At 41.6% G+C, this 72,089-nt stretch overlaps 2 protein-coding genes across 4 annotated transcripts; both read right to left on the reverse strand.

Moving 5' to 3' along the window:
• Positions 1–7,965: 7,965 nt before the first annotated feature.
• On the reverse strand, positions 7,966–22,740 carry LOC147882378 (uncharacterized). 2 transcript variants are annotated; one of them, XM_087400876.1, is made up of 7 exons: positions 22,491–22,740; positions 10,546–10,619; positions 9,579–9,657; positions 9,371–9,433; positions 9,064–9,127; positions 8,661–8,884; positions 7,966–8,395 (listed from the first exon to the last, which is right to left on the reverse strand). In XM_087400876.1, exons 2-7 carry the CDS (start codon positions 10,564–10,566, stop codon positions 8,361–8,363), a joined length of 486 nt encoding a protein of 161 aa, XP_087257002.1. In that variant the 5' UTR covers positions 10,567–10,619; positions 22,491–22,740; the 3' UTR covers positions 7,966–8,360. The 2 variants fall into 2 exon arrangements, with proteins under 2 accessions (XP_087257002.1, XP_087257001.1); XM_087400875.1 differs by having other exon boundaries at positions 10,546–10,629; positions 22,491–22,738.
• Positions 22,741–42,610: 19,870 nt separating this feature from the next.
• On the reverse strand, positions 42,611–45,538 carry CYP98A3 (cytochrome P450, family 98, subfamily A, polypeptide 3). 2 transcript variants are annotated; one of them, XM_087400382.1, is made up of 4 exons: positions 44,589–45,538; positions 43,998–44,395; positions 43,221–43,891; positions 42,611–43,131 (listed from the first exon to the last, which is right to left on the reverse strand). In XM_087400382.1, exons 1-3 carry the CDS (start codon positions 45,112–45,114, stop codon positions 43,262–43,264), a joined length of 1,554 nt encoding a protein of 517 aa, XP_087256508.1. In that variant the 5' UTR covers positions 45,115–45,538; the 3' UTR covers positions 42,611–43,131; positions 43,221–43,261. The 2 variants fall into 2 exon arrangements, with proteins under 2 accessions (XP_087256508.1, XP_087256507.1); XM_087400381.1 differs by having other exon boundaries at positions 42,611–43,891; positions 44,589–45,537.
• Between the last annotated feature and the right edge of the window lie 26,551 nt (positions 45,539–72,089).

Consider the following 72,089-nt stretch of genomic DNA (forward strand, 5'->3'; position numbering starts at 1 on the left):
GGAGACTCTTGACTTTCTCAATATTTTAAGAGTCTTGAGCATCTTTTGATGGGAGACATGGCAAGATTAGCAAAAAAGGACATGGATGGTGACATACGGGCTTATGTGATTGATGGGGAAAAGAATCTACAGGTAGCAAATGTAAATAGGTGAAGGAGGGTGACAAAATCTCTATAAAAGGAGCCCTCCTCTCCTTGTTCATAATCTCTTCCACCATTATGCCTCATGTTGCTGTAGCTCTAGTCTCCTCAAGCCTCTTCCATGAGCCTTCTCTCCCTCTTGTAGATATTCTCTTATGTAAACTCTTGAGTCCTTCTCTCTCTAGTTTATTTTCTCTCTATGAGTAGTCTTGGAGCTTCCGCTCCCTCTTGTACGTATGAAACCTCTTCTTCTCCCTTGTGTTTATAGTATTTTGAGTTGCATTAGAGTGGAGTTTCACTCTATTGGTAATGAAGGTCACTTTAGGTTCTTTCTCTTGAGTGTCTCTTTCCTTTTTTCCATCACTTTCTCTTCCAAAGTGCTCAGAAGTGTTGTCTATTCGGCTGCTCATTGCGCATACATGGTTTATCTATTTCTCAAGCCACAAAGGGGGCTCTTTCTTCCCTCCTAGGCGACCTCTATGGGACTTGTATCATTGATGAAGTCTAAGCATGGAGGTAGTATTCTCCCAAGTCGGCACCAGTAAAAGGAGTAGGTGTTTTTCATGACAGTTTGACCCCCTGTCAGTATTTTGCTCATAACTTTTCGCGGAATGGTCCGCGATTTGGACGAAACCTATATCAGCTCAAAGCTCTCTTCAAGTAGCATCATGTTATGTCTTTAGTTATTGTATTGGATGTTAAACCAAAAATCCATGACTTCTGTGTGTGACTGTTTCTTTTTTAGATAATTTTTACCCCCGTCGAGTAAACTGTCCATATCTTTCCGACCGCTTCTCTGTTTCTTACAAAAAGTATATCAGATCAAATCCCATTTCAAGGCGCATTTCAATATGGATTTGAATATTTGATATCATGTCTCTGCTGAAAGTTATGGGTCTCTATGTCTAATGACAGTTTGTAGAGTATTTTGAGCTGATTGTAAAGGTATCTATGAAGGAGGTGCAATGTTTCCCTAGAACCTAGCCATCTAGCCCAATCAGCCCCTTCAGACTCCTCAATATATATAAGTTCATGTCATGTTGAGCTGCAAGATCTTCTTTCAACAACGTATCGCTCTTCTCTTTGGTGCAAACCGGCTTGCTGAGATTATGGCCTCTGTTGATCCTTTCCTTCTCCCTATGCTTGAGTACATCACTTGAGATGTTACCATCTTCATTCTCATCTAAGGGAGGAAAGTATCATGTGGTCTCTTAGTATAAAAGCTTCTTTTTAATGTCCCTTTTCCAGTGATAACTATCTCTATCACTCAGTTTAAAAGCAATAGGAAGTGAAGAGGTGCGTGAAGGTTATTAACCCCAACTTCATGTCACACTACCCTGGTAACTCGGATACTTGGTGACTTGGCATACTGTAATATTTCCTTGGCTGTTGTGCTGATGAGTTCTCCTATGTTGGCCTAACCCAAGGGCCAATAGGTAGAGGGAGGAAGGAGGAGGGAGGAGGGAGGAGGAGGATAAGGGTAGAGAATGGGAGATTGTAAGGTCAGAGCATGCTGTCATACATTGATATATTGAGGGAGCATGACCACAAGTAGATCAAGCACACATACAAGATAAAATTGGATCCTAAAGAGTGGGATCTTCTTTCCATTGAGAGATATTTATACATGTTAGTCTCCACTCTCTACACAAAGTCTATGGGATTGTCTCTACACAATTTAGAGGGGGCCTCAATAGTCTCTACACAATTTATAGTGGACCTCAAGAGTCTCTACACTTCTTGTAGGGGACTCCACAATGGTAGTAGGAAAAAAGGGAGCTCATTTTGGGCCTTTTAGGGTTTAGAAAGATAGGATCTCGACCAATCAGAAGAGGTCTAACGTAACATTGGAAAAATATCAAAAACCATGTAAACATATAAAATAAGTCATATTCAAAATCTTTTTCTTTTATTATGTCTAACATACGTGATCTTCAAAATATGAATTTCTATGCAAAAATTTATGATTCTGACATTGCCAACGCGTCCAGAGTGGGCCAAAACCCCCAAATTGACCTTGGCACACTGTCTGACCAAATCGCATTTTTGCGCAAATCCACTGTGCCAGCTGTCCAAATCGCGTTTTTGTGCAAATCCTCCATTCCGGGTCTCCGGGCATCGGTTTTCGGTGTCTCCAAGGTCAATTCGAGGGTTTTGGCCCGTGCTAGCTGTCCAAATCGCATTTTTGCACAAATCCTCCATTCTGGGCATTTTTGCTCTTTTTCAGATACAGTGCCAGCTGTCCAAATTGCGTTTTTGTGCAAATTCTCCATTCCGAGCATTTTTGCCCCTTTTTCGGGCCTTCGAGTGTCGATTTTTTGTGTCTCCAGGGTCGATTTGGGGGTTTTGGCCCGCTTCGGACGCATTGGCGATGTCAGAATCATAAAATTATGCATAGAAAATCAAGGATCTTATATATGCATTTAATGTGAAGCTTGAGTACTAGACTGACATTTTTGCAGTAAGTATCCGTATTTTATAGCATTTCCTATATTTTGAGTGCAACAAAAATAGGTAAATAGTGAATTTTTTAAAGGGGCCCCAAAATGAGTTCCCTTATTTCCTAATGTCTCTACATTTTCTACAGGGTATGACTAGAATTGAACCTCAATAGTCTCTACACTTTGTAGGAGACAAGAGCCTCTACATTTTTGTAGGGGACCTTCAAGGCTCTCTAAAACTTTGTAGATGACCTCAAGGTTCTTTACACATTTTGTAGTAGGGGACCTCAAGGTTCTCTACCTTTTTGTAGGGGACCTCAAAAAATGTAGGGTTTTATTCTCTCTCTCTCTCTCTCTCTCTCTCTCTCTCTCTCTCTCTCTCTCTATGGACCTCAATAAAATGTAGGGTTTCTCTCTCTCTCTCTCTCTCTCTCTCTCTCTCTCTCTCTCTCTCTCTCTCCCTCTCTCTCATCCCACCCCCCCACGCTCCCATTACTTCCATTTCCCTCCCCCTTTTTCCATTATTTCCCCTTCCTTTTGCATTCCCCCCTTCTCTTTTCTATTTCCCCTCCTACCTCCCTACTATTTTCCCTCTTCCCCCCCTTTTTTTGTCCCTCCCCCTCATTTTGCTGCTTTCCCCTATTATTTTGACCCCCCCCTCCCCCTCTTTGCTCCTCCTCCTCCCCCCTTATCCACCTCCTTTTTCTCCATCCCCCTCCCTTCACCCCTCCTCATTCCTCCTCCCTCCTTCCTCTTCCCCTCCCTCTCCCCTCCTTCCACCCTGATGTGTGTTGTCCTCCATCCTCCCCCTCACTCTCGTCCCATCTCTCTTCCTCCCTCCCTCCTCTCACATGGTCTCACCCCATACCCTCACAATGCCCCCCCTTTTGGTGATGGTGTTCTCCCACCTCCCCCCTTCACCCATGTTCACCATCCCATAGCACCCTCGATTCCTCCCTCTCCCCTTATCTCTTCCTCTTGTGTGTGCCTATCCTTCCCCCTTTCCTCTCTCTCACTTGTACCCCTTTATCCCCCTCATGCGTTCCTAGCCCTCCCCCCTTCCATTCACATTTGCAAAATCATGATTAAGAGAGAGAAATAATAAAAGTAGAGTGCGAGAGAGAGAGAGAGAGAGAGAGAGAGAGAGAGAGAGAGAGAGAGAGGAAGAGATAAAAAATAGGAGGGATGGAAGCAAGAAGGGGGAAAGGAGAAGGGAGGCAATAGAAAGTGGAGAGAAAGAGAAAGGAAAGAGGAAAGGAAAGAAAGAAAAGAAGGGGAGAAAGGGGGAAAGGGGAGGCGATAGAAAGTGGGGGGGGAGGGAAGAAAAAAGAAAGGGGGAAGTAAAAGAGAGACTGGAATGAGAGGGGAATACCCTAAGCAGAGGTACAGATGAAGAAGAGGTGGATGGGAGTGAAGGTGGAGGTGGATAGGATGGACAAAAAAGTGGAGGTGAAGTTGGAGGATGAAAGTGGAGGTGGAGTTGTTGGACAAAAAAAGTGGTAATGGAGGATGAAAGTGGAGTTGTTGTGGACATAAAAGGCGGTAGTGGTGTGGAGGTGATGGATAGGAAAAACGGTCACTAGAGGTGGACGTGATGGGTGAAAAAATCATGGTGGAAAGGTGGTTTAAAAAGACAAGGAGGTTTGCAAAATTGAATAGGAAAGGATTGAGCAATGGAGAAGATGAATGCGGGTGTTTAGAGTGTTAATTTTTGTGATCAGTAGTAGTTAATTACTTTATGGAAGTCAAAATTTTGGAGCATGTCATTGAGGTAAAATTTTGTAATGTTAGCAATAATTAGAAGCATTTTCATACTTCTTTGCCTTGAGTTATTTATCATGGGTGATTTTCATAGCCATTCTTTTTCATGCAAGCAACATGTCATCCAAATTTTCTTAAAGTGCTAACCTCCCCAAGTAATAACACCAATATACTGTCAATTTTTCTCTCATTTCCAAGTTTCAAGGGTCTAGCCACCTACATTCATGTTGCTGCTCATTGTAGCATAGGCATTCACAATTATAGCATAGGTCCTCAGGTTGTGTTTTGATAAGAGGTGTAGGTTAAAGACTAGAAAGCGGTTCTTGTATGAACTTAGGTAAAAAAGAAGTGTTGAGCACAAGGTTCAATGGAGGTTCTCACCTCCATACAGGTTATGGGTTTATGAAAGTCTTGTAGGGTTTTGAAGGAGGATAGGGTTGAGAAATCTAACTAGGTGTTTGAGCTTGAGAGAGTTTTGCAAGGTCTAAGAAGAGTCTAGGGCTCAAAAAGAGTTGTAGAGTTTAGTAGTATAGAGCTAGTTTCCTTCACAGATTCATGAAGTTAACAATTGTGGAAGAGTGAACAAGGGTGAGGAGGAGGGAGAAACAAGGAGAAGAAGGGAGGGGGATGGGATACTTCAAGTTTAGAGAATTCTATCACATGTCAATAGTCTTGAGGGAGATGGACATAAGGAGGTCAAGTACATGAATACAAATGTGAAGAGAACGTTGAACCCCAAAGAGTGGAAAGAAGCTCCTGTTTAGAGATATTTATGCATTTTGGTCTCTACACAAAGTGTATGGTATGCTCTCTACACAACTTGTAGGGGACCTTAAGGGTATCAACACTTTTACCTTCAAATAAGAAAGGTCATGCAAAGTATTTCTATCCATCCTTGGCTTTGTCACCAAAAGCACACGATAAAGATACAATAGTGTGATAATTGAAAGCATCATTGTCCCTCAGCCTTTAGTGCACCTTGAAGAAACATGTCTCCAATAAGAAGCTATTTAGAATGAAATTCCAAGATTGCCATGTCTTTAACAACAATTTCTTCCTCTTGCCATTGGCCACTATCAAAAATCACTCAGCTATCGTGAGGCTAGCCCTTGTTCTATGAACGGTTTGTGCACTCATCATTGATGTTACGTCAACTATAATACCATGTGACCATGGTTTAAGGCGGGAAGCCAGAGGGCTTGGCAGCACTTGCATTAATAGGGCCTAAAGGGCTTGGGTCTAGGGTCACGCCTGGGCCTAGGCATTTAGGTGGCAAAGGATTATAGTATTGGACCACTTAGGCAAGGAGTAGACCATTGACCCGGCACTAGCCAATTCGAGTCAAGATGGATCACAAAGGTGCTTTTGGTTATGTGAGGATCGGTCCCTTCCTAAGGTACAGTGGGATCAAGGTGAGTGGTTTTGGCATTCTAGAGTAGGGCACTCGAAAAGGTCTAGTGTATTGAGGTCCCTTCTTCTCATACACGACACACATTGGTCGTCTTCAACTCGAGTCGGCTGCCTAAATTCCTTCGAGAGACAGCATTGGATCGAGCAACAGGACACCGAACAAGTTATTTCTAGAGTTTGCTTGCATTTGTGGACCATCTGTCGACCACAAAAGATCACACATTTCATCTGGGTGGTTGCCCATGGAGGATTGTCAATTGGCCCATGGCTGGAGCAAATGGGCATTGATGGGAGGTGCCACCAATGTGCGGATAGTGATCTTGAGACAGTCCCGCATTTTTTGTGGAGCTCCCATAGCACAAAGGATTTGGTAGGGGGACCTCCAAATTGTGGCTAGGATGCTTTCTTTACCCGATGATAGTATTTGGGACATGGTGACCAACATCACTACTTAGAACATTTAGGTCACTTGTAGCTTGATGAGAAGCCACCAAGTTCCCGCTACTGTAGCCACCCTCATTGCCATTTGGCAAGATATTGTTTGCACCCTGTGAACAATATGGGAGTGCAAGATGTCAAGATCTCACATGATCACTGAGAGAAAGGTGTGTTTCTACAAGGCTTCCCCAACATGTGTCTTCTACATAATCACAGAGGGAGGCCTTCACTAGTGAGAGTGACATTGAATATTTTGATAGGTTTTATATAAAGAGAGTGAGGGAATGTCTTAATTATCACGATTCTTTTACAACAAGAAAGAGCATGGATGAGAGAGATGCATATGACAATTCATGGCCCACATGATATTTGGAATGTGATTGATTGGAGGTACATTGGTTGAACATACTTGGATAACCCCCTTACTCTAGTTGTTGGCCTACACACTAAGCTAGGTTTCTTGAAAAACAAGCTGTTGACAGTCAATGTTTGTCTACTTTTATTTCTTCCATGATTTGGGCCACACAGATTGCTGAATTGTATGTCTGGTCTTTTTAAAGCATTAATAGAAAGTCATTTTCTCTAAAGAAGAGAGGGGGAGGGGGAGCTACACATTAGACCCATTATGTACAATGCAATCAATCACAATTTACATTTATTCTAGCACCTATGAATATATTCTATCATGCACATGTACATTTCAACAACAATCAAGCTAGATTTCCATACCTCAAAGTTAATACTTTGTCTTAGTTTATAGTCATATCCATCTTTTATTGATTGGGTTCAAATTTGATAGGATGTAAAGAAACTTGGTGTAAGAATATTCGTTTGTTGGTAGAGCATGGAGCACATAATATCTTCTTCAACGCCTTATAACTATCATGTACAAACACACTGCAAGGGTTAAAAGATAGCAAACAAGCCTACCATTACATAACAAAAGACAAGATGGATCACAATTTGTGATAATTTCCCTTCTTGTGTGACGCCACAAACTGCTCCTTTAGAAGAAACATTGTTTGGCCTTATCCCCAAAGTCCTTTACATTGCATCCCCAAAGACCTTTACATTGCCCAACAAAAGCATTTTCTTGTAGAGTCTAGTCATGGAGGAGAGGTGCAAATTCAATGAAATAGGAATTTGCACAAGGTTGCGATCCTTAAGTAGACAATCCTTACTACTAGAGTCACACCACAAGAAGCTTGTGAGCTATAAAGAGACACCAATATAGTCCTAAAAGCCAGGTGCAAGGCACCAAGAGAGATGAACAGCTTATGAGGGAGACCTATTGTTGAAGGGATAAACACATAACAGCCCCAATGAACCCAACGAGTGGCCAGAATTATGAGAGAGTAAATACATTTTCGCAAATGGCATACAATGCCTTTGTATTAGTAAGGCAATCTCAAACTTCATGATGTTGCTAGATGTTTTTAATTTTTTAACAGTCGTAAAGCCTTTTTTTCAAATGGTCATCACGCATATAGCAGGATGAGCATGGTTATTCAGTGACCTTGCGGGAAAATTCCACGAATCTCAACATAAAGCTTGAGGAGGAGCAAATAGCCCCACCAGGTCCTTTGATGAAGCCAGCTGGCTCCGCTGATGTGTTCAAGGGGCACGTTACCAGGCAAGGCCCCTTCTCTTTAAAAGCTCCAATAGGTTGCGTCTTAAAAGTGGAGGACCCACTCGACCCTATTGCCTTTTTTCAGCAATTATAGACGAGTTGAGAATAGCTTGTAAGCAATGTACTGGCGTTTTTAGCTCACATAAAAGGGTGAATCTAGCTTTTTAAATTAAATATGGGAGTTGTAAAAGAGGTAGCACAACTTTGCAGAGACTGATGATGAAGATGCAAAATTCAGTGCAGTTTTTGGGATCCAAAGTTGAAAGCAACATATTTTATAACCCATGGCACACGGTGACTGATTGATGCCAAGAACATCTTGCAAACGAGACCCTACTTTTAAGAGGTCAAACAGTCTTTCATATATACACATCCAGCCACACTGTCACTCGATGATTGCATACATAATAGGATTGCATCGTCCCGATTCTGTCTATGATTTTCACAAACACAGCTGTCATTAATCAGGAACACAGTTCACAAGGTTCCACACGATAAAAGCATACCCTTAATCCTTCCAACTTCGTCGCATCTTCCTCACTAGGTTGCCGATCTTGTCAAAGACTTTCTCTCAACTGCAAAAAATACAAGTCAAAAATCCATGGATAGCATGAGTCAAGTACACTTGATATTCACAAATCCAGATCCAATTTCTTCTCACATACATGCAAGATTATGACAACAAAGAATAAAGATGGAGGAATCTCCCCTTGGTGCACTTTTTGCTTTACCAAATCTTTTTCTTCAAGCATCAACTATTCTCCCCACCCCTGCAGGTGACACACCTACAAGCACATCGTATCCCTCTCTGATAAATGATGCATGAGCTAAAGCAAGTACCTAGCTCCTTTCTTGCAGACTCTGCAAATCCATGATCCACGTCTTCTTCCTCTTCTTCTGTCTCGAGAAAAATTTCCTCTTCAGGGATAGCACCCTGAGAGCTTCCCGTGTTCAAAGGACCAGGACAGGACTTCCTTGAGATCTCGCCTTCGTCAACCTTTTGCAAAGCCAGCACGCCTTCATCCTGCTCATTCACATAGCCTTCTTCATGATGTGGCACTGACCTGTCAACATTTAAGGTCCAAACAACTTAGGTTCAGAAGCAGGTATAATTTTTCCTGCCCTCACCTTACTAGATATTTATATTTTTCTTTCATCATGAATTACGAATCCCAGTTTCACGTAGAATAATGCAATTATCCACTACAGGAAGACAAATGAGGTATAATTGCCAAGAGCATACGAATAACCAAGAATTGTTGGGCTAACACCAATCCCGCAAAGTACTTCAGCAACGCCCCTCCAAGCTGTACCAAACCCATTCACCATTGTCAATTCCGTATAAAATACGAAAGAGAAAAACAATACTACAGATACATCAGGAAGTGAACATTTCTACATATTCTAGATGTGGTGCACTACTAAGGACACGAAACTGCAAAGGTCACCAGTTTCTGTTACTCTTCCTTTACAATGCCTCTACTCATCAAATCATGTGTGAAAGAGTTCAACATTCACAGCCTAAAGGAATTCTTAGAGAGTAATCTTACCATTTCTGAAACTCCAGACCTTTTCTTTCACTACTTCAATAGTTTCATCCAATAAAGCAGTTTCTGTGCATAAGAATACCAAACATTGTATCAAAGAGAATTACTCCAATGCCTACTCCACATACTCATCTTGAGGCTAAAATCCTCAGAGAGTTTGTATATACGCTTTTTAATTGACTTTAAGAAGCGCATCAACTGCACTGTAAACCTGCCAATCTGCATGTAGAAACAGTGTGTTGATACAGTTGTGAAGACCTGTGCCATTCAAATCCACTGGAACTGAGTTCCTGCAAATGGGAGTCCTCAACAAACACAATGTTGCAAGATCAGATAATTTGTAACACTAGCAGAATGAGGTATCTCCAAACTCCTGTGTATTAAATAAATAAAATTAAAATTTTATCATCTACTATGTCATTAGGCCCAGCCACAACACTGACATTAACATAGAGATATTAAGAATCCATCCTCTTTCCAATGTAAAAGTATAATTTCTTAAGACATGCTTCACCTCATCTCCACTTCCCAGCGATAGAAAAGAACCCAAACTCTTGTTTTATGATCCTAGAATCAGTATTCTCTGACTATGCAAACAAACTGGCAACATGCATGTAAAATACAGGCTCTAATCTATCTGTACAATACATAGAAAAGGTCATTTAGTGTTGCAATCAAAAAGGATAATGTTATTCTAGATATCAACCATTCAAAATTTAGAGATCATGTCTTGAGCTGCAAGAAAACAGCGATCTTGAAGTGTTTCAGATAGTAAATTATGCTTTAACTGACTCACCCAAAACAAGCAAGACAACAGCAATCTTGAAGTGTTTCAGACAGTAAATTATGCTTTAACTGGCTTACTCTTGAAAGGCTGGCTCCGTTGTCCAACGGATTTAAGTCTCAATCATCTGGAATAAGATGCAATACTAGGAGCAAAAAAGACAAAAAAGAAAAAAAGGAACTTGAACTTGGCATAATAACAACCGCAGGTCTACAGCAGTCTTTTTTAAAAGTTTGCAAAGAAAGGTGATAACAAAAATAGGAAATCTTGGCAGAGATATCATTATAAGTTACTTCATCAACAAGGTTTTACCAAGGCTCTTCTAAGGCAGTTGGCACCATGAGCAGAAGATGTAAATGCAGTAAACATTTAATGATTACCATCCTTAACTGACCTGGCTTGAATCCTTTGCCATGACAGGTATTGATAAAGGCGTTCATCAAAAAAAATGGCACTCCTCTGGATTCACTGTAGCCAACTGCCAAAAACTATAAAGTTAATTCTGTGTACAAAATTCTATTGTAGTGCTGCAGACACCCAAACAGTTATCAAGAGTCGGTGTGAAAGGGACCTACAGAGGCAAAAGCACAACATAATGTCATATCTGTGGCAAAAACTTATGTTCAGGTGGTATAGAACGATTTTGAATGTCATCAAAAGTTTTGATCGGCCTTCAACCATGTCTAGGTGTTCGTAATTATGAAAAGAAGCTACATCATATTTTTCAAAGCCAGGTCTAGAACAATCCCATGCTTCTGTACACCAAAGGCTTCTTTTCTTGGGGAAGGGAAGGGAAGGGAAGGGAAGAGGGGGGGAGGGGCTGCATATTGCATAAATAAATTAAGCATCCCAAGCCTGCTGGTACTATGTCTGGTCAAAAGGCTCACCTGAATCTTGAAGATTAAGCCTAGCACCTGTCTCGACTGGTGTAGCACAAGGCTTGCAATCCTCAAAGCAATTTCTTTGCATGTATTTCTGAATAAATTTTGACTGCAACATGACAATACCATCACTCCACTGTGAAAACCGAATACCCAAGCAGAAATACAATGGCCCTAAAATTTGACATCTCAAATGATGTATGTAACTCAAATTTGAAGGCTGAGATGGACTCTTCATGAGGTCCTGTGAGAAGCATGACATCAACGTACAAAACAATGACCAAGAAAACCTCCTTTGTCTTCCTGACATAGAGGGTACTTTCAGTTGGACTATTGTGTGTGCAACCATGTATGTATGAATTTTCTCATACCAAGCTCTAGGTGCCTGCTTAAGGCCATATAGAGCTTTCTTGAGTGCAAATCTTGGCTTCCTGCCCTTTCTGCACAAAACCACGGGACTGAGATACATATATCTACTCGTGTAAGTCACAATGCAAGAAAGCAATTTTGATGTCCAACTGATGTACTGCCCATCCACGATGTGGTGCCCTGCACTCATACACCTGATAGTAGTCATACAAGACATGGGTGCAGAGGTCTCATCAAAATCAATGCCTTCTGTTGAGCAACGTTCAAGGGCATGCCATGCTCCACATTTGTCATAGCATGTGTGGTAGTAATTGAGAATGCATTATGTGTCAATCACTGATATCTGTCCAGACTATAAAGGCCATGGCATAATGCACTTAAAGCAATGATGGTGTCATGCATCTGTCATCGACTAATTTCACAACCATGCCTGCCCTCACAATGGCTGAAACTGACAAATTCTCTACTCCAGGCACATACAAAACATCAGAGAGCACATTTGCTGCAGTGAGCACAACCTTACAACCTCCTTTCCTTGGGTAAGAGGAGTTGCTTGCACAAGTGATAGTTCCTCCTTGAGGAGCATCCCCAAGAGAGACAAACAAGTCATGTTGTGAAGTGAGCTATCATAACACGAGACATGTGAATCTGAAACTAAAAGCATAAACCATGAATAGAAGGATTATAGCTGCATTGCACGGTGAAAGCAAACACCATGTGCATAATTTGCAAGAGATTAAGCAAGTAGATTTTGAGTGTAATCTATCTAGACTAAGGCTATATAATCAATGAGAGAGTATATAACTCTCGAACATATCTTAATTCTGTCAACTTGATAGGATTACAAGAATTTCTTCATACCTTATGGACCCACATAGGTCCCAAAATCCCAAGTGTAAAAGGTTCAATGCAATCTCTCTCAACTGGGTCTCCTTTTCATATCTAAAAATGATTCTACATACAATAACTTATCTAAAAAGAAATATAAATTGCAATGAAAATGATTAACATAGAACAGTAAACATAATGAACACTACTGTGATGAATTAATTCATTTAGCCTCTTTAAAGCATTAGGAACGATGCCTCAGCCAAGTGTTTTATGCAAGAGATTTTACAATGAGCGTCACAATCATAGTTCGGGTCAAATCCCATGATCAAACCATAATGTCTGTGCTCTGCATTCCATCTTTTCTTCCAAACATCTGCACTCTATATAAGGGCGGCCAACATTAAAAATGTCATTCAAGTATTTCGGTGTCCTCTCAATTTCTGAGATGCGGCTCTTACACCTCCCAAATACACCCGTGGGGGAAGGGCATCTGCTTGTGGTGATTCCTTTTTTTCACCACTAGATGCAGTTGCTGTAACCGGCCTTCAGTTTCCTAAAGGGCAGTAGACCATAACTTGCATTGCACTTTCATTATTCACAGCCACATTGCATCATTTCCAACCACTTAACTTTAAACGATACCACTTAGAAACAACTTGAGAAATAACTGGATGGAGGCTAGAGTGCCCCTGCTCAATGAAACCAAGTACAAGACACCACTCTGGCCCCAAACACTTGGTGCCCCTTCCGGTATTTATTTATTTCTTTAGGAATGAAATTGGTACATACAACAAGGGCTCTCCCTTGTGCTCTGCCCCACGGGCAATTCCACTGTCCAAGCCAAACCTTGGCTATAACCTGCATTCCATCCTAGTGCACACACTAGCACCCAAGTGCCAAGGCAAAGCTAAGGCATTCACCATTTGCCCATGACCAACTGTAAAAGTATCCAAGCATTCCACAAAGACTGTAACCAACTGGTAATGACCATACATCCAGACACTTCCCAAAAATTTCCAAATGCAATCACATGAAAAGGATAATGACAAGAGAACTCAAACCAGCTTCAGACAACTTCAATCCAGCTCCGAAACACCTCCAGAAGCGACACATCCCCAGTGTTGAGGCTAGCAGGAGTAACAGGCAGCTAGGAGAGGGAAAGGAAGAGAGGAATTACGAGCTGGAATCAGAGAGAATCGTACGATCAACCGCACAACAGCCCGTACAGTCTGGAAATCCGTCCATACAAATAGCCAAAGGTTGTACAATAGTAGCAAGTGCTGCGTACAACGTGCAATTATGGCCTTGGGATTCGTGCAATGTAAAAACAGTCATACAGCCTGCGTTGAATCGTCCGTACAGCAAGAAAAACAGCTCCGTACTCCAATTATGAGCCTTGGAAATACGTGACAAATGATCCGTACAGCAGCACTTATGGAATCCGTGCAGCACAGCAGCAAATTAGTGACCGTACGGCCAGTAGATTAACGTCCGTACAACCTGCCTTGGGAGTCATGAAACAGCCCGTACAGCAGGTACATACTCCTTCAATGCCGTTCCTGCAGTCCGTACAGCCGTACGGACTGCCTCGAGATGTGTGCAGGCCAAGAAATGCAAGGCATCAAGTCTTCCTTGGACTTTGTACAGCGTGCCCCTTCACCTCGAAATGCGTGAAGAAGGAATAATCCAAATAGAAAACGTACCTTAGCCTTGGAAGGAGAGCAAGAGGGTAGGTGTGCATGAGGGAATGCCACGTGGCCCCCTCATTAAAGCTCTAACCCTTGCAAACCAATGGAACATTGGTTTGCCCCTCACATTAAAATCCTAACCCCTTCTAACCAATGAAACATTGGTTTCCTTGGGCCTAACTTTAAGACCCCTCTAAACCTTGCCTTGCCCCTAGCAAGTAGGCCTAGTGTGTGCATCTAGGGGCTTCTGGGTCTCTTCCCCTAGGCTAGCCCCCTAAGCCAAAGTACTTATTCTGCAATTTACCATTCAGCCTAGAAGAGGAGACTCTCCATCTTCTGACTGATACAAAAATCAACAAAACTAGCAGGGAAGAACCATCCTGCAAATTACCATGCAAAGCTAGCAGGGAATAAACATCCTGCAAATAACAAAGCAGCCTAGAAAGAGGAGACTCTCCAATTTCTGGCTGCTACAATTATTCATACCAATATTACTGCTCTTTACCAAAGGAAAACGCGTGGCTGTCCTTTTTCGCTTCTTGTGCTCCCATAGGTTGTTTCCGTTTATGATTGGGGCAATCTTTGGCCTGATGGCCCTCTTCTTTGCAAAGGAAACACTTTCCAGCTTCAAATAGGGCTTGCCGTTCCTCAGGAGACAATCTCTCTTTGGTACTGGGCTTACTATTAGGTCGCTGGTCCACATCAAACTTGACTTTGGTTGTCTTGGCAAATTTCCTTTTCGTGAAAGAGTCATCCTGCTGCTTATCTTTGAATCTTGGAGTCATTGCTTGCATGAGAGCATAGGCTGTAGTAGCATTCTCAATCAGCTGAGAGATGTTGGAGACCTTTGTCTTGGTGCAATAGTCACAAAGCTCCTTTGGCAGTCCACAACAATACTTTTCCACCTGCTCAGACAGTGATACGGTCCTATACGAGCTGATTGGCAATAAGGCCTCCCAGAACTTTTTGTTATACTCTTCAAGATTCTTACAGTTTGCGGCATCCAGCTTATGCCATGCTGTCATTATATCTACTTCAAAAGTGGTGGTGAGCCAAGCAGATGAGAAAACTTGCTTGAACTCAATCCAAGTGTTAGGGGCTTTACCCTGCAAAAGCAAATTGGTCCACCATTGGAGTGCGTTACCCTTCAAGGTGGCTGCCTTTCGTACCTTGGAAGACTCTGTGAAATGACCACCGGAATAGGCAGCATCAAACTGTTGCACAAATGTCAAAGCCTTCAATCTATCCTGCATCCCATTGGAGGTTTCAAACTTCACAGCTGCCCCTCCCTCCTTATAATCTTTCAGCTTACCTTTGGGGGTAAGATTATCATAAACTGGGGGCTGTAAATATGATGGAGGCATCATCGATCCCATATTCTGTACCATATCGCCTGTGCCCATGGTGGGGTTGACCGTTGGATCCCATTCCTTGCATCTGTGGCACACTCCAAGTGTTGCTTATCATTCCTGGCATCCCTGTCTGCATACCGGGCTGCATCCCTATGTTTGCATACATCATATTGGCATTTGTAGGGGGCATTCCACCCTCCATATGCTGCTGCAAATTCTGCATTCCTGGCTGGAAACGACCCAAGTATGTACCAGGCATACCAAGCCCTTCGGTGGGCTGTCCCACCATTGACTGAAAAACCGATCCTCCACCAAAATATCCTGGATGGTTCATGGGCTGAGGAAGGACTTGCTGTCCTTGATTAACTGAATGAAAAGTATTGACATTACCCGCTACAGGGGTGACTGTGGGCATCTCTGGTGGCTGTCTACTGAAAGATACACGCCTCTGAGTCTTCTTATGCTTTGTCTGCTTCTTCTTAGCTGGCTTTTTGCTTCCAGGGGGAGCATTACCACCAGAATAAGCTTGCATAATCTCCAAGAAAGTATGTTGCAGCTGTGACAGGGCTCCCACTGCGCTTTGCATTTGTAACTGAAAAAGGGCATTGGGATCAAGCTCCTCTGTCTCATCATCCTCGTCCTGCGAATGCTAAGTGGCATGCTCGAGAGAAACACGCTGTCCCTCATCATTTTGCTCTTCTTCACCCTCATTGGTATTGTGCTCCTCATCAGAGCTGTCTGTTTCCTGCTCGGAGATAGTCAGTGATCTCTCGCGGTGCGACATGATTGTTGATGGTATGGCTGTAACAAAAATGCAATGGGGCTTTCTTCACCCAACACTCCCAGGGCTCACCTCTGTAGGAAGATGGTGATATCCTGGCAATGGAACCACTGTAACCGGCCTTCAGTTTCCTAAAGGGCAGTAGACCGTAACTTGCATTGCACTTTCATTATTCACAGCCACATTGCATCATTTCCAACCACTTAACTTTAAACGATACCACTTAGAAACAACTTGAGAAATAACTGGATGGAGGCTAGAGTGCCCCTGCTCAATGAAACCAAGTACAAGACACCACTTTGGCCCCAAACACTTGGCGCCCCTTCCGGTATTTATTTATTTCTTTAGGAATGAAACAACAAGGGCTCTCCCTTGTGCTCTGCCCCACGGACAATTCCACTGTCCAAGCCAAACCTTGGCTATAACCTGCATTCCATCCTAGTGCACACACTAGCACCCAAGTGCCAAGGCAAAGCTAAGGCATTCACCATTTGCCCATGACCAACTGTAAAAGTATCCAAGCATTCCACAAAGACTATAACCAACTGGTAATGACCATGCATCCAGACACTTCCCCGAAAATTTCCAAATGCAATCACATGAAAAGGATAATGACGAGAGAACTCAAACCAGCTTCAGACAACTTCAATCCAACTCCGAAACACCTCCAAAAGCGACACATCCAGTGTTGAGGCTAGCAAGAGTAACATGCGGAGAGGGAAAGGAAGAGAGGAATTACGAGCTGGAATCAAAGAGAAAGAAAGAGCAAGAGGATCACGGGCAGGAAAGAGAAGCGATCAGCCAGCAACCTGCCTTGGGGTGTGTGCAAGGAATCGTACAATCAACCGCACAACAGCCCGTACAGTCTGGAAATCCGTCCATACAAATAGCCAAAGGTTGTACAATAGTAGCAAGTGCTGTGTACAACGTGCAATTATGGACTTGGGATTCGTGCAACGTAAAAACAGTCGTACAGCTTGCATTGAATCGTCCGTACAGCAAGACAAACAGCTCCGTAGTGCAATTATGAGCCTTCGAATACGTGCCAAATGATCCGTACAGCAGCACTTATGGAATCTGTGCAGCAGCAGCAGCAAATTAGCGACCGTACGGCCAGTAGATTAACGTCCGTACAACCTGCCTTGGGAGTCGTGAAACAGCCCCGTACAGCAAGTACATACTCCTTCAATGGCAGTCCGTACAGCCGTACGGACTGCCTCGAGATGTGTGCAGGCCAAGAAATGCAAGGCGTCAAGTCTTCCTTGGACTTCGTACGGCATGCCCCTTCACCTCGAAATGCGTGAAGAAGGAATAATCCAAATAGAAAACGTACCTTAGCCTTGGAAGGAGAGCAAGAGGGTAGGTGTGCATGAGGGAAGGCCACGTGGCCCCCTCATTAAAGCTCTAACCCTTGCAAACCAATGGAACATTGGTTTGCCCCTGTTCCATTGGTTTGCCCCTCACATTAAAATCCTAACCCCTTCTAGCCAATGAAACATTGGTTTCCTTGGGTCTAACTTTAAGACCCCTCTAAACCTTGCCTTGCCCCTAGCAAGTAGGCCTAGTGTGTGCACCTAGGGACTTCTGGGAAGTGTCTCTTCCCCTGGGCTAGCCCCCTAAGCCAAAGTAAGCCACAGTTCCTAACTTCACGTCCCCGTGACAGTTGCATCTATCACTGCCATACTAGCATTCTTCTTTTTCTCCTTCTCAAGCCTCTTCTTGCATCACGACTGTATTGACCAGGCTTATGACAGTAGATTGCATTTGCCTTCTTTCTTGGGTTTCTCACCCTCTTTCTGGCATCCATGTCAAAAGAGTGGACTGAATTACCCTTGGGTTTGCTACCCTTCCTCTTTGACTGGCATTGATCCCCCATAGGCAATACAGACCTATTTTTCCTAGACTGCTCTTCCTGCAATAGCCAAAAACTAACTCATCAAATGTGAGGGCTTTTGGATTCCTTCATCATGAGCCTGACGCTTTTGGATTCCTTCATCATGAGCCTGACGGTAGAGGCAAAACTCAAATAAGTGTTTGGCAATGCATTGAGGACTGTAATGAACCATGAGCATAAATCTCATCAACACTGGCTAGCTGCTCCCTGAGGTCCTTTAGTTTTGTAAGAAACTCATCCGTCAAGTCTCCATACTTCATGTGTAAGAACTCAAGGTGTCTCTAAAGATATGCAACATGCGCTTCATTGGACATATGATATAAACTTACAAGTGCATATCTGAGTGAATCTCATACTCCATGCTTGCAGGAAATAGTTATTGACAGAAAAAATCCGAGATACTTACCAAATCCAACAAACATGTTTCTGCCCCAAATTATGTAAACCCTAAATGTCGCCATGTCTGAACCAGCCTGCCTGAGATGGGGGCGACCCTCCTGAGCAACTAATTGAAGAAGGCAAGAGCATCGTACGTAATGTATCTAGGAACACGCCCAAACCCATCCTCTAAAAACACAAAGTACATCTTAGAGCAACTAGACGCTGTAAAATATTTTTCTAAGATAGACCTTAAGAGTGGTTACCATCAAGTCCGAATCTTTGACGTTGACATCCCAAAGACAGTGCTCAGGACAGAGCAAGCTCATTACGAGTTAGTAGTCATGCCATTTGGTCTTAAAAATATGCCGCCTGTGGGTATTTTCTAAACACATAGGACGTGCATGTTCATCTTTTTAGATGATATCCTAATCTTTTCAACTACAACGGAGAAAGCACTTAAAGGATGTGTGAAAAGCCCTTCAACTCTTGCACGACAATCAGCTCTATCTCAATGCCAAAAATAGTGAATTTGGGCCGATGGAAATAAAGTATCTGGGCTACATTATCAGCACAAATGACATTCGCTTCAACCACAAAAAATCTCAGGCCATCACAAGCTGGGTTGTTCCCACGACCGCTCAGGAAATCGAGTCTTCCGCAGGGCTTTGCCAGGCCTACAACTCTCACATACCTGGGTTCTTCACCACTGCAGCACCCTTAATAGACACACCGCCAAAAGATTTCGCAGCTCTTCGTGTCTTCCCCAACTTACAAAGGTTGGCCACTAAACCTCCAGTTATGAAAATAGCATCTTGGGATTATCCATTCCTGGCCATAGTAGATGCAAGTAATGTGGCCATTCGGACAGTGTTACAGCAAGAAGACAGACCAGTGGCATACTATAGCAGAACATTGAATGATGCAGAAAAAAAAAATATGTCTATGATAGAGAGCTCCTTGGAGTCATTCAGGCAACTCAGTGAAGCACACAGTGCACGAATAACAAGAGATGGCAGCGCACTGGACTACAACGATTTACTGAAAGGGAACACCTATTCCTTGATGATGAGCAGGCTTCATGCTATAGCTTTCACTTCAATGGGGCAGTTGCAAACTAGCAGGACTGTTTTAAGTATGAGCACACCGTCGCAATGAACAGTGACAGCTCACCACACTACAAATACCAACAGCTACAGGTCTGTAGCGGCGCTTGATCCAGGGCCCAGGCTTCACATAGACAATCAGACAACTCGACTAAAAAAAACTGGCTCAAGTCTCTGAAAATGGTCACAATAAAAAAATGAGCTTTCTGATAGGCAAAAAGTTGAAAGATCCAGAACTGAAAAAGATCATCCTACTTTGAAGAGCTTCAAGCAGCAGAAGGGGACATGGGATCGTAAGCTCTGATACCAATTGTTGGATGCAGAGAAGATTGGGAGCATGTTGCTTGCTGAAAAAGTAATACAAAGAGTATCTAGGGTACACATGCACTAGGGATAAAACCTCCCAAAGAGGAAAAGTGCCCCAAGCTACTAGCATCACAACTATATGTCTACATATTCATAAAACCATGGCTTGAATTCTCGAAGGCAGGGTCTTCACTGCTCAATCCCTTCTTTTACTTAAGATGTAGGCATAGCCAATCAACGTAGGCTGCACTCCCAAGGGACTCTAGATGTGGAAGTGGACGCAGGCAGTGGAAAGGAAGTCCCACAGTGTGCTTGGGAATCACATAGGGAAGCATGAGAAGCAAATGAAAAATGGCTATTGAAAGGGAGCAAAGTGCAAAGCTCTTGGACAATTTTTCCTTTGCAACACTGCTTGCCTTTATCATACGAGCATTTTTGCACTATTTTTCATTTTACAAGCAAGGTTATGTTTTCCCTTTATCATACGAGTATTTTACGAACGCTTGTCTAGGAAAACATACATATATGCTTGGAACTATGATGAAAAGGTGGTCCTTGACGTCTTCCCCTTCATTCTATCACCATGTGACTCATCCACAAGATGCAAGAGGATGCAAAACACAAAGGGGGAGACGTCAAGGACTACAAAGAAAACGAAAGAGAAGAAAAAAGAGGTAGCAAATATTTTTTTGAAAAACAAAAGGAAGACATACTTAGCAAGCAAAGCAACACTTATGTCGTCATCAATGCCCAAGCATAAGCAGCTATACTGGGTTTCTAAAGACCCGCAGAGTCACACTAACAGTTCTGCACAAGGCATCAGCTACCTTATCGGAAGGTCCTTTTCGATAACTAATCTCAAAGTCAAATTCTTGCATAGGCTCTAACCACTAGGCCTTCTTGCCCCTTAGGTCAGAAGTATTACCAAAATACTTTAAAAAAGGGTAGAACCGTACAAGTAATGTCCCCAACTTTTCAATGCGTAAATAACAGCATATCGCTCATTTTCATGCATTGGCCACTTATAATGTGGTTCAATTAGCTTTCTACGTTCAAAAGCTACTAGTCGACTATCCTTGAACAAAGCTGCATCACCATCAAAGTTGCTAGCATTTGTTTCAACCACAAATGGTTTATAGGATCCACTATTTGCAGCATAGGAGCTTTTGTAACCTCGTGTTTCAATTGCTTGAAACATGCATCAAGCTCATCTATCTCCACACAATGGATCTGTACTTATTGTACTTCCCTTTCTCCCCCCCTTTAGACAAATCTTATAGAGTTAATGTTAACTTAGCATAAGTTTCAATACAAGTTGGAAAGAAATTGAGAAATCCAAGAAAACTTGACCTCAGTAATCATTCTTAAAATAGGCTACTCACCTTTCTCATTTTCTCAAAGTCAATATGGACACCATTTACAAACGTGACATATCCCAAGTAGGTGAAGAATATTCCAATGTCAAGAATTCACACTTGTGTCTCTTTCACAAAAAGTTGCTATTCTTATGTCAAGAATTCAATCCCAGTTTGGCCCCAAACTTTGACCATGAGCTTATCACTACAGGTAGTGAACGTGGTAATTGCATGGATAAAACCCTACACAGCTATGAGACACTCAAGGTTACCTTATCTTGCGTCTTGGCAACATGATAGTATGCCATCTAGACAACAATGCTGACTGCCATTTGGACAGGGCTACAGCCTGCCTGCCAAGTGGAAAGCAAAACCAATAGTTGGTCAGCAAGCCATAGCACCAGGACCGAAACTGCTATCCGATTGGATCATCCCACCATCTAGAGTCAGCATTAAGAGCAGATCAGGAGTCTAGAAAGGCCCCAGCCAGCCTCCCAGTATGTGGCAGAGGGACAGACCAGCCCTCCCTCCCTATTAATAGAGGTCTAAGGGCCATTGTACTCCCAACTCAGCAAGCCGCTGAAGCTCACTCTAAGAGCACACAGCAGCATTGAGCAGAATACTTGTAGGAGCAGCTGTGACCCATTTTGGTACCAAAAAGGCAAGCACTTTGCTGCTGGTGCGATAACATTTGGAATTGTTTGAATGTAACGAAACCAAAGTGTAGACCCCTAGGAGTATAGTAAGCATAAACCTTCATTGGTGGCGAAAAAGCATCACCAACAAGAGGCACAACCGCTCAAGTTGCCAAAAGGAGTAAAATACGGAGCATAAATGCACCCTCTAGATCAAGATGGGGTTCCATGGGCTTTTTATCTCTGGGATGGGACAAATCGAGGACTTCATTAAAAGAGTAAAAAGCACTCCGTGTACAGGCAGCAAAAGGCAGTCTAAGGCGGAAACAAGCACCAAAAGAGTATGGTGAGGAGATCTTGCATTGGTTACTTATGATCTCATACTTGTAGAAAGTAATCAAGGAGGGCAAGTGGCCGAGCATGATAACAAAGGTGTTGATGCAATTGGATATGCATAAATGCAAAGCCCATCCAATTCAGCAGACAGGTTGACAGGACAGTACAGAAGTGGATAGCCTGATTTACGTTATCTTGTGTTCCACTTGCTGTATAAGTCCTACATAAACATTCGTGCATAATTTTGGAGACACGTCAGCATTATCTATCCTTCGCAAGGCGCTCTCTTTCACTCTATCTCTCTCAACCGCCCCGCCAAAAACCAGCACATAAACACATGAAGAATTACAGAAGGTAAGTGAACATGTGTGCATCTCTCTCTCTCTCTCTCTCTCATATCAAGGATCCGATCGGCGGAGAAAATCACCCGGTCACAGCTGTACGACGGAAAGCCAGAGGATCCAATTACAATATCCTGCCCTCCCGATCTCTGCCACGCAAAAAACGAAAGATGCACAAAGGGAAGGTCTGGTATTTCGAAAATGAAGAGAACGAGAGAGGAGGAGCTTGCTGTAGCCTATCCTCACGCCATAGCTTTGCAATAAAGGCTCACGCCATAGCTGGGGTCAGGAGCACGAAGCTCACAACGTGGGAGGATTCTAGTTGACCTTGGATTAACCTCGGTTTAACATTTGTGACATCAAAATTTGCCTATGGTTTAGCACAGACGGCACTCCTAGCACAATGAGGACGTGTGCTAGGCTCGATCTCTCACCCCAAGATATGGAATTGGAGAATGGCCGTTGGGTGTAGTGGTTCACACCACCCGATGGCCATCAAGCTGCTAATTTATGTCACCAACCTGTGATTGGTGTAGCAATTGGAAGAGATAGAATGGGCCAATCGTCTACCTGTTGGAGGAGTTGGCCATGGAGTGGGCAGCCTTCATGGACCAGACACATATCTTTTGTGTCAATGTTTGATCCCATCCCTCCTATTGGGCCAACTAGGACAAGAGCCTTTCACACTAAGATAGTGGTGTGAACCCAACCTTAACTAAGAAATGGTATCAATGCATTGACGACACCAAAATACTAAAAGTTTGAAACTAGTTCCAAACACTTGCCAAGATTTGAAACTTTAATGCTAAAATTTTAAAGGCTTCATCAAGCTTTATATCTTGTCTTGAAAGAAAGTATATAAAACCATACTATGTTTAGTTGGTCAATATTGTGAAACTAAAAAACTAGCTTGATAAACTTTTGCTCATATTATATATTAATATCTAAGTTTGCCTTCTCATAGCACCCCTTCATGCTTAGGTGAATAGTAGGAAGATGGGAGACAAATGTCTGGTGAAGAAATATAGCAACAACGGATGTCCACGACATATAATGTCCACCTTGCAATTCCAGTTTAACTGGTTGTGTGGATGGATATTCCTTATTTCTTATGCAAGGCAACAAATGGGATGCCATACTAATCTAGACCCTTTATGGAACTGGCTCAAAGGACAAGTAGTGGTTGGAAGCATGATCTTTCATCTTGATTTAAGGAACTATGGCCATCGATGAAAGCAAATGAGAGCCAACAGCTCTTCAACCTAATATGAGAAGCTTGAGAGTAAGGTATGTTTGATTCAGGGCCACATTTGAAGTAGCAGACACCTACTACCCCCAAGCTACCAACTTTGTAAGTATACCCTATAAGGAATATATCATGAAGAAAGCCCACATCATGTTATTGGGTGATCGGAGGTAAAGTATACCCTACAAGGAATATATTATGAGTAAAGCGACATCATGTTATTTGGTGATGTGAAATAAAGTAAAGGACTTTAAGATTGCATCATTTTTTCTATTAAATTAGTTGGCACTACTTTTATCGAGCATTTAGCTCCCAATTATAGTGATCAAATAGATCTCTATCAAACTTAGCATAGTAGCTACAAAGGTGGGTCAACGAATGAGCATGCATAAAATAGCCAAGGTTAAGGTCTTATCTATCTTGCTTGGGTTTGATGGACTTGGACCCTAGAAAGTAGTTGGCTCGTCAATCTAGTTGATTGTGCATCATAAGTGTCTCACCCCAAGGAACAAGGCTCTATGGAAATTAATGAGCCTCCTAATGAGAATTTTTGTAATTACTGTTGCTAATGTTTCTCTCCGTTCGAGGAACTTACCAATCAAGTGCATGCACTAGACTATGGCAAAAATTGGACTTTGGCCAAATCCATCATTGTGATGCTCAGGCCTCTTTGAAAGTCATTCTCTTAGATGCAAATATTTAATGTCTACTTGAGATGACATCCAACATAGTACAACTCACCAAAAGAGTCATGAGGTGGGAAAGATGTTTCAGAAGAGTAATAAATGACTTAGTTCAGTAGTTATTATGAAAAATACAATAGGTCTCAGAGCTCCCACTTGTAATATATAAACTTCTGAGAAGAGTATTAAAAAATACACTAGGCCTCGGCCCTAGTTGCAGTCTATACTCTTCTGAGAAGAGTATCAAAAAATATACTAGGCCTTGGAGCTCCTAATTGTGATGTTTGAGACTAAGTAGAAAAAATTGAATTTGTGATTCGAAAAATGCGAGAAATCCGGATGAATGATTCGAAGGGATGAAAAAATCATGCAAAAAGGCACTGACACGTCACGTTTTTTCCATAAATCGACACGTCATCCATTAATATTTGTACGAATAACTTTTATTCGTATGAATAAGTATTCATACAAATAACTTATTCGTACGAATAAAACTGTATTAGGACGATTATGTGACTCTTTTCCTGTACTTAAGCTCACAATTTGCCAGTTTATCTTATCTCATGCTTGGTTCCCTACCCAAGCATAAGAGATCAAACAAGGAAAAGAAAGAAGGAAGGCCCTCCAAGGTTGCAAAAGCAATTTAGAAGGTTCGAACTAAGATGGAATTTGTTTGTGGGAGTTCTAGGATCTTTTTGTTGAGTTCCTTAGATCTCTTGTGAGAAATGTGGTTTTGGTCTTTATGTCTTTGTTTGTGGGAGTTCTAGGTTCTCTTTGTTGAGTGCCTTCGATCTCATGTGAGAAATGTGCTTTGGTCTTTGTTTGTGTTTATGGAGTTTGTTTGTGGGAAAGGTTCTCCTTGTTGAGTTTCTTAGATCTCTTGTGAGAAATGTGATTTTGTTTTGTGTTTGTCTATGATGTTAGAGAAAATTTGTTGCTTTGTATCTTAGTTTAATAGAACATCTAGAGTCTCATTCTCACACTTTCTTTTGAATGAATATTTAATATTCTTTCAATAAAATGTGAAAGAATACAAAGAGTTTTTTTTGTGTGTCTATGATTTTAGAGTTTTAAAGGTTATTTGAACACTTGTCTCATTCTTACACTTTCTTTTGAATGAATATTTATTATTCTTTCAATAGAATGTGAATGCATGATTTACAATTTGAGTATATTCTTTCAATAGAATATGAATCCATGTCTCTCAAATTTCATTACTCATTCTTACACTTTCTTTTGAATGAATACTTTATATTCTTTCAAAATAATGTGAATGAATGAAACACAATTTGCATTTACTCATTCTTGCACTTTTTTTTGAAACAATATTTTATATTCTTTTAAAAGAATAGTAAAAAATGAAATATCATATTCCAATAGGGATATAATCTTATGTGAATGAAATATAATTATTGATGAATGAAAATAATCTTATTTTTTTATAATGGTATTTGAATGAATGACAATTAATATATTGCATTCTTGAAAGTGTTTTTTAAAGTATATTTGTTGCTTTTGACATAATATGTATTGCAGTATGTTTCTTTTGCATACACAAATTAATTTTTTTGGATTCCTTTTTTTTTGCAACTTCAAAAGCATGGTGTGCGGCAAGATTTGGTCTTATGTGACGGAGATACGAAAAGTGCATGCCTCGCTCTCCTTCGTGCATTGTAAATATTGTGGACACAAGTTCACGAGTGGTTCTACTCACATCAAGCAACATTTTCTTAGAATTAGTAGTGATGTTGAGGCTTGCCTATGCACTCCGTCTGATGTTCTTTTGTTATGCAAATCACATTTAGAGAAAGTGAAAAAAGTGGTTAATCCGACCTTGATAAGGAATTGTCCTAATGTGAGCAGCTCTAAGGTTGATAAGACCGTTGAAGGAGAAGCACTGATAAATGTGAGGGTGTATTAATACATGAAGGTGATGTAGATTTGCTAGGAAGCGGGTCGTAGGTAAGTTTTGACATGACTAATGTCAGTCAGGTAAAGAAGAGGAAAAGGGGAGAACAATCATATATGGAGGATGGTTTTCTTCGATAGCAAGTGCATGAAGAGCACTTAAGATGGATAGAAGCATTTGTTAAAAATGGTATACCATTCAATGTCTTGAGAGATGAGACATTTCGTAATGCCTTGAAGTCATGTGCTAGACCAAGATTTGTTTGCCGGATTATAATAAAATGCATATGGATCATCTTGATAGAGTTAAACAAACTGTGGCGGACTGCTTAAAGAAAAAGATATTGGATTATATGGGTGCACTCTTGCTTTTGATGGATAGACTAGCAAGCAGGCCAGACCCTTAATAAATGTAATACACATTACTCCCAAGGGAACAATGTTTTGGGAGAGTATTGATACGCCTCTAAAAGAAAAAACTTCAACATATATTGTAAAAATATACAAAAGAGCAATTCATAAAGTTGGTGGCAGCGAAAATGTTACTGCATTCGTAACAGATAATGCATCGAAGTATATGATCGCCTGTGAGATGATCATGGCAAAGTATCCCACTCTGACATGGGTGCCATGTGGTGCTCATACTCTCAACTTATTATTGAAAGATATTGGAAAATTTCCATTTCTGCAACCAGTGCTACAAGATGCTAAGGTTGTAGTGAGTTTTATAAATAGCCATCAATACTTGCATGCAGTACTCAGAGAGCACTCTGTGAAGCAACTAAGGTAGTTTTGTCAAACTAGATTTGCCACTTCTTTTCTGGTTCTTCCTAGATTGTTGGAAGTGCGTCAAGCTTTAGTCAAGACTGTTGCTGATAGACGATGGACAAATTGGCTCGAGAAAAAGACACAATACGCAATATCAGGCAGTAAATGTGTACATATTGTGTAATCAGCAACATTCTGGAAAAATGTAGAAAGAATAAAAGAAGGTGTAGAGCCATTTGTGACAGTGTTGAGGATGGTCGGCACTGATGTCTTTGTTATGGATAAAGTGTATTGGAAGATGTCCGAAGCAATACGACAAGTTAAAGAATTCGTGCACTTTGCACCTAGGGAAAAGCAACAAGTGATACATTTAGCCGATAAGAGATGGAAGAAAATGCACACCCCTTTGCATGGAGCCGCGTTTGCAATACATCCACAATATCATATGCATGCTCAATCGCAGCCATAAATAACTTTCGAGAGGTTTGTAAGAACTTGCTTCTGAGAGATCAAGGAAAATTGGCCTACCAATAGCAAGTGAGGTATACGAACCGTGAAGGCTCTTTTGGAGATCCCTAGAATCTTGATGCTATTAAGATGACGATTGCACCTACTTGATGGAAGGAATATGGTGGAGAGACATTGGAGTTGCAACACATGTGCTCTCTATTGTTGCATCATCGGGTGCATGTAAGCGAAATTGGAGTGCATAGGATTTTATTCATTTGAAGAGACACAATCGTTTAAAGCCATCAAGAACTGTAGATTTAGTTTTTTGCTTTGGGAATCTACGATTGTTGAAAGGGTTCAATGTTACGGCTAGGGCAACAAGTGGAGTCACTGTAATGAGAATTGCTGGGCAATGATTGACTACAGACATAGTTGCCGACGGTGCATTAAGCAAAGAAGAAGACGAGCTTGAGCTACTTAGTGACAACAGTGAAGTTGAAGAGATAGATGATATTGTACCTATGTTAAATGCAATATAGAGTGTTGCATGTTACACACGAGGGGATGGATAGGAGAATATGTTAGGTGATGGAAGAGCCATATACTCACATCAATCTCATCTCATTTTGTACTTAGAAGCAGTGGATGAAGCCCTAAATATGGAGGTTGGTATGTTGTATGTGAGGGGATGGATAGGAGGATATGTCAAGCGATGGAAGAGTGCATATGCTCGTATCCATCTCGTCTCATTTTGTACTTGAAAGCTAATGACTTATGGGCTGAGTTATGTTATTATGTTTTAATTATTCAATTTGTGGATGATTTGGTATACATAATAGCTAGATCCAACCTTATGACTTGCACATACTTTCAAGGCAACATCGAGAAAAAGGGGAGAATAATTATATATGCACAATCGAAGTTTATATTTTCAAGTCACAAGGGTTGATCTAGCTATCATGTACACTGATCCACTTCGATATATTTCAACATTAAAACATTAACTTTACAAAGTTCACATAATCCACTTAATCCAATTAATCTACTCAAACCACTTAATCCACTTAAACCACTTAAACTACTTAATCCATCTTAATCTGCTTAATCCACTAAATCCATCTTAACCCACATAATCCACATAATCCATCATAATCCACATAATCCACATAATCCATCTTAATCCACATCATGCACTTAATCCGGATCATTATAACTTTACATTAGCTCCACATTATCCACTTAATTCACTTAATCCAGTTAATCCAGTTAAACCTGCTTAATCCATCTTACCTCACTTAATCCACTTAATCCATCTTAATCCACATTATGCACTTAATCCGAATCATTATAACTTTACATTAGCTTCACATTATCCACTTAATTCACTTAAACCACTTAGTCCACTTAAACCATTCAATCAATTCTAACCACTTAAACTACATTAATCCACATTATGCACTTAATCCGGATGATTATATTAATGCATATTATGCACTTAATTTGGATCATTATATGCAGTAACACCCTGCTGATGGAGAGGTATGGCAGACACTGCCAAGTCAACAAGGTCACTATGTGCCTGGGAAGTTAGCATGTGAGGCCTTAGAGACATGGGCTCTTTGTTCTCTCTTCTTGCTCGCTTTCACTCTGCAGGACATCCCTTTCCTGTTCCTGACAAGTGATGCTTGTCGTTCCAATCCACACGTCGATGCAAGATGTTGCAGACATACAATTGCTGAATGAAGAAAATGGGTATCTTTTGGTTATTGGGAAAGCTCCCTTCCACCTCTATGAATCGCTGGAGAAGGATATGGGCAAGGGTTTTGTGCCACAGGTATGAAAAATTGGGTTGTTCATATTTGTTTCTAGCATTTTCAGATTGAAGAAACAAGGTGTTTCTTATGGACTCCGATGGACAAAGCCTTTGTACTTGCCAAAGAGAGAGCGGGTCACCTTGCATGGCGTCAGCATTGACTGGACTAGTGGCAAACATACCTAGCCCCTCCCTTCCCAACATCTCTCTTTGGGCTTGCAAGATAGCTTAAGCCTCGGTGTGATTTAGTTGATCCACTAAATCAGCCTCTTGAGGCACAAATGATGCTTTTGGATCCTCATGAATTGGAAGATCCTCTGGTTGGGGAGGATCCTGTGGTAGAACATTCTCTCCCTCCCTGCTCATATTTAACCTAAAAAATAACAACAAGATAGAATTGTTTTATATCATGTATACCGAATTAAACAATTAAATTCAACATGACCCTTATCGCTTCAATTCTTATACAAATAATATTTAAACAATATCTCATGAAATCATACCAACATGACACGTATCACCTTAGATATTACCAAATTGAATTTCAAATATACAAACTTGAATCATGGACTGGAGACTCAGATGATATACAAAAATATTAATGTTACAAATAATCATGTTTGGAAATTCATGTTACAAATTGTTCAAGAGAGACTCAATCATTTGCTGGTCTAAGTCCTTGGTGGGGATTGAGTTGTATACCGCATCTGGGAGTAATATTAAAAACCCCACAAAAATCAGCAGTGCTTGGATAACTGTTTGGTTGTGTAGACTTTCCTTGAATCGCAAATTGTTGTAGCCGCCCAATTAAAGCTTGTGCAAGTCTAGTACTAGTAGATGGTGCACAAATGTCTATGATCCTCAAAATGTGATGGGACATTGTGTACACATCTTGTGCAATGTCGAAAGATGGAGGATTGGTGCACAGGCACTCCGGAGCGTCATGGTGAGATCTTAGATGGGAACTCCACACAGTGTTGGAACTGTTACTGAGTAATGCTAGATAATGCTTGCTAGTGCTTGTCGATGTCATCATTCCCCAATCACAAATGCCAAAATACACTTCCTTAGATGACTCGAAGAAATTTAGCATAATGTTTCGTGCATGCAAATCATTATGTAGGACATTGTGTTGGTGCATGTAATGAATAGTGTGAACAAGTGCACTTAAAATATCAAAAACATGCTGATGGACCCGTGGAGCTCTAGCAGGCATTTTCGGATCATCTCTGTGTCTTACCAAAGATGGTCACTTTTCATCATGTTCGAGGTAGGTTATCCATCTTTCCAAATGATTTCCATTCCAAAACAAAAATATTATCATTGGCATCTACTAGACCTATAGCTTGGATGATGCCAAGATGTACGACATCGCCCCATGGGATGCGTAAATTTTACGAGCAAAAACCTATGAGCAAGTTTATCTGAGCATGTTTTTCAAGAGATTTAAAATTTTGTATTTCTTTAGGAAACATGGTTTTTACACTTTTATTTTCACTAGAACTAGATCCCTTTATCATAAAAATATAAAGACTAGTCACTCATTCATTTTTACATAACATAAATTTTCTTATTTGTAGACATTTCCTTGTACCCCTGTTATTACCTTTAAAAAGTGTTGAAAAATAATTCATTTAAGAAAAATCCCTCATAATCAGTCTCAATGTAATAACATTATGCATATATAATTAACACATTTATATCATATGGCAATATCTTTCTAGTGTTTTCATAGCATAAATAACAAGATATTTATAGACATGTTTCTAAAGAAGTTTAAATTACTATAAATAAGTATTAACTTGGGCTTATATATCACTCTCATAAAATACACATAATATTTAATACTTTATATGCAAGATTTTCCAAAATATAACCCATAGATGTGCTCAAATGGTGTTTTTTGATCAATTTGAGTGGTTGAATGACTATATTTGGACATTGGATGTGAAAGTTATGTCACTTTTAAAAGTGTTGTCCAAGGCAGTTTCGCCAGTGAAACTACCTTAGAAGACCTACTTCAAAGGGGTTTCGCTAGCGAAACTACCTTGATGGATTGCTTCTATGCTTTTTCTTTGGAGAAACGATTTCATGAAGATAGGTTGAGAGAGTTTTTCAATGTCACCCCCTATTAAGTAAAAGTTGTAAGAAGGATCATAAGGGAATTTTCATAGAGAAGTCTACTCTACATGTGGGTTCCTTCAAAAGCTATCCCATTATGTTCTCACCATTCCCAAAGATTCACGTAAAGATTTGTGTATAAAATAGGCATTGCTATAATACTTTGCATATTTCTAAGTGAAACTATGTTTTCTTCTGATCCATTTTTGCCATATCTTTGAATAGTTGGAAGCTTTTTGTTTCCTTCGCTGAGACGCTCAGAAAATGCTCGTCCCCTTGCCCATGCATGTGGCTTCCTTGAAGGCTTTTTTCCTTCAATGCATTGGTAGGCACAGAATGCTTCAGCACCTTACAGGCATAAATTGTACATGGATCAAATGGTGCGACAAGAAGATTGCACATGCTGACAGTTTCGTGTGTGCTTGTGCCCACAGCTGCACTGGGTGTGAATCGAATGTCACGTCATTGAAGCAGTATGGGTCGCATGGGTGTTGCCACTTGTGCACATTCATGCAGGCCATGTGATGCGGGTGGTGCTTGTGCAGGCGAGTATGAGGGTGAGAATGATGAAGAGGGCACCCTATCAACACGTGCAGATGGATTGTGCATTCTTGGTGCAAGCAAGTATGGAGGGAAACTGGTCAACGCGTGCGGTAGGAGGCATAAACAGACATGCAAAAGAAGTTGCAAAATTTGGGCATGCATGTGATGGGAGACGTGGAACAAGTGGAGTAATTGCTTGTGGGTATGGAAGAACTTGGGGAAAAGGGATACGAGAGAAGGAAGGTTGTGGTGGATGCATTGGTGCATATGCATGGCGTGGCTGCAGTGATGCTTATGGCTACAGTGGATGCAATGATAAAGGGATGCAGCTCCTTTGCCTTTGAAACCTTGCCACGCATTCTCAATGTATGCGACCTTGGCTTCTACAGCGGGACCCTCCCACTTCGCATCATAAGAGGTGATGTCTCGATCTATTTGACCAAGGCATTGTCGACTCTCCAAGGTGAAGTGGTGCATGAATTGATCTAAAGATTCTACTAGAAATACATTTGGAAATCGTTTACGCAAGGTCCTCGCTCCACACTCTACTATGGTCCTAGCCAAGTTTTGTACACCGCTTCCACCATTGTTGAAAGCTATCTCAATGATATCCTAATCAACATTTATTAAGAAGTGCGCATTCTTATTTTTCAGCACCTTCCTCTAAGTCTTATTGAGATCAGAATGCTGAAACTTTCTCTTCTCACCCGCGTGAGCCATTTAGTATGCAACAAGCTGCAACACAGAATTCAAAAAAGAATTCAGGGCCATGTGCAATAAAAAACTGACTAAACCATAACAATTAACAATGCAATAAATTCCAAAAATGACCTAGGTATAACCTCTCAACTTAAACTCAACTCATGTAAAAGACTATATAAAATCATAAAAAATCATGTTATTGTGTGACATTGAGTGTGTAACTCTTACTAACCATGGTCTTCACATCTAACACTAGGCTTCAACTCCAACACACAACTATCAAGGGACAGTTGAGTGCCATACTAAGTGTCTATGAGCACATCGCATGATATCAAACTTAGTCTACATCACACAACTCTCAAGAGAGAGACGAGTGCTAGAATAAGTGTCTATGAAAACATCTCTAAACTTAGACTGCATCACACAACTCTCAAGAGAGAGATGAGTGCTAGAATAAGCATCTATGAAAACATCACTAAGCTTAGACTACAATACACAACTCTCTTAAGAGAGATGAGTGCCAGCCCAAGAGATCCTACAAACAAACCTGTCTATAAAAAACTGAGACTACAACACACAACTCTCTTGAGAGAGATGAGTACCAACCTCAAATAAAAAATAATTATTTATATAGAAATTGAAATTGCAACACACAACTCTCGTAGGAGAGAGGAGTGCAAGTGTAAAAAATAAATCAAAACAAACATTAATAAATAAAAAAAGACTACAATACAAAAAAAACATTAATTAATAAAAACAGATTGCAACACACAACTCTCGCAAGAGAGATGAGTGCCAGTCCCCAAAACACAATACAAAACAAATATTAATTCCTTAAAAAATACTACAGCACACAACTCTCGCAAGAGAGATGAGTGCCAGTCTAAAACACAAAACAAAACAAAACAATCATCAATTAATTAAAAAAGACTACAATACACAACTCTCGCAAGAGAGATGAGTGCCAGTTGCAAACAAGGGAGAAAAAAGCAAGCAAGAGGTAGCAGGGCTAGCAAGCAAGTAGCTGAGGTTTCAAGGAAGGTAGGTGAAAGTATTCATATGAATACCAAAAATAAGAATGGTTCTTTTTTTATACTGCGTTTATTCATACGAATAAATAGCTATTATTTGTACGAATAAAGTTATTCATACGAATAGCTAGTTATTCATACAAATAAAATGGGAAAAAATGCTTCAAGCATTTTAAATCGTAAAAAATACAAATTCAAGCATTTTTTTTAATTAAAAAAAAATCGTGTGAATTAATGCAACTTAGGTTTGAGAAGAGCATTAAAAAATACACTAAGTTGTAGTCTATAATCTTTTGCCATGGAATTTGACAGGAATATGTTCCCAACATAAGAGTTTGTAAGAGTAACTTAGTATGTGATGTACATATAGGCTTATTACTTCTTAATTTGACCTTTACCTATAATATGCAGCACCATGGTCACAATCCCCATAATTTCTTTTCATTCTTATTGCTTCAATGGTTTTTAATTGTAGTACAAAATGTTTAATGCATTGTGGCCATATGAGAGAAGTGTGATTTTGATATGGTGTATCCTCTGGAGCTGAGACAGAAGGTCAAAGAAGTAGTAAGGACCAACATCTTGTTGAGATTGACTAACTCTATATGGGGGTCTATTTGGAGGTGAAGACCCTGGAACTATGTCAATCAGTGAATGCATAGGATATCACCAGATAATTCCTTCATGAGCTCTCATGACTCACCTGGTGATTGCTGTGGTCTAATAATAGCAACAGAAAAGTCCAGCTTCCTCTTGAAAGGTGGGGCCTGGGAGTCAACTGTTCCAAAGCAAAAACATTTCTCATCATCAAGGAAGAATTCCACAGGGCCAAAGATAGCAAAACAATGAGGTAGAAGTGAGAACCAAAAGAGACATAGGAATTTGCAGGAAAACGTGATGGGGGACCATTTGGAAAATATAAAGCACTCTCCTCGCATTTTGTTGCAAATTCTCTAGTTCTGTTGATATGCATGTCAAATCAAACACTAGGTTCATCTCATTGATTCCTGGACAGTATGATTTGATATGCAAGAGAAAGGCTGGAGCTGAGTAAAGCTTTTCATGAGGAATGTGTCAACAACAGGAATTTGCAGCAAAATGCGATATGGGCTACCTAGAGATGTATAAACCACTCTCCTCGCATTTTGTTGCAAATTTCTAGGTTCTATTCATATCCATCTCCAATCAAATTCCTGGGTGATTTACCACATTCTTGGACAGTATCAATTGAATATGTAACAAGAAGGGTGGAGCTGAGTGAAGACATTTGGACATCAAAAATCCAATGGATGGAAGAAATATATGTCAAAAAACATTGAAAACAATCTAGAATTCTGACCTTTTTTTTCCTTTTCCATGCTGTTGGAGTTGCACTAGTGAATCTCCTGCTCTTTCACTAGCTTGAACTCTGCACTCTAGGTAACTTGGAGATCTGGCAGTGGTAGTAGTCTTCAGGCAGGTTGCAGTCTGGATGGAGTGTGCTGGGTAGGAAAGGATCAGAGAGAGAAGGAAAAGGAAGATGCGAGGGTCCTGGCAGGGATGAAAGATTGGGAGGCAGGGGAGGGAAGAGTGGTTGTGGAATTGATTATGAAATCATGAATGGCACAAGTTCCAAGACATAAAGTGTACCTTTCACATGTGCCAAGTTTCAAACTCCAAGAGATCTGGGTCCCATCCACACGTGTGAAAAACGACTACATTCCACACGTGTGGGATTTAGTAGCTGCCTTATTTGTATTTTGCACTTATTTGTGGTATCCTGTCTCAGCCCTCTTGCCCTCCAGTCTCAGCTCTCTTACCTCCCTACCTCCATACTCTGCAACATCAGCATCCTGACCAGCAGCACAGGTTCATCCCCAGCACAGGGTACCCATCAGCAGCACAGCACACCCACAGATAGATTTCAGGTCAGTATTAATAGGTTCTTCCCTCAGTCTCTGCAATCTTCTTGCCTACCATAGAAACAATCCATCCTGCATGGAAATGCATAGACTCAGTCCATATTTTATGTAGTTGTAAAGACAGAGAAATCACTGTAGGAATGCAGATCTTCAAGTGTCATAATTGCATGTGAGGGTAAAACTATACTTATGGGTTCTTCCTTCAATCTGTGCACACTTCTTGCCTTCCATAGACTCAATCCATCCTGCATGGACATGCAAACACCTTCAAATGACTGAAGGCATATTCCAGCATGCTGCCTCATGAATTTGCAGGAAAACGTGAGGAGAAGGCCTTAGGAATTTCAAACAGCCGAAATTGTGTTTTGTTGCAAATATTTAAATGTTGCTTCATCCACCCCTGTCATTCTGGTTTTGTGACTTCCATAGTTATCCATGGCTGTACTCTTCTTGCATAAACTCCATTCATATTGTATTTAGTTGTAAAGACAGAGAAATCACTGTAGGAATGCACCAGCATGTCACTTCAGGAATTTGCAGGAAAACGCGATTTGGACCTGTTAGGAATTTCAAACTCCTCATATCACGTTTTATTGCAAAATTTTCAATGTTGCTTCATCCACCCCTGTGATTGCCTTTTTGTGTCATACCATGTTCTCCATGGCTGTAATCTCTTTCCATTGCTTTGTATGTAGTTTGTCAGAGTGATGGCAAGAACCAAGTCAATTGCAAGGAAAGCTGGCAAAGGGCCAGGGCTTGCAGCAACAGCAACTGGGGCAGGTACCAAGAAATTTAGTGTGCCTCCAAAGGGAAGAGCTGCACATGGCAGGAAGGGTAAGCCAATGAGCCTGCTCAAGCAAAAGGCCAAGAGATTGAATCATGGTGCAGGTGTGCTAAGGGAGATCAGGAAGCAACAGAAAGCTATAGGCTTTGCAATCCCCAAAGCACCTTTTCAAAGACTGGTGAGAGAAATATGTGATAGTTGGCACCTTGGGTTCAGGTGGAACAGGACTGCCATTCTTTCCTTACAGGAAATGGCAGAGGATTACTTGGAAAAATATTTTGAAGATGTAATGCTGGTAGCAGCCCATGCTCACAGGGTGACTTTGATGGCCAAAGACTTCAACACTTTGTCCAGAGTGAGATGGAGGTATGACAAGCTTGTTCATCCTGTGGAATGGCAGGACATAAAGATGAGAGACATATTATTAATTCCACCTACAAGGAAGTTGAAGGTAGATGAGGTTAAGGTTGTTGAAGTAACCCACTCAAAGAACACCAGAGGGAAGGCTACTTATGAGGAGTCACTGAAGCAGTAGATAAAAGAAACAAAATCTGTTATAGATGTGGAGACTGGAAAGAGGGAGCTGCAGATACATAGAAGGTTGCAGGAGCTGGGCCCTAATATAGTTATCCATATTGAGGATGAATTTTCAGTGAATGATGTTGATTTGACAAAACCATGCTTGGCAGCATTGGCTCATAAGAATGAGTATTGCTCAGATACTATCATTCTTGCAATGCTCTAGTAAGTGTCTATTATTTTACATTTTTTGCAAAACAATCCTCCTTGTACCTCCTGTATACCCTACCCTAATTATTTTTTGGTCTTATGCAGCATGATGAGAAGATGGCTTAACCCCTCTGTACAGCATACAGTCATATTATTGATCCTGCCATTTCTTCTAAGTTAAGAGATGCAAAGGAAACTCCCATCAGTATTTCCAACTGGTTCAGACACTGTAATTTTGAAGTTATCGATGTTTTGCTACTTCCATACCATAATAGGTATGTGGGTGACTGCTTCTTTTAAGATTCTTCTTTAAGATTGAGAACTCTTGTAGCCTTTGATTTCCTAATGCTTTTTTCCTTATGCAGTGACCACTGGAGTTTTGTTTCTATTGACATCCAGCAGAAGCAATGCTTTATATTCAACTCTCTTAAAAACACACACAGAGAGCTGAAATTGTAAGTGTTGTGTGTGCTTTTTGAACTTAAAACTTCATTATTTTGATATCATACTAACTAAATTATATGTATTGCAGTTGTATTAGAAGGCTTCTAGATGCATTGGATCACTGTCCTCCTAATGTCTCTCTTTTGGATTCAATAGAGCCAATAAATCTAGAGTAAAAAGTCGTTCCCTCTACTGATGTCTATTTCATGCTATGCCTTTGAACTTATTGAATAATTTTGTTTTGTTCAAATGTTAACAGTTTCTAACATATCTTTCCAACTGTACAGACACCACAACAAGATGATTCAAGTAGCTGCAGATGGAGAGTGCTGATCAGTGCCAAATATCTACTTTCAAGCTATTTTGAGAAAAAACAGCTAGATCTTGTAAGAAAAAATAATTTTCATTTAGCTTGAAGATAATTGATAATGATACAAAGTGTTCTAAATCATCATATGCCATTGTAGATGAAAGAAGATAGCTTCAGCTCAAACTATGTATATAATTTCAGAGCTCATACAATTTGGAGGTTTTTTAGCTATGCCTCCCCCAAACTTATTGTACCAGCTACTGTCGAGTTGGGTGAGAGCTCTAAAGTACAAGAAGGTATCATACACCTTGATGCCACAGATGAAGCTGATGTGGTGCCACAGGAACAAGGACCTAGTGCTGAGGAGGAGAAGCCACAGGAGCAAGGACTTACTATTGATGTTGTTGAGGAGAAGATGGAGCAGCAGCAAACAGATGCTCCTGGGGCAGTAGAGGAGACAATGGAGCAGCACCAACATACTGTACAGGACAGGATGGAGCAGCAGAAAACAGATTCTCCAAAAAATGATGATAGGGAGAGCTTGGACCATGTAGAGCAGCCTCTGGATCAAGCTGTACATAAATAGAAAATGGATGTCAGGAATATGTTCTACATGTACAACTAAACACTTCTATACAAAATTTTACTTGATTGAATATAAAGCCTTTGTTTATAGAGTCTGTGTTATCTCAATTTTCAAATTTTCAATGTCTTTGCATTTTATTGAGCTCTCTCTTCTTTTGAGCAACTGCAAAAAAGCAATATGAATCAATAGGGTAAAGTAAACTAATAGCAGTGCTTAATGAGACTAGGATAAATTAGATGGTGTACCTTTTTATTGTTGTAGATAAATAAAAAGTCGTTTGAAATAGAACCTTCTGTCTCAAATAGAATGTCATTGCGCAATCTAGCTAGGGAGTAACATTCTCTTAATGAGATATTGACTAGCACATCACCATTCTCAACAACATCAATATCAAGAAGTTTATTTTCTGCACCAAAAGAATCTTCATCTTGATCCATTGGGACTAGTTTTGTGCCTAGCATTCGACTGCGCTTATAATAAAAAGAAAAAATAAAATTTTGTGATGCAACCATGTACTTCAGTTGCATAGAAGGTTGGACAACCTCACAAAACCCTGAACTACATGTCTTCTTATCCCAACCTTTATCCAAAAATTGTGGCATGCATGCCGAACTTGTTGCTTTAACTGTGAACATTGTTTTTGAAACCTTCACTGGAAAGGTATTAAACAAGTCCACAAAAACTGTGAGAGGCATGCATAAAGAAATTTTTATTATCCTTGTGGCAATATTGGGCCTCAGAGCTTTCTGTACTTCTTTGAAAAGCTTGGCCCTATATGCCTCTGTAACACTAGAATGTGGGTGAGGCCAATCCACTAAATTCCATGCCGAAAGGTCTTGTTTCCTTAACACACCATGTGTGTTAGCAGTGTCCGACAACTGATAAAAATGATCAGTAAAAAATATACCCGATTGAGCTAGCTCTGTTGCACATCGACCTTGGTATTGTTGTTCTCCTATCGATCCATGCAGAACATCTATAAATCCCAGAATACAATCGATGTTTTGCCATGTCTCATAACGATGAAGGGTATAAATCTGAAATAAAATAACACAAGAATCTCAATAAGCAAAGAAAGAAAGCTTCATCTTAAAAATCCATACACCTCGTAAAGAAAAAAACCACAATAGAAAAATATACAATTAGGCCTGTGTTGCGGAAGATCATTTGGATAGTCTCATAAGACAAGTTCTTTATGCATGTACACATGCTGAATCAAAACTTCTTTCACCGATATCTTCCCTCTGGTGATTTTAAAATCTCGTACTCTTCCCTTCCATGATGCCAAGAAAATGTTTTTTTTCTGGGGTCTTTTTCTTTTGCTAGGTTGCATGAGCACCCATGCTCCTTTCGAAACACTAAACCTTTCCCAAGTTCCTTCCGTTTTGCTATTGTTATAGATTCAGAAAATCTCCATGGTGAATAAAAACCATGGCCGTTCTTGTGGAAGACGCTCTGTGGATGATAATGCTATGAAGGCAGAATTATACCACACATCCTTACCCCGTCGACCTGCTTCTTCTATTTCTTCGGTAGAGAATTCAAGTATAGTCTATTCCAGAGTCATCAAGGGAGGTAGAAGACTTTGTCAGCTTACTTCGCAGAGGATTTTTCATTTAGCACAAAAAATTGAGGGAAAAGAGGCATGTTACATGATAGACCTAGCAACCTACTAGTTCTCTGATGACCTTGCATGAGAGAGCATGAGAGCATGAGAGAGAGAGAGCTACCTATTGAGGATACCACCCAAGCTCTTCCAATCGAATTAGTACAATTGCAAAGTATTACTCTGTGTGTGTGTGTGTGTGTGTGTGTGTGTGTGTGTGTGAGAGAGAGAGAGAGATTCCACCCCAAAAAAAAAAGTGTGTGTGTGTGTGTGTGTGTGTGAGAGAGAGAGAGAGAAGTGGCACATGTCCCACCACCACCACCACGTTTGATCATGAAGTTTTTTTAGCTCCTAAACATTTTCCCTCCAATAAAAATTATCTCTTTCACGCCCTAAAAAACTACTTGTGAAAGTCTTCCAAAATGAGAAAATTGATACCACCTCATATGGAAAAGAAAATCTGCAAGCTATAGAAATCTCTTTAAGGTTTGAAATAGGCGCACTGTGCACAGAATGCACTATCACTTTCTTGCATCCGCCTTGCAACTTATTCGATTCAGATCCACTCTTCACCATCAAAAATACTACAAGAAGACATCCTTCTTGTTTGCATACATCATCATCGATTTGATCATTTCTGATTCCAATAGACATCTCAAGGCTGAAGCAAAAGGTTAGCTCATTTTGGAATTTAACATGGACATGGGAGAACCCCATGATTTTCTTGGAATAGAAATATGGAGGCATGATACATGCATCAAACTATGGAAAGCAGCATCAAATTGTCATCCCTTGGGAACTCTCCAACTTCAGATCCTCATCAATGCAAACAGATCATTGATAGCTTGATCTATTCAACAATCAATAGGCCCAACATCTCTTATGTAGTTGGTGTGCTCCTTCAGTTCATGGAGAGTCCTAAGAAGACTCGCCTTATTGCAACAAAAAGAGCACTCAGATACTTGCATGGTACATGGGATTATGGATTGCATTATGCCAAGTCATCCGACTTACTCTTCCATGGATACGCAAGCAAGAACGGACCAACAATCGCCTTGGTCTTTCGCTAAAGTATAGCACAAAGGACCCACCAATGCTACATGTGAACAATCTGGTTCAAAAGGCTTCTATCATAGATTGAGATTATTTTTGGAGACCCTTTAGTGCTTGATTCTAACAATATAGGTGTATTTCGTGCTAGCACAAAACACATTGAATTGCATATCACTTCATGAAAATTTCCTCAATGAAGAGATAGACATAGTTCACTATCCAACTTTTTTCCAAGTCATAGATATCTACACCAAGCCACTTTCCCTAGACAAGTTCTCACACCTTTGACATCAACTTGGTCTTTGTCAATTGCAACTTCAAAGGAGGATTAGTTCTACAAGATATATTCAATATAAAGACTAAAGAGCAATGCACACTTTTTTATTGCTAAGCAATAAGTTTAAATAATCTCTAGGCAAGAATGCATGTAGCTAATTTTGAATCAGCTCAACTTTGTAACCATCTACTTATACTCTTCAATATGTACGGGAGTATGCAAGTCAACACAATAGGAATACCACTTTATATCAATTCAAACGTCCAACTTGTTGCTCATATTTATCAAACATCGTGCCTGCATGCTGAGCAACTTGGCAACAATATCGATATGGCATTTTGAAAAATGGTGGAAATACAATTTTTAACAACTCTCATCCTACTTTTTTGTTGTGATCAAGAGCACACCACAACTGCGACAAGTGCCTAGAAATCTGAAATTGTTGGCAATATCCAGGGGACTGGACCCAACTTTATAGGAGACATTATTAAAATGTTTGGTTTCGAGTGATTGATTCCTCGGGCTCTCTGGTATGCATGCCTGTGACTTCCTTGCAGTTAATCATTTGTTGAAAATTTTCAGTGAGCTTGTTTACTCATTTCTACACTCAAAGGTTAAAGTCAAAGGTGTGGCTCCTAAGTCTTTTCTCTCGTGCTTGGGGTGAAAGCATAAGAGTATTTCATCATGAGGTAGCACCTCATAGATTATACCCACTGGTTGAGGAGTTGAGAGTTTTTAGTAAGTGCCTATTCGTGCACTTAGTAAAAGATTTGGAAGCAAATAAGCAGGAGAGCGTGTCCAGAGATAGGAAGAGTTGAGCTTGAAAGAGCATGTTACTTATAATCCCATGCATACCATCAACTCGAGGGCATTTGGGAGAGTTTCGTTATGCTGTTGGCCTTGAGTAGGGAGTGACCTTCGGTACTTGCAAGCAATGAAAGTGCAAAGAAAGAAACACATAGCAGACCAGCTTGTCTCATCAAGGTATTCCAGGAGCATAGGCTTGCAAAACATGCACATTGACATACCTGGTTGGGCCCTTTGAATTGTTCAACATACCTCATCCCAACCTCTAGCCACAGCTGGAGGGTCCCCAACCCTGTTATTGTTGACAGCCTCCACTTCTCACCTTCCCTAATTACCTCTGCCAACAATATATTAGGGTTGCTCCTCTTTAGACCACTCTACTTACACAACCACCCATGCATCCCATTCTTATCCTGCAGGTATTTGTGCAAATTCTGTGCTAACATGAAGCCGCTTTGGTCTTCTATAATCAATCGCTCTGCATAGATTATAATCAGTATGGGCTGTTGAACTAAGGAGCAATGTAATACGATTGAGCATGTGTGCATTATGAACCTTCAGGTCATCACCATGCACCACACACTTGTCACAAACAGACTGATTACCTGGCGTCTCAACAGGATCAGAACAACAGTTGGTACTATGACACCTTCTCAATGCAGAAAATTATCAAAGATTACAAACACTCACGGATGCTTGTCCAATACAAAGGAGCTATAAACTCTGTACCTGCTACCGTTATTCCGAGAACCAAGCACTGTAGTCCCTGGACCAGTACGTAAGTACATACACTTTTGTTATGTATCTATCTCAAGAAATAAAAGAACATGTTGGCAAGTCTTATCTTACAGCAATATGGAGTAAGCCATGATCCATCCCTGTGCAAAGATGGGACTATTCTGCAGAAGCTTGAGGAATTCAGCTCTGATAAAATCTCTGATGATGCTGACAGATAGGTAAAGCATCTTGATACCCAATCTCCTTTGTAGACTATTCTGCAGAAGCTTTAAGCTCTGATAAAATTTCTGATGATGCTGACAGTTAAATAAAGCACTTTGATACCCAATCTCATTTGCACGGTCTAGGCAAGTGAGGCTATGTCTTATACAGATGAGCAGGCAAGCGAGGCTGTGCAACTGCTTGCAGGGGCTTGGCCATGAATGTCACAACTCCCGGTCGCTCGCTCATATCAATGTCATCTTCCCTCACCCCTTCTGGAGGCGACCAGGAGAATTGGTGAAGCAGGCGAGCAAGCATAAGCTGCACCAAATTCAGACCCAGCTGGGCTCCTGGACAGACTCTCCTTCCAGCCCCAAATGGCAACAATCTATAATCATGCCCTTTTATGTCTACATCCTCCTCCAGGAATCGCTCTGGTCGAAATGCCAGAGGATCTTTCCATATGGCTGGATCGCGTGCAATGGCCCATACATTCACATGCACCACAGTCCCCTTGGGCACGTCATATCCACCTACTTTCACATCCTCTGTTGCCTTGTGAGGAAGCATCAGTGGTGTTGGTGGATGTAATCGCAATGACTCCTTCACCACACATTGAAGGTAAGGTAGCTTTGAAAAATCTGTTTCATTTACGACACTTTCCATCCCTACCATCCGGTCTAGTTCCTCCTGGGCCTTCTGCTGCACTCGTGGATTACGAACAAGCTCTGCCATAGCCCATTCTACAGAGATGGCTGTCGTATCCATGCCTGCTGTGATCATGTCCTGAACAAATATTTACAATTGCTTTTAGTGGAACAGACACAAAGCAGGCCTGGCGTGCTTAATTTAACTTCGCAAGCAATGGAAAATAGCAGATACATCCACTTACCCAGAGCAGTCCTATAATATGTGTGTCCGTGAGATCATACTGCTTCTGTAATGTGAGTAAAGCATCCACAAAGTGCTGCTTAGCTCCACCACTCGTCTCTCTCGCAAGAGTGTGCTCCTGCATTATGACTTTCGTCAGGTTATCCCTCCGTGTCCCATGTTTCAAGAATTCTTCCGTTTGTAGGGGAAACATCCACCTTATCGAAGGAATGAATTCAGACATTTTGATAGATCCCCCAAGCTTCATTCCTTGTCCAATGATTTCCTTGAACTCCACCCCTTGTGGGTCGATAGCCCCTTGGTTATCTACGAACCTCTTGCCAAACGCAATACGCGTGATATTGTTAAAGGCCACAGCTGAGAGATACTTCTTTAAGACGATAGTTTTTTGTTCTCCGCCTACACTCACAAACCAGGTGAATTAGTTAGATGTTAGTCACTCACGCATGATATAAATGTTCATTGCAGTACGTTATTCTTTAGAATAATCAGGCAGTTTCCAATCGATTGTGTGTGTGTGTGTGTGTGTGTGAGGCGAGAGAGAGAGAGGGGGGGGGGGCGCAGACGGAGTGGTCATATTGCCAGCTCGCACCTTTTCCACCGCAGTCCTTGAATATACTTTCCACCATTGCAGCAACTTCCTCCTCTCTGAAGGGTCGAAGAGCTTCAAGCCTCTTTGGGGTGAACAATTCCAGCGTGCACACTTTCCTAACTTTGACGTAGTGAGGTCCGTAATCTGCCCAAATAAGATCTTGTCCGTCTCTGCTGAACAGATTCGCAGCTCTCGTCCGATTTCTGGCCGCGAGCTGCTGATCTTTGTCTTTAAGAACCTCTTTTGCAAGGTCGGCCGAGGAGATGACCACGTTTAGAATAGAACCAAACCAAACAGACATGATAGGGCCATAGTTTTTGGACCACTCCCAGAAGCACCTGAATCTCACTGGAGCAATGTCGTAGAGATTACCCACGAAGGGCAAGGGTCGAGGGCCGGGAGGCAGACGGTATCTGCGCCGGAGGAGCTGAGCAAGGAGGAGCGAGACGGCGATGGAGAAGGGGATGATGAAGCAAAGGTCACGGGCAGAGGGGGGGAAGGAGAAGGCGGATAGAGCCATGGGCATGCAGGGGCAGATGAGAAATGGAGGGGAGGCTGGGAAGGGAAGGATAAATTGGGGTGCGCTCACGAGCTCAAGGTGGAGGCTGTATGAAGGCAGAAATGAATGAGAGAGGAGATGGAGAGTGGAAGATGAATTGGAGAAGAGAGAGAGAGAGAGGTTTCTGCTGCAGCGCTCAAGAGGGAGAGCTCAAGGCTTGATGCTGGAGAAACATACAGGCAGAAACAGAGAGAGTTGAAGTTGTTACTTTAAGCAAAAGAGATGGTTGCAAAGCTCTGACCCCTAAGAAGATACACAGGGAGCAAGGGAGGATGACGTTTGCAAGCTCATCAATTGAAGCAGGGGGAGAGAAGGGATGGGCTGTTGGGTTGGTGAGACAGAGAATGAAAGAAAGGAGCGAAGAAGAGCTTTCAAGATGGAGTGTATTTCACCAAAAATGAGAGTGTATACATTTCACCAAAGCTTTTTGTGGTGGCTGCTGATGAGCCCATTTCTGATTGCAACATTGACCAATTCTGTTGTTTCCGCCTTTTGGCGAGCACTCCTCTCTCTCTCTCTCTCTCTCTCTCTCTGTGTCAAACTCTCGTTCTCTCTTTTCAGCAGAAAACCACCTTGGCACGAGAATCATACAGCCCCTCGAATTATCATAATTCACCCAAAAAATGATAGTGTGTTTCACCAAATTGGCTGCTGATGAGACATTGCTGTCTGCTCGCCCTCTGATTGACCTCAAATGCCACTCTCACCAATTAGCCTTTTAGTGAGACTCCCTCCACTCTCTTTCTCTCTATTCAGCCTTGGCACCTCCTCTCTCTCTCTCTCTCTCTCTTTCTCTCTCTCTCTTCAACAGAAAAAGTACTCTTCTCCCTCTCTCTCTCTCTCTCTCTCTCTCTATTCAGCCTTGGCACCTCCTCTCTCTCTCTCTCTCTCTCTCTCTTCAACAGAAAAAGTACTCCTCTCCCTCACTCTATTCAGCAGAAAACAACCTTCGACGGAACAGAATTGGCACCTCGTGCAAGATGGACTTGCAAAGAATCAAACAGCCACCGCAAATTTATCTGCTTTTCGAACGCAAACTCTACAAGCTCTGTTTATCTATACCTCCCGAATTCACTTTGCTGCTACCACCCAAGAGAAATCCTAATCAAGATGCGTTCGCTTATCTCGATGATGATGCCTTGCGTATAAGTGACGGAATGCTTGCCTCACCATCTACTATCAAATCCATCAGGATTCAGCTCAACCCTCCCTGTCTCTCTCTCTCTCCCTCTCTCTCTCTCTCCCTCTTTCTTCCCTGAATTAGGTAGCTAAAATATCAATAAGCTTTACAAGCTTATCCCCACCTACTCGAAACAAGGTTGGTGCAGTTTGGTAGTGTGAATTATTATTATTGCTTGAACCTTACAACCTTCACTTACTCCTCGACGTCACACCTAATCCCAATTCCCTTAAAGTCCTTGGGAGGATCTTCCATCAATGCAAAACCAAGTAATAGCCCATGCTTGCTTACAAGACACACTCAATTGGATGACACCATCTCAATTTTGACACTACATCTTATCGTTTTTTGTTTTAGGGTCGGCTTTCCTGATCACCCTAAACCCATTGTGCACATCTAGAGTTCATCAGTTGCCCTCTTCTTCTCAAGGTTCACGTCTTTTTTCCCCTCTAGGCCCTTGGCGCACAAGTATGCCCCAGAAATCTACAAGGTCACACAACCTGCAAATTTAATATAGAAACTTCCTAACTATGGAGCTGTAGCGTCATAATTTGGTGGCTAACCACTCTTGAGAGAGAGAGAGAGAGAGGTGTGCACACGCACAGAATGACTAATTGTACACCATATTGAAATGAAGAAGAAAGAGTAGGTCCCTTAGACAATTGACTTAGGCCAAGTGGAAAATTTCCACCTAGGAGTGCAATCTATGCTCTAATGTCCGCTCTCAAATTGATGTACTCAATATGTAGGGTGCACAAAATATTTTGGGATTTTTTGAATTGTAAAACTAAAAAAGAAAAATATAACAAATCAAAGTGTATGACTGTGAGGCTCCAGCTCACTACATTCTATTATTTTTGCTTTCATGTTTTGTGCTTGCAGTTTTGGATATTTTTGTCATCAAACATTAGTAGTGACAAGTTTTGAGAGAGCAACATGTATGGGAAGATTATATTTTTTTAGAAAAGTCTCTATGAGAGAGTTGTGGATCTCTTACTGGCTACAAGTTTGATTCTTTGCAAATTTTGTGATTCAACCATCTAGTTGAAGAAATAACAGCCTGAAGATATGGAAAAAGCACTTTAGACTCCTTTTTTTGCATGGATTTATGTGTAGGATTTTCAAGTGCAGTTTTGAGGCCTAGAACCAATGTTGTATGGAATCACGAGACGGTTTAAAGTCTTCTGTTGGCCGAATTTAGATTCCGCACCATTTGGAAGATACGGGCCTCCAAATAGGGTTGATTTTCTGGGGTTATTTTTATTTAAAAAACATGCAAATTCGTAACTGTGCTCTATTTTTGAAGCAGAGGGGTTGTTTTGGCAAAAGCAAGTTCGTACTTCAAAAAGTTAGTTTTTAAAGGACGGAAATGATCCCTCAAAAAGCAAAGATTTTCACCATAGCTCCTATCACATGAATTTCGAGGCATATTTCCATAGATCCAAGAAGACATTGAGATTGCGATTTGTGATACCTACCTTTGACTGAGATTGAGAAGATTGGAAAATGGGCATTTGTGTTGGTCAGGATGTAGGAGTTGTTCTAAGTGAAGGTGCATTAATCACCATAGGGCCAAATTATCCTAAGGCCGAAGGCTCGATTTTGATGAAGATTCTAGAAAGTGCATGTGGCAGTGTTGCGCTCTCGAAGTCTTTCGTTAAGTGTAAATAGGTAAGGGAGGGGGTGAGGGAGTTGAGGGGAGAGGCTGAGTGAGGGGCTAAACGCAGGAAGAGGCAGAGGCAGACAGAGGTAATGGGGAGGGTGAGCAGTGAGGGCATGGAGGCAAGAGGGAGGGTGAGGGACTGGATTGGAGAGACAAAGAGGGCAAATGGGAGGCTATGGAGGGTAGAAAGTGAAGCTATGGCGGGAGTGGATTTGAGAGACGGAGAGGGCATATGGGAGATGGAGGGGAGAAGGTGAAGCTATGGCAATGGAGGAAGGAAGTTGAGAAGCTATGGCGATGAGGAAGAAGGAGGTTGTGAGCTATGGCAGAAGCTTGCAATTGCAACTTTGGCGAAGGAGAAGAAGGTTGCAAGCTATGGCAACAAGGAAGATGGTCCAAAAATCAAAGCTGCTCAAAACTACAACACAGAAAAAGCTTACTGCCACCATTGGCCCATGAGGAGGTGAGACGCAGAGCGGCACAGGGAAGCTGAGCTTAGGTTTAATTGAATTAATTAACTTAGCCTAGCTTATGTTAATTGAGTTTGTGGGGCACGTGATAGACTAATTAATAGGAGAAGTAAAATAGGAGAGATGAAGCGCAAGGAGGGACAAAGGTTTAGTGATAGGAATTTTGTGCAGAAAATCAGGAAGCGATTGCAATTGATTTGGCTTGTAGATTGTTAGTAGAATAGATGTTCGGAACTGTAGAAGTTGGAGTACCCATTAGGATTAGCTCTCTATAGATGCATAAGTGACCCAAGTCATTGTGTGAAGTATGGACATATAGCAATCCATATTTAGGGTGGTGTATGTGTTGTGTAATGTTCTTTAAAATATTGATAGAAGGTGTACAACATGTGTATCTATTTCCTCCCATGTTTGTGTGAGATTGTTAACTTCTACTCTATTCTTTAAGGAGAGGTTTTCAAATGGAGCAATTCTGGAGTGATGGGCGAAGCAACACACAACAATGCAAGAGGAGAGAGATGCCCATGAACCTTCTTCATTCATTCCAGGATGCCAACTCTCAATCTTACCTTTACTTCTACACACATATACAAGAAGGTCATAAGACCTTTCACACCCATACTATAAAGATCACACATCATCCTATATATCCACACTCCACACTATATCCATAGTCTATACATCAACAATCCCCCCCTCAGGCTCAGCATGAGCTTGTACATCACATAAACCCAAAGCATCTCTAAAAATATGAAACTTATATTTACCCAAAGGCTTCATAAAGATATCCGCAACCTAGGCATCTATCCTCACATATCTCAAGTCAATTTCGCCACTTATCACTTTCTTCCTAATATAGTGATAGTGGACTTCTATGTGTTTTGTCTTGCATGGTAAATGGGATTCCTGGTCAGCATAATACATCATAGTCCAACCCATATGTGTGGGTGTACCCTTTTGCAACTAAACTTGCCTTGTATCTCTCCACAATTCCATCCTATTTGTACTTCACTTTATCCCTTTCTTTCAACCAGGTATCCCAAAAATACACATTTGATAGACCTTGGCTCCAATTTCTTCCTTATCCACTTGGCACGTGCACATAACAAACGTAGCCATACACTTTCAAATAAGCTAGGGTTGGCTTGTACCCACAAAGCTTTTCAAAATGTGTCAACCCATGTATGGCATTCGTGGGTGTTCTATTCATGATATACATGGCCATATGCATCGCTTCAGCCCAAAAACTCAATGGCATATTCATCTCATCCATCATAGCTCTAGCCATGTCATGAATCACCCTATTCTTCCTTTCTGCAATGGCTAAGTCTTTTGTAAGTTGCCTTATCTCAGCCACATAGTCCATGATGCTTTTATATCCTCTCTACATTCCATGGAGGCGCTGCTTGAGATAAATTTTCCTTGCCTCCATGCTTGTGCCATAAAATTTGTGAATGATATCCCAAGCTCCTTTAGGTGTGCTAGCCTTCTTGCTGTGAGGAATGAGTGTATCAAAAATGCATAACTTGGAAATCCAATGCAACACCTTTATTCAAGCGTTTATACTTGCTCAACCTTTAGGCATCCAAGAGCATCAAATTTGAACACTAACAGTCCACTTATTAGCATCAATTCAAGTATGTACTAATGCACTTATGACTTTTCTCACTTTTTTAAAATGAGCATATTATGGCATAAAATGGCCACATTGCCTCCAGATGTGCTCTTGCAATGGCTTCTCAAACAAAAAATTTATCCCAGGCTTTGGGCATCATACGCATCCAATTTCAGGCATACACACCCTCAAATGCATCCTACAATTCAAGTATCCCTTTCTTTCAACCAGGTATCCCAAAAATACACATTTGATATCCCTTGGCCCCAATTTCTTCCTTATCCACTTGGCACGTGCACATAACAAATGCAGCCATACACTTTCAAATAACCCAAGGTTGGCTTGTATCCACAAAGCTTTTCAAAATGTGTCAACCCATGTATGGCATTCGTGGGTGTTCTATTCATGATATACACGGCCGTATGCATCGCTTTAGCCCAAAAACTCAATGGCATATTCATCTCATCCATCATAGCTCTAGCCATGTCACCAATCACCCTATTCTTCCTTTTTGCAATGGGGTTTTGTTGAGGAGTGTATCTACAAGCAACCCATCTCTTAATGCCTTGAGCATCTAGAAACTCATCAACTTCATAGGACGTATATTATCGACCATTGTCCGTATGAAAGCACTTGATATAACACCCAATCTCCTTCTCTATCATTGTTTTGAATTGGCAAAACACTTGAAAGGCATCAAAAAATAGACCCATGTCAGTCGGCTGTAATCATCTATAAAGAAGATGTAATATCTTGCTCCCCCGAGTGTTATATGATCCATTGGTCCCTAAATATTTGAGTGAACTATTTCCAAAGGGTACTTACTCATTCTCCCCCCCTTTGGAAATGGCAATCGTGTTTGTTTGGCAAATTGGCATGCAGAGCATACATGGTTGAAATCTAAGTGACCAAATGTGGGCGTCCCTCTCACTAATTCTTTTGTTTGCATTTCCTTCAAACGTCTATAGTTAATATGCCCAAGTCTTTTGTGCCAAATCTGAGCCTCTTGATCTTGTTTGACACCATTATTGGCCTACATACCTTGTTGTAAATAGGGCTTTCCTGCATCAAATGTGAACAATCTTCCTCTCTTTTGTCCTTCAACAACAATCTTGCCCATTTTGCCATTATGAAACTCCTCTACAAAGCATCCAAACTTGTTAAAGTGCACTTGAAGATCTTCATCAACCATTTGACCAATGGAAGCGAGATTTTTGGTGATTGTGGGAACATATAAGACATCTCTCAATGTGTTTTCCACACCATATTTATTCCTCAAGGGAATATCACCAATATGAGTAATCTTGTGCATAGTATCATCTCTTGTAGAAACAAACTCTTCATTGGGCATTTCATCTTTGCGAATAAACTACTCACCAGATGCGTCATGTGATCTGTGGCTCCCGAATCTATAAACCAATTATCACTAGAAGAGGAATCTTTAAAACAATCATCACTAAAAGAGGAATCTTTACATGATGCTACTCATAACACGCTCCATACTAAAGAGGTGAGTGCCATATCCATGCTCATATGCATGCTCTCTTCCACCAACATAATGATTTTATTGTGGTCTTCCACCATGCCCTCTATTTCTGGCATTACGCTTGGCATAACAATCTCTTTCAAAGTGCCCATATTTTCCACAAAATGACAATTTCTAGCTTGTGGAGTATGAGTGGCTCTTCCTCTACCATGGGATGTGGCTCTCTCCCTTCCTTTTGGCATGAAATCATGTCCTCTTTGAGCAAACTCATTTCCATCCATAGTGTTTTGAGGGGCATATGAGGCTCTTCCACAGCCTCTTGGGGGTCCACTTCTCCCTCTAAAATCACCTCTTCCACCCCAATGATAGAACAAATTGTCTCTTCCACTACTTGTGGAGGCTTTGAGTCCAAGCTTCACCTCTTCCGTCATGCATAATGCAACCAACTCGTCAAAATTAGGTATATGGCCTCTGATGGAAATAGAAGTATGTAAAATTTTGTATTGAGGGCCTAAACCATTCAAGGTGATAAACACCAAATTGTCATCTTCCACATTGCAATTTATGGAGGCTAAATCTTTCATAATTTGCCTTGTCTCAGCCACATAGTCCGTGATGCTTTATTTCCTCTCCACATTCCATGGAGGCACTGCTTGAGTTAAATTTTCCTTGCCTCTATGCTTTTGCCATACAATTTGTGAATGATATCCCAAGCTCCTTTAAGCGTGCTAGCCTTCTTGACGTGAGGAATGAGTGTATCGAAAATGCATAACTTGGAAATCCAATGCAACACATTTCTTCATTTGTCAACCCATGTTTCATATTCCAATTTTAGCTCATCCAAGGGTCCCATCCCAAGGCAACTCCGGGCATTCATCTTCACCCATGATCAATCCCCAAACACCTTTGCACATGAGGAAATTTTCCATTCTATATGACCAAGCACTATAGTTATACTTTGTCAACTTTTCACCCATGATTTGGGTTACTTGAGTGGTCTCACCCATGCTTGGTTAACAGTATTCACTGTTAGATATCAATGCTCCACTCTTGTGTAACTACGCGGGAACCAGCTAACTCTACTTGTAAACCCCCCATATGAGGAGAAGGCATTTGAGTAGCTCGGTTATCCGGTCCTGGTTTGGACACCAGATGGAGGCCATGTGTGGCCTGATGGCTGGACAGCTTCATATAGAGTTGGCACACCGCCAACTAGGCTACATCCAAGTGCAGGAAGGCATCCCTTGACTGACCGCACTGAGGGTAGACAGAGCATTTCTCAGGGCGCCCACTCTCGAGTTGCGGGGCTCGTTTGGAGCCTTAGATGATCCCAGATGGCTTTGGGCCGAACGATATCCATAGGTCAGTTGCTTTATTTTGCGCACCGGTTCTATCGTATGGTCAGTGGCCTATTTCGGGACCAACCCCCAGTCAACCGTCTTGGGCGGACTGGGTCGGTCACCCAATTGAGCCTAACTGACTATGACTGGTGGCTATATAAGAGCAAGCCCGTGAAGCCCATTTGATCACTGGCTACAGCAACCCTGATTCCTTAGCAACCAGCCTCCGTCTTCTACTATTTCCAGCATGCCATCGAAGCTTTTTCACAGGAGCGCACGGTTGGGAGGCAGCGCCATTCTATTGTATCAGTTCTACAGTAATCAAATTTTTGATTCTCCATACTATCTTGTTTTCTCTCTTGCATAAGAGATCCTGTTATCTGTTGAGCACAGACGTATTATTATTTTCTTACATGGTATCAGAGCCTGGACTCTAGCGAGATTTGGTAGTGTGTTTTCTGTTTGCAAGCAGATTGTGAGAGATGGCCCAGCCCGCAAGACAGTGAATCCCACCGTTCGGCGAAAGCGGAAAGTTGGACGGCTCTAACTATCCAGTCTGGAAGTTCAAGATGAAGACCATCCTAAGCGCATACAAGCTTTGGGACACTACTACTAGGGTGGACGTGAGGCTGGATCCAGCCAATGCAGGATAGAAAGTACGAACTGCGGATGAGATTCTCGCGTGGACAAGAAGAAATGCACATGCGCTGTGTTCTATTGTCTGTAGTGTTAGTGATTCCATCATGGCATTAATTCAACATGTCACCACAGCGGAGGAGGCATGGACGGTCTTGAAAAATCAGTACGAGACCACGAATCAGATGCGGATGCAGAATCTGGAGACTCAACTCGCGAACAAGAAGTTGTCTGAGTCTAAAGCGGCAGAGAAGTTCATCACCAGGGTGAAGAATCTGCGCGATCAGATGACTGCAATTGGCGTCACCATCACCAGCGAGAATCTAGCACGAAGGTGCATACGGATTCTCCCACCAAAGTATGACAGTCTTGTTATGTTGCTGAATATGCAGAATAGAAATCCGCCCCTCAACTTTGAGGATTTCAACGCGATGCTTCTGGAGGAGGAGATGCGTCAAAAGATGAGAACTGGAGAAGATTCGGCTTTCTGGACCGGATCAAAGAAAGGAAAGGGTAAGGACTCTGGTAACCCATCTTCTTCTGATGATAAAAAGAGAAAGAAGAAGATCAAGTGCTTCTATTGCAACAAGGCAGGGCACAAGCACAATGAGTGCCGAAAGAAGATTGCAAATGAGAAGAACGGAGTAAAGAAAGAGTCTAGCAACAACGTGCAGGCCGTACCAGTAGAGCTATTTGTTGCAATTGAGGAGATTTGCACGAAGGCAGTTCATGTACCTGCAGATGAACCGTGGATCATTGACAGTGGTGCAACGCGCCGCATGACCAGTCGGAAGGATTGGTATACCTCTATAGCTGGTGGGGAATGACATCCTGGTAGCAGTCGGCAATGATGCAAAATGTCCAGCAAAAGGAAAAGGTACGATTGCTCTCAACTCAAATGGAGTTGTAAAACAGTTGTCTGATGTTCTTTATGTGCCAGATATCAAGAGGAACTTGTCGTCCGTTTCTGCAATCACGAATCGGGACCTCAAAGTTCAATTCGATAAGAATGGTGCACAGATTCTGGATCTTCAAGGGAAGGTCGTTGTTAAAGGTACACGGCGCAACAACATTTACGAAGTCTTAGCTTTCAGTGCTCGACAGATGTGAAGAACACTAAGCTGTGGCATGAGAGGTTTGGTCATCCAAACCTTAGTTCTTTGAGGGATCACTTCTATCATCAAAGCATAGTTGACCAAGTGTTCCTGCACCCTTCTTTTCTCCTCTAATCTTGCATAAAAGTGGAATGATTGCAGACCTACCAGAAATTTTAGATCTACCCGATGTATGTGAAGCTTGCATGATGGGCAAGCAGCATCGGCATCCCTTTCCTAAAGTGGCCAGCAAGGCAAAGGCTCCTCTAGAGCTCATTCACACGGACCTCTGCGAAAAGATGGAGACGGAAGCTTTGGGTGGTTCCTACTACTTCATGACGCTGATCGATGACTACAGTAGAAGGATATGGATATACTTCTTGAAGACTAAAGACGAGGCTTTTAGTAGGTTCAAGGAATGGCATGTAATGGTCGAGAAAGAAATGGGGAGGAAGGTGAAGAAGTTGAGATCAGACAGAGGTGGAGAGTTCACATTAACTGAATTCGAAAGTTACTGCAAAAGTCATGGAATCAAGAGGCAGAGACCCCCGCCACATACATCACAGCAAAATGGAGTAGCAGAACGCAAGATGTGCATCATCTGCGAAATGGGCCGGAGTATGATGAAAGGGAAAGATTTACCAAAGACTTTCTAGGATGAAGCATGTAACACTACAGTTTACATCCTGAATCGTAGCTACACGAAGGCTGTGAACGGGTTGACTCCACTGCAAGCCTTTTCTGGTAAGAAACCTTCAGCTACACATTTCAGAGTTTTTCGATGAGACTGTTTTGTGCATGTCCCTGGTGCTACTAGGACCAAGTGGGAACCAAAGAGTCGGAAGTGTATTTTCTTGGGCTACAGTGAAGAGGCGAAGGGTTACCGTCTCTATAACCTTGTTACCAAGAAGGTAATTGTAAGTCGCGATGTGGTCTTCTCAGAATAGCCTCATCAATTGGAGGAGGATGCTTCCTTCCCAGACAACCAAGACCAGGATATCCATCCAGTACTGCCACCAGTAGCAGACCGAACTCCCCCAACGGTGCTTGGGAGGATTCAAGACAAAGAAGATGAAGAAGAGCCTGCAGAACCACAATGACAATGGCCATTCCCGAAGTGGGTGAAGTAGCTTTTGGATGGCAGAGAACCTCCAGCCATTGAGGAGGAACCATCTGAACATCACCGGTCCAATAGATCAGAGGAGCAAAGAAGGGCACAGGAACACTTGGACAACTATGCTTTGATGACAGAACTGATCCGTGGTGATGAACCCAAGTGTCTTGAAGAGGCACAGGGCGATGATAGGTGGATGGAGGCTATGCAGTCGGAGTATGGCTCCATAATGAAGAACAACACTTGGGACCTTGTGGATCGACCACCAAAATGCAAGGTAATCGGAACCAAGTGGGTGTACAAGACTAAGTACAAGTCCGACAGCATGTTGGATAAGTACAAGGCTCGGCTCATGGCAAAAGGATTTGCACAGGTACATGGTTTTGATTATCAAGATACTTTTGCTCCCATAGCTCGACTAACCACAATGAGAGTGCTCTCAACGGAAGCAAGAACGGAAGAGGGAGAGTGAGAAACAGAGAGCCACACAAGTTTTGGTGGGTGCAGAACCACCCTAATCTTCTTTTTCAGTCATTTATATATGTGTTTGAGTATTGTACATAACCGGGGTAAAGGCAAGTGACCTTTAACCCCCACAACCTCCCACTTAAAGGACAATGTGCCTTTAAGGGAGAACAACCAGTGAGCATACTATCCAATGCCCATCAATACATGACAATACTCAAACCGCTGACTAGGTAGACTCTTTGTCAGCAAATCTGCAGGGTTATCATCTGTATGAACCTTGACAAGCTCTATGCGCTTGTCCTCAAGTACCTCCCTGATGAAATGGTACCTGACCTCAATGTGTTTGGTCTTTGCATGAAAGACCGGATTCCATGCTAGTTGAATAGCACTCATGGAATCACTATGCAATGTCAGTACACCTGTATGAAACCCCAAATATCCCACTATGGCCAAGGTTCCTTATGCATCAGTAGTTGGGAGTCTTATGTATGCTATGATAACTACTAGACCAGACATTGCATTTGCAGTGGGAGTTGTTAGCCAGTATATGGCTAATCCAAGAAAGAGCCATTGGGAGGCAGTTAAGTGCATCATGAGGTACATGAAGGGTACCAAGGAGATGTGCATCTGCTTTGGTAGAGGAGACATGCGTGTACTTGGGTACACAGATTCAGACTATGCAGGGCATGTGGATAGTAGGAGATCCACTTTTGGTTATGTGTTCACCTTTGTAGGTGGTGTGTCGTCGTGGATGTCTCGCACACAGAAGTACGTTACTTTCTCTACCACAGAGGCTGAGTATGTTGCAGCCACAAAGGGTTGCAAGGAGGCTATATGGCTTTTTCGACTTCCTCATCTGATTTGGGACTATCTGTATGACTCAGTTTTGCATATGGAGGCAATGGAGTACTCACTGCCTTCCCCCCCTCCATATTCAAACGCTGCAATACTTTTGTAACATACTCTTTTTGTGAAAGCCAAAGGAGTTTCCTACTCCAATCACACATGATGCGCATATCAAGAATATGACCTACAAGTCCCAAATCCTTCATATCAAAGGCCTCATGCAACTTGGCCTTTAATGCATCTAGCTCATAAGTATTCTTGCTAGCCAATAGCATATCATCCACATATAGTGCCAAGATTATCAGGCTATTATCCTTAGCCCTTTTAGTGTAGAGGCAGTGATCAATTTCACTCCTTCTAAAACCCTGGGACCAAATGAAAGCGTCAAACTTCTGATACCATTCTCTAGGAACTTGCTTAAGACCATAAATACTCTTCTTTAGCTTGCAAACTAAATGCTCTTTGCCCTTTTCTTCAAAGCCTTCCGCCTGTACCATGTAAATTTCCTCATGCAAATCCCCATGCAAGAAAGCTGTCTTGACATCCATCTGCATAAGCTCCATATCCTCTGATGCCACTAGTCCAAGCATGCATCTAAGTGTGGTCATCTTCACAACTGGAGAGAATATCTCATCAAAGTCCACACCCTTCTCTTGCTTGAACCCTTTAGCGACCAAACGGGCCTTGTGCCTAGGCACATCATCACGTGTGACCTTCATTTTCTAGACCCATTTACATGCCAATGCTTTCTTTCCATGTGGCAAAGAAACCAAGTCCCAGGTCTTATTCTTCATAAATGAACTCATCTCTGATTGCATAGCATACTCCCACTTGCGTTGATCCTTGCGCATCATAGCCTCTCTGTAGCAAGAAGGCTCCTTGCAATCAGTAAGCATCACATAGTCTACCCCTGAAATAAACCTATCAGGTGGTCTAGACACTCTAGATGCTCTTCTCAAGGGCATTTCAGCTTGCTGTCCCACCTACATATCAGCCACATTTGGTTCATCATTTCCACCAATAGATGATCCATCATCTACCCTTGATTGTATACCTGTGGGAGTACTTGGTGGTACCATTTCTTGCACATTTGGTGCATGGACAGCTTGCTGTCTATCAACATATGTAGGTGGATTCAGATCCTGAAAAGTGATTCTCCTCATTTCCACATCCCTCATGGGTGCCTTATGCATCTTCTTCTCATTGAAGACTATAGCATGGCTGCGTATGATCTTCTTTGCTTCTGGATCCCAGAGACGATAGCCTATCTCTCCACTTTCACCATAACCCAGAAAGATGCATTTCCTAAACTTAGGATCTAGCTTCTTTCGAAGCTCTCTTGCCACATGTGCATATGCCTCACACCCAAATATACGCAAATGAGAGTAAGAGGGCTTCTTGCCACTCCATGCCTCTTTAGGAATACCACCATCCAAACTCTTACTAGGTGATCTATTGATGACATGCACTGCAGTCTTCATTGCCTCAGCCCAAAAACCACCAGAAAGACTTGCATTGGAAAGCATGCATTGCAACCTTTCTTGAATGGTACGGTTCATCTTTTCTGCAACTGGATTTTGCTTTGGAGTATGAGGGGATGTGAGCTCCCTCTTAATCCCACGTGTATCATAGAAATGCTGAAAGTCATGAGAGAGATACTCTCCACCATTGTCAGTCCGTAGGCATTTAAGCGTTCTACCTGACTGATTCTCAACCAAGGCCAGCCATTTTTGAAATACCTGGAACATATCACTCTTCCGAGCTATAGCATAAGCCCACGCTTTCCTAGTTACATCATCAATGAATGTCACATAGTATTCAGCCCTGCCTAATGACCGTGTAGGCATGGGACCACATATGTCTGAATGCACCAAATCAAGCTTTTCAAACTCTTTCTTTCCCCTTCTTTTATGGGCTGATTTAGTCTGCTTCCCATAGAGACAGTGCTCACAAAATTCAAAATCAGAGAAACCCAAATGCGGTACATAACCCAAATGGCATAAGAGTTTCATTCCATTCTGGCTCATGTGCCCCAACCTGCAATGCCACAAAGAAGTGCTTGGCTAGCCGGTTATTACAACAACATGATCAAATACCCCTGATACATGTAAGGGATACAAAGTCCCACACTTGGCACCCCTGGCCAAAAGCATAGAGCCCTTCTGAATTTTCCAACTCTGAAAGCCAAAAGTGGTGTGAAAACCAGCATCATCTAGCTGACCCACTGAAATAAGACTCTTGGTCAACTTAGGCACATGTTTCAAAATAAATGCAGACCCACACAACCTGTCTTTCCACTGTCATAAGTGGAGAACCATTCCCTATGGGGAGTAACATGGAATGAAGCACCAGAATCCAAAATCCAATCTTGGGAATATGCATCATTATAAGTGGTAAGCAACTCTGTAGATAAACTGGACATGAAGAGAACGTCATTGTCACTATCATGTGTGACTACATTGATCTCCTCGATCTTCACTTTTCCTTTGTCCTCCCTTGGACTCTCTTCCTTTTGATTTGCACCCCAATTTGCATTCTTTTTCTTATCCTTTGGCTCTCTTTTCAGCTTGTAGCAATCCTTTTTCATATGGCCCTTCTTGCCACAGTGGTAACACTCAATGTTCCGTGCCTTGGATTTGCTACGAGACTTTCCTCTTTCTTGGGAATTCCCCCGGAATCTACCCATTTGCACATTTAAGGCTACATCTTGCTTGTTGCCGTCCATAGACTTGCATCTAATCTCCTCGGCCAACAAGCTACCCACAACATCGTCAAATTTCAGTACTCCACTAGGTATAGAGTTACTGACAGCTGTACAAAAGGTATCGCATGACGATGGCAATAAACATAAGAGAAATATTGCCTTAGTCTCCACATCAAAATTCATCTTCTAAGCCTAAAGCTGGCTGAAAATGATATTGAATTCATTCAAGTGAGAAGAAATGGAGACCCCTTCCTTCATTTGTAGCTCAAACAACCTCTTCATGAGGTAAACTTTATTAGAGGCAGTTTCCTTTTTATAAGTGGCACACAGTTTCTTCCACAAATCTTCCGTAGTCTGCTCATTTACTACTGTGAAATAAACTGACTCTGCAAGATGAAGTCTAATAGTAGACTTTGCTAATGCATCCAACTCATTCCAATCATCCTCAGACATATCTGCAGGCTTAGCTTCAATACCTACCAAGGGTTTAATCTGCTTCTTTTGAATAAGCACATCCCTTATTTGTTCTTTCCATAAAGAAAAGTTTGTGCCATCAAACTTTTTAATGCTAAAAAACTCCTTTTCAGACATGGAAGAGGATGCCATGATGCAAATGAAACAAAATCCCAAATGCTAGTACCTACAAGAGAGAATAACACCAAATACTAGGTGCACCCAAATGTGTATGCCACAATAGAGTGAAATATCACCAAAACTCAAAGCTCAAAGCATCAAAAGATGCATCTAACTCATGTGCATATACTATGCATCCATATGAGCAAATCTGGCCCAAAAGAAAATGCCAACTGCAATGGCAATCCAAAATGCCAATAAGTGCCAAATGACTCAAGCATAAACACCGTCCACTGGCATATGCATCAATAATATCTCTTCCAAGAGAGCATAGCACTATCAATGCATCACCTGCAATGTGTCAAAGCTGTCCCTCAGCATAAAATAGCATCCATGTGCAAAGCGTCCATAAAAATAGCATCCCACAAGGCAATTTGGGCCTATCAACGCATCCAATAAGGACCGCAATGCATCCAAATGGCCTATAAATCATCCACTACAACCAATGCACACCATGAATGAGTACACACTGCTCAAACGACAACCAGAGTGGTCTCCATAAGGTATGCTCAAGAAATCATGGTCCCACAGTAATGACCGCTACTGAAAATAGAACCTGAGATGCCTCAAAACATGGGTGCCATTGCATAATCGGACTCAACAAGAAAATCTGCAAATATCTCTCTTCTGCCGAAACTCCAAAATCCCAACCGATGAGTGAGAAATGGGAGTCAATACTTATCCACTGCCATGTGGCATAAATCTAAGGTTTCAAAACCTTAGAATAAAAAATGCATAACACAGAGATGAAATCGAATACACAGAGATCTATAACTCTAAAAATCCTCCACCGAATCGTGCAAGAACTTATAGGTAGGGGTTTTTGGGCATCCGAAACGCAATGGGATAGACGGTTTTGGAAACCGTGGTCTCAATCACTGGGTCCAACACATGGATTGAAAAACGTTTTTAGAAATAAAGCTATTTGTAAACTCCACCGGAGTACAAATGATGAGCAACATAGAAGTTTTGGGACCTCCTGAGTCCACTAGAACTGACAGATCTACAAATGGTTGCTCCAAACTTGAGTTCCAACACCCAGGCAAAAAAACACATAAACTGATACAGTGAGTCAGAAATCCAATGAAATGATCCCAGATTCAAGAATGAAGGTGTTTCCAAGCTCCTGAAGTGAAGTGGACACCAAAAGCAAGCAATAGTTGCCTCTACAAGTCAATGTGGAGTCTCTGTCATCGAATGGAACAAGGAAAAGCTCAAAAAACGACTTTTTCTTTGAAAACACTTAATAGGCTCTCAAAACCACTTTGCAAAACCAAAGTGACTTTTCCAAAGGTTCCTCCAAGGTCTCTGCACACTCGAATGCAAGTAAAGTCACCCATAAAGCTTCCCACAGAGCTTCTTCTTCCTTCCACAAAGCTGCTGAGCTTCAAGCATTCATGCACGCTCAGCTAGATCACCCGAGCTCTGATACCAGTTGAGAGTGCTCTCAATGGAAGCAAGAACGGAAGAGGGAGAGAGAGAAATAGAGAGCCACACAAGTTTTGCTGGGTGTAGAACCACCCTAATCTTCTTTTTCATTCATTTATATATGTGTTTGAGTATTGTACATAACCGCGGTAAAGGCACAGTGACCTTTGATCCCCACACCACAATTCGCAATGTGTTTGGCTTTAGCTACCAAGGGAAGTTGGCCCCTGTTTCAGATGGATGTGAAATCCGCCTTTCTGAATGGAGATCTCAAGGAGGAGGTATACGTGGAACAACCACTAGGTTTTGAAATCCCCAGTTCAGAAGGTAAAGTCTGCAAACTGAAGAAGGCACTTTACGAGCTGAAACAGGCCCCACGAGCGTGGTACCAATGAATTGATGCCTACTTTCTGCAAAACGGGTTCTGATGAAAATTTGTATATCTTCAGAGAAGGACGCAGGTGTATGATCGTGGTCCTTTATGTGGACGACCTTGTCATAATAGGGAACCATGAAGAGAAGATCTCGCAGACGAAGCATTTGCTAGGAAGAGAGTTTGAAATGACATACCTCGGACTGATGCGTTTCTATTTGGGGATTGAAGTTTGGCAGGAGCCGAAACAGATTATTTCATAGTTGAAGTATGCTAGAGAGATACTAAAGGCATTTGGCATGGCTGAGTGCAAAACAGTTGGTACCCCTATGAAGGTTGACGCAAAGCTCTCAAACGAGGTCTCATCACCACTGGTGGATGAAGCAAAGTACAGAAGGCTTGTGGGTAGCTTGATTTACCTGTGCAACACACGGCCGAACATCAGTTTTGCGACTGGTGTACTAAGCAGGTTTTCCTGGGAGAACCATTGGAGGGCAGGGATGCGGGTGCTGAAATACATCAAAGGCACACTTGATTATGGCATCACCTATACCAAGGGCAACATCTTGACCGGATTCTGTGACTCGGATTGGGTAGGAGACGTGGACAGCAGGAGATCAGTGACAGGGTACTATTTCTCACTTGGATCTGGAGTTGTGTCATGGGTCAGCAAGAAGCAACCCATAGTTGCTCTTTCTTCTACCGAGGCCGAGTACAAATCTGCATGCTTTGCTTCTTGTGAGGCAGTGTGGTTGAGGAGGATGTTGGGGGACATGGGTGCAATGCAGAACAAGCCTACGCAGTTATCATGTGACAATCAAAGTTGCATGGCAATTGCAAAGAACCCGGTGTTCCACGCTCACACAAAACACATTGAGATTCAATATCACTTTGTACACGAGCTCATCATGGATGGAGAGGTCGACTTGGTATACTGTCCGACTATAGAGAATGCTGCAGACATCTTCACGAAGGCTCTTAGAAGAGACTTAGTAGAGAGGCATCTTCATCGACTTGGCATTGGGCCGAAAAAGTAAGTTCACTTGCAGGTGGACATTGAGGGGGGGTGTTAGATATCAATGCTCCACTCTCATGTAACTACGCGGGAACCAGCTAACTCTACTTATAAACCCCCCATATGAGGAGAAGGCATTTGAGTAGCTCGGTTATCCGGTAGGTCCTGGTTTGGAGGAATGCATCCCTTGACTGACCGCACTGAGGGTAGATGGAGGATTTCCCGAGGCAGCCCTCTCAAGTTGTGGGGCTCGTTTGGAGCCTCAGATGATCTCGGATGGCTCTGGGCTAAACAGTGACCATAGGTCAGTTGCTCTATTTTGTGCACCGGTTCTATCGTATGGTCAGTGGCCTATTTTGGGACCGAGTCGACCATTTTGGGTGGACTGGGTCAGTCACCCAATTGAGCCTAACCGACTATGACTGGTGGCTATATAAGAGCAAGCTCGTGAGGCCCATTTGATCATTGGCTACAGTAACCCTGATTCCTTAGCATCCAACCTTCGTCTTCTATTGTTTCCAGCATGCCATCGAAGCTTCTTTCACAGGAGCGCACGGTTCGGAGGCAGCACCATCTATTGTAATAGTTCTATAGTAATCAAATTTTTTATTCTCCATAGTATCTTGTTTTCTCTCTTGCGTACGCGATCCTATTATCTGTTGAGCACAAACGTTGTATTATTTTCTTACATTCACTTCTAAATGAAACTTAGCAAGCCTCAAGTCAATGGCACTTTTCTTATTTTTATGAGCACACTCACTTCAAGTGAGGTAAATGGCATCAAAATATGAGAATCCACCCTCTTTTCAAGTGTTTATACTTGCTCAGCCTCTAGGCATCCAAGAGCATCAAATTTGAACATTAAAAATTCACTTATGAGCATCAATTTGAGCATGTACTAATGCACTTATGACTCTTCTCACTTTTTATAAATGAGCATATTATGGCATCAAATGGCCACAAATTGCCTCCAGATGTTCTCTTGCAATGGCTTATCAAACAAAAAATTTATCCCACACTTTGGGCATCATACGCATCCAATTTCAGGCATACATACCCTCAAATGCATCCTCCAATTCAAGGTTATTGGTGAAAGTTTATTTCATGTGCATAAAGGCATTTATGCTTCACCAACCAGGCATATAACCTCTGGTATCAACACTTTTCTACCCAAATATGCAATTTCCTGCAAACAAGTGCTACCCCAAATGCCAATTGCAAAAATATCTTACTTGATCTCCAATGAAATCAGCATGAGCCTTGTAAAATAATCTCTAAGTCTCTTACAAGCATCAAGCATCCATCCTCTCCCTTTATTGGAGATAAAAATGGTTTTTGCCTTCTTAGGAAAGAGACACTTTATTCAATTAAAGGGTTCAATAGCCTTTGAGTGAGATGAGTAGGTATTGAAGGACTCTAGACACTCAAACACCTTCTATGCATGAGTAGAATGACCAATGAAACAAGGCACCCATGTTGTTTTCACAAAAGGAGAAAAACTGTTCAACCCTTCTTTCTTTTACCAGTCACTCTCTCTGCTTCTAACCATCCAACCCAACTCTTGTAGCTTTCCCTCTACTAGTTTGCCTCTGCTTTCATTTGCTCTTGAACAAGTAATCTGTGAAGAGCTGCACTATCTTCCTGTTTACAAAGAGACCTACAAGAGCTGAAAATCAAGAAGGGTGGTCGAGATGAGGAGAGTTTGGCACCAATATTTACTCCAAAGGAGGTATTTGATGTTGCAAGCAATGCTATGGAGCTCAACATTCCCAATGCAATCCCATCAGCTTGCAAGTGCTCTTAGGCTCTTTGTCTCAAGATCCTTTGTTGTACCATGTCAAGCCGCCACTTGTTTGGTCGTTTAAAGCTATCACCATGAGCTCTATAGAGCTATTGCTACTACACCGAGCTCATCTTCAAGCTCTTCTTCTCACACCACCATTCGACTGTAGTTAGCCTCCACACAGTCTTTCAACCTTGCAGGTCGACCACTTGAGCTCCTTAGAGCTCTCTGCTCACCTACTAGTTGCTCACAGCCTTTTCTCTTCTAGAGATCTGCGTAGTCAAGCTCTTGATTTTTCAACTGTTTGTTATGCTTAGATGCCTCCTCCTACAAAGCATTGTGGGGTTGCTCCCTATTGATGCAGCTACGCTTATATAGCTTTATTGTCCTAGATCAAGTTTTTGGTAGCCTGAGAAGCTCTCTGAACCTGTTAATAGTTCCTACAGATCTTCTTCAAGCTTTGCTGGCCATTTTGCTCATTAACTAGAGTCTGTCAAAATTATGAGTGACACCGCATTGTTTGTGCCATGAAACTAAAAGTAGGAAATTAGTCTACATTATATTAATGCCAGTCCTCCTCTTCTTCTTGCTATTTTGTGATAGTTTTCTTCACATGTAGAAATCCAAGGCCTTGAGATCTTAAAATGGTCACTCATCTTGGCCAATGAGCACTGCTGGCTGCTTCAAAAGACTATAGAGAATGCAATATCTTGAAACTACTCATAGGATTTTCCTGGTTCGCCTAGTCTTCAGTACTACCAAGCTCTCATGGCTACACAAAACTCTTCATTGGCTCTCATACCAAATTGATAGGAGAAGCACACACGACAATGCGAGAGGGGAGAGATGCCAATGAACCTTCTTCATTCATTCCACAATGCCAATTCTCAATCTTACCTTTACTTCTAAACACACATATACAAGAAGGTCATAAGCCCTTTCACACCCATACTATAAAGATGACACATCATCCTCCTATATATCCACACTCCACACTATATCCATATAGTCTATACATCAACATGGAGGTTTGGGAACAACAAGAGGGAGCTTTGTGGGAGGTTCAGGGGGTTAGGTAGAGGTTCAAAGGAGTGCCATGCATTACACAGGAGGGATCGCATGCGATGTTGACATGTGGCAATCAGGGGAGACTAGACTTTGGAGGTGGCAGACCAGCAATGCAAGTGATGTCACGTGGAGGTTGGAGGCTGGAGTGTGACACACAAGATCCGTGGCATATCAAATCTGATGCAAAGCAATCATAGATTAGAAGGCGCATGAGATCTAATGTGAGGGGCATAACTTAGGCTCAATGCACACGCACCACATGGAGGTGCACTGTGCATTGATTTCCTCCATGCGGCCATGCATTGGTGCACCATTGGGCAGCCCAAATTTTGGGGGTGCCAATAAATTGGCACCCATGCATCCATTCCAAATGACTAGCAATAGCTAGTCAACCCCCCCTCTACTGCAGCAGGTTGAGGCCCTGTCAATCTCCTTCACATGGAGGCCATGAAGGGTGGTTGGTGGTTGGCTCCACCTACCCCCTATCCATCCCCTCAAATATCTCCCTTTGACATTCTCTCCTCTCTCCTCTCTATCTTCACCCCTCCTCTCCTATGCAGAACTTCTTGCTCTTCTTCTTCGTCACTCTTCTATGCATACCGCTCTACCTCGTCCCTCTCCTCTACATCCCTCTATGTTGTCTCTGTGCCAACATGGACTTAGGTAGTACAAAATGTGTGTGTGGAGTAGTAGCAAAGCTTCGCTTGTACTTGCATAAGGCTAGGAATAATCTCTCTTAGGAATCCTCAACATGCAAGTTCTACTTGCGATTCCTACATGCGAGTTCTACATGCAACTCCTACATGCATGTTCTACATGTGAGTTCTACATGCAAGTCCTACATGCAATTCCTACATGCATGTTCTACATGCATGTTCTACATGCAAGTTCTACATGCAACATGCAACATGCGAGTTCAACATGCAACTCCTACATGCAACATGCAATCCTACATGTAGCTTTTATATGCAAGTTCTACATGTAGAGAGAGAATGTCTTACAATTCCTACATGCAAAGAGAGAAGCTCTCCAACTTGTATAAATACCCCATAATGGAATGAAGCCCACACTCTTCGGAGCATTGTATTGAGTTCTACTTTGGTATTCCAAGCAATTGTCTCAAGTATCCATGCTACCTTGCACTCTACATCGAAAAGTGCATCCTAACCTTGCAACTCCTCCTCCCCTCTCCTCCAACCTTGTAACCCATCTCCTCCTCCTCCTCCTCCTCCTCCTCTCTCCTTCTCTCCCTCCTTTCCCCCATGCTCTTACACCTTCTTCCTCTCCCACTCCTATACTCCCCCTAAACCCTTAGTTCCTCAACCCTTAACCTCCATGATCTATGAGGGAGATGAGTTCTCCACCATGTACTCTACCCTGAACCTTGGATCCTCCTTCTAACCCTGGAACCTCTTTCTAAACCTTGGAATCTCTCTCTAAACATTGGAACGTCCTTCTAACCCTTGAACCTCTTCTAAACTCTGGAACCTCTTTCTAAACCCTGAAACCTCTCTCTAACCCTTAAACTCCTCCTAACCCCTTCAACCACCAATGAAGGCGAAAGCCTTCATTACCTCAACCATGATGATGCACGTTCCTTTCACACATGCATGCACTATGTTTGCTTACCACACTTAAGGCTATGTCTCTCACCGGAATATGAGTATACCCTACTCTTCCTATGGAAGCCGTGGGAAAGAGCCAACACTCTACCTTGCCCCTTCCTCCCTCTTCGTGCCTCACCCATCTCTCCCTCACCCCTCACTCTCACCACTATCCCTCATTCCTCACTCTTTCATGCTCATGGAGCTTCTTGCCTCGCTCCTACCTGCCTTGGTCACCATGGTGTTCGTGGTGCACTATGTCCCAGTCATCTCCACTGCTCCCATCTATAGCTTGTCACCTCGCAGACCTGCCAACTGCAATAAACTCTTTTTTGCTTAATTTTCATCATCTGTGGGTTTCCTTCTATATCATGGTGCTCATCTCTTGCATGCTTTCATGGCTCTTCTTGCTTCGTTGTTGCTGCTCTTCGTCTGGCTACCATGTCTCGCTTTGGAGCTATGGATCTGAACTCTGCTTTGGATGACACTGACCTCGATACTGAGTTCATCTACTCCTCTCAGATGGAGGAAATCCTCTCTTGGCATGTATGCTCCTATGCCAAAGCCTTGCTGTCCTCCCCCCTATTTGTTTGTGCCCCTATGCCCTTGCCGAAACATGTTGAGTGCTCTCCCCCATTTTTAGACATCACCAACACTCTAGCAGCTCCAAAATTGATCGTTGCATGCACTAGGGATTGGTCTATGGCAAAAACCATGGTGAAAATAAGTGACAACCAGTTGAAGCACGTTGTTGGCATGAAGGACAATGTTGTCAAGGCTGCCATGAAGGCACCTGCTCAAAAACTATCTGTTGCAGCTCAAAAGAAGGTCTCTTTGGTGCTTCATTGGTTCACATCATTTCTTAGCCCTTTGTGGGTCTCATTTTCGATCTCCTGGCATACATACATAGCCAAGTATGTAACCAAGTTCATATTTTGGGGCTGCCCTTGAAAGGGGGCAAGTAGTTAAGGTGTTTCAAAAAGTTTTTGGGGCTGCCCTTGAAAGAGGGCACACACTTTTTTCATTTGAAATTCATTCAGTCTCAAAATCTTTAGTAGTATTTTGTTTAGAGAGACACAGAGAGAGAATCCGTAGCACATATTTTGTCTTGAAATTTCTTAGTCTCTTCAATGAAAGAGATAGACAGAGATTTGCAACAAGATTAGAGAGAGAGAGAGAGAGAGAGAGAGATCTGCAACTCCTTTAAATTCCAAGTTTAACATCATTTAAATTTTTTGGTCTTTTAACAGTTTAAAAAAGATACTCTTTTTGGGAGCCCTTTCTTTACTTTCTAGCATCAAAAGCTATATTTTTTAGGTTTTCATCTTTTGAAGTTTCTTGTACTTGAACTTATCAAAAAAATTAATTTCGCATAGTCAGAAGGCTAGAATAACATCTTTTTACATTGTATTAATATTTCAATTTATTGTTGTAACATAAATGGCATTTTACACAGTGTAATGGTCATTACAAGGAGTTTTATAGGTTGTCTAGGTAGTTAGGATGTTGTTGCAATGTACCTCCCTCATTAGAAACTCTTGCCCTAATTCAATGCAGAATTCCAGGCCTCTGTGGCCCTATCCTATAGGATTGCCTCCAAATACCCCCCCTTGCACATCTACAGTAGCATCTCTTGCTGCATGAGAGGAAATTCTTGCAAATGAGAGCCTGTGTGAGGATCCTAAAGAGACTGTGATCTGGACAATGTCAATTGGACTATGAAAGAAACATTTTCCCTGATCATAGCTAAAAGCTCTTGATGTCCAGATGGATAAAGGGACATTGCTAGTGTTGATTAAAAAGAAGAACGTAAAATGGGAGTACATATCCAAGCAATGCAAGAAGGAGGTAGCCTTCAACATCGACCTCTAGTGCTTCTATCAATGGAATAGGATATGGGGCACCTTTAAGGAAATTAATGATTATGAGCTACAAATCCCTTGTGGTAAGAGCTCGTATTGGCAAATGGGACAGCACGAGCGATGAGCTGCAAGGTTACCTTAGAATGAGGATGGGCAACTATATTCTAAAATGGATGCTACTTTTGGAGGTAGATGGATTGTAGACCCAAGTGATATCCTCATCGATACATCAACACAAGCTTTAGGGAGAATTTATGATGTACTTATTTGTTGTTTTTGTCCATCCCCTTACTTTAAAGATGGATTTGCAAAAAGGACCAAAAAGCTTGAGAATGGAGAGCGGAGCTCCCCCATCCCCTCTCTCAACTGTAATCAAGACGGCAAGGACTTGTGCTTCACAAGTGGCCACAAGAGGAAGCGGCCAAGCAAGGTTTCAATTGTGAAGAAAGAATTTGAGGACTCAACTTAGCAATTGATTGTTTTTTCCAAAGATGTGGAGGACGCTCGAGCCAAATAGCCAAAGGATATGAGGGAGAAGGCGATCTACACCTAACAAGATCTTATTTAGATCACATGTGATGAGTTTGACAAAGGGGTGCATGTGCTCGAGCACATTTGGAGGCCGAGCAGGAAAGCAATCAAGCTTTGTTTCATATAGCTGGTGCCATAGAAATTTTCCCACATTTGTTGCATGTTAAGGATGAAGTTTAGGTTGGGTTTTAGTCTTGCAACCTCTTGTAATGGCCCTTACTACCAACCAAGTTATGTAATCAATTGCAACTTTTTGTTAGCCTTTCAGGGCCACAGCAATATATTTACTACAAAGCACATTTTGCATTTTTGGTGCTATAAACTCCACCTAAATATTGTAGATATAATATATGCAAAAGTTTATAGTTCAAATTGTGCCATTGGGTTCCTTCAATTGCTAAAGTTGCTATAATTTCATTAAATCAATTACTTTGTCTTGCTTTTAAGGTGCTATAAAGGAAAGTTCAATTTTACCTAAGGTGTTGTCTTTTCATAAGATGATGTAAATTAGTTCTCAGTTTCTCTTTTAGGGAGTTGAAATGGTTGAAAATCCAGCTACTATGGGGTGTCCATAATTCGATAATGATGTGATCTTAGGCATTTCATATGGTAATTGTAAATGAATTTGGCTCTATATACCAAAGAGCTTGTTTGGAATGTTTTGGATTATAGCATTGAATCTGCAAATGAATTTAGATTATTGCATTTTGTCAATGTTCATGAGATCAAATAATGGATTTGAATGTAGTTGAGTGGTGTACTAAAACACATTAATTAAATATGGTGTTCATTAGCTAAATATGATTGTCATTACTCATAGAGTCTTTATATTATCTTTCAAGAACCGGAGCATCAAATATATGTATAAATGCATCTTTTTGCCATAGAGACTTTGAAACCTTTCAAAATACAAGTACTTGAACATCAAACTTATGTAAGAATTCTTTATCATTCAAATAAAAGATATAATTCAAATAAGCATTCTAATTTTATTCAAGTTTTTTTGGGATAGTGTTATACTTAGGCTTAGGAAATATTGCTATGTATTGTTGCATGGTCTTCAAAAACATACAAAAATAAAATTCATGTGTGCTTTCCTTTACATCTGTGGTCTAACTGGTTTGATTGCTTTACAACCATGTGCATTGAAAGTTGAACATATGTGTATGGAAAGTTGAATGGACAGCATCATGGAAGACCACTTATGTTACATAGTATATGTTTTTTAATGCATTGTTGTGGGTTGATGGAATTAAGTTTAACTAAGTATATGTTTTTTATATGCATGGTTGCAGATGAAACAATATTGCTGGATCAGGTTTTCGCCCATTCTCCAATATTTCCCATTGCTACAAGTAGTTGTTGATCAAATGAGTTTGGGCCTAAGAGATTGCAAGTCCTTCTCACAACTCACAAAGTTCCTTTATGTGAAAGATACTAATTGAAGATTTGGACATCTCTCTTAAAGTAAGTAATAGCACATAAGAAGAAGAGTAGGTTGAGCTAACAAATCCAAAACATCTTAAAGGAAACCAAGGATGCTTATTGTAGACTTCTTATCATCGACGTAGCATGGATGCAAGTTGCTCCTTGAGTAAGAATCCAAACATGGGCATGAGATGAGTACATGGACTTAGATAAATCCTCTCAATAGTCTAGGTGCTTTGTAATGTCAAATTGATTTGTCTTATCTTGTTGGAAATGTAGATTTCTCATAGCAGTTGCATACATACTATACTAGGATGATGTGGATTTGCACCAATCTTAAGATATTTAGAGGCTACAGATCTAGCTATCAAATATTCTTACGGGGAACAAGAGAGATTGGTCCCACTTCATAGATTTAGATATTTAGAGACCATAGTTTAGGCCTAGATCTCCATAGTCAATTTAGCTATGATTAGACCCTAGGTTAGTTTGTTGTGGACATAACATTCCCCCTTTTTAATGTAAATTGATCATAAATCTATTTAGGGGATAAGCATTAAAAGGGAAGTAATTTTATTTGTTTTCTCTTGGCAAATAATTG

Source organism: Dipteris shenzhenensis, chromosome 29 (genome assembly GCF_047967505.1).
Source record: "Dipteris shenzhenensis isolate YYH24624 ecotype China chromosome 29, Dip_SZ_1.0, whole genome shotgun sequence".
NCBI classification, from domain to species: Eukaryota; Viridiplantae; Streptophyta; class Polypodiopsida; order Gleicheniales; family Dipteridaceae; genus Dipteris; species Dipteris shenzhenensis.

Excerpts from the sequence above, each read along its gene's own strand:
- LOC147882378 (XM_087400876.1), bottom strand. The coding sequence starts at position 10,566 with ATGGCAAAGGATTCAAGCCAG. Across the intron at positions 9,434-9,578 it reads TTCTACATGCAGATTGGCAG|AAACTGCTTTATTGGATGAA; the intron begins GTTTACAGTGCA and ends TCTTATGCACAG. Across the intron at positions 8,885-9,063 it reads CCAACAATTCTTGGTTATTC|GTCAGTGCCACATCATGAAG; the intron begins GTATGCTCTTGG and ends AAATGTTGACAG.
- CYP98A3 (XM_087400382.1), bottom strand. The coding sequence starts at position 45,114 with ATGCCCATGGCTCTATCCGCCTTCTCCTTCCCCCCCTCTGCCCGTGAC. Across the intron at positions 44,396-44,588 it reads CAAGGACTGCGGTGGAAAAG|GCGGAGAACAAAAAACTATC; the intron begins GTGCGAGCTGGC and ends TTGTGAGTGTAG. Across the intron at positions 43,892-43,997 it reads ATATTATAGGACTGCTCTGG|GACATGATCACAGCAGGCAT; the intron begins GTAAGTGGATGT and ends ATATTTGTTCAG.